This window comes from Cricetulus griseus, chromosome 2, assembly GCF_003668045.3.
Source record: "Cricetulus griseus strain 17A/GY chromosome 2, alternate assembly CriGri-PICRH-1.0, whole genome shotgun sequence".
NCBI classification, from domain to species: Eukaryota; Metazoa; Chordata; class Mammalia; order Rodentia; family Cricetidae; genus Cricetulus; species Cricetulus griseus.
Window position 1 is genome coordinate 18155228 of NC_048595.1, and position 60497 is coordinate 18215724.

At 51.6% G+C, this 60497-nt stretch overlaps 1 pseudogene; it reads left to right on the forward strand.

The window, feature by feature from the left end:
* The first annotated feature begins 27665 nt into the window (after positions 1–27665).
* LOC100758856 lies at positions 27666–54203 on the forward strand (annotated as a pseudogene).
* Positions 54204–60497: the final 6294 nt, after the last annotated feature.

The window sequence follows — 60497 nt, forward strand, 5'->3', positions numbered from 1 at the left end:
GGTGGGTGGGAGTGAGGCTGGCCCCCTCCAGGGTAACGTGGAAGGACCGGTGCTTCCCAGTAGCAGAGCACCTGGAGCTGGAAATGAAACCAGTCCTTATCCACAAGCAGAGCTGGGACCACGACTTTGGCAGTGGGCTACTGTGACTAAGGAATCCTGTCACTCAGGAGCTTTGGCAGTTCTCAAAGACAGCCCCTCCCTGAGCTCTTGGGTCCTCCCCATCCTCCAGCCAGCAGCAACTGGCCTCACTTTCAGACTGAAAAGGAGGAATTGGAGAAACCAGTGCCACGTCTTGGCCTCCTGTCCTTTGCACAGCCGCTGGAGCCAGACAGCCACAGATGTGAGCTGAGCCCTGGACCTGAGTTCAGATTCTGTTGCCACCAGAAAGCCATGTGCCAGGGAGGAAGGTGCTGAGTGATGTTTGATATCAGGCTGGCCAGAGGGCTCTGCTCCAAGAGGCCTGCAGGGAGACATGAAGCTGCTAGTGTCCAGGGCAGATCCTTGCCTTCTCCCGAGGTGGCTGGTGAGGTCCCTTACAGCGTGCAGCCCTCCTGGGGACGAAGGTAGCCAGGCCTGGCTGAGAGACAGGGAGTTGAGAATCCTATGCAGTGTGTGGTGCATATCTAGAGACCTTTCTTCTAGTATCTCTCAGAGGGACTCTGAGGACACTCCCCCACCCCCAAGTGGCTTTATTGTCATTCGTCATTACTGTTGCTTTCCATGAGGGGTCAAAGGTGAAGAGTAATGTCAAAGGTCATCCATTTGGCAGGTGAAGGGTGCAGGATCCCACCCCAGCAAGCACCACCTGCATTCTGGGTTTTCGCTCCCCCGCCCCTGCCTCTCTTTCCTGTTGTTCTGAAAAGCTGTCTGTGTTGCCCCCTCAAAGCCAAGCCCTCCCCTCCCCCACCTTCCTGCCTCGAGAGACCCTTCACTGCCATCCCAGGGGAGCCAGTTGTCACTTGTGATAGCTCAGAGTGTGACAGTGAGGATAAACCTTGATGTATTTCCCAAGGACCCCGTTGGTCTCTCTCACCCTGAAGACCTTTCAGTCGCAGGTCTCAGCCAAAAACTCTCATCTAACAGGAGCACGATCTGTGTTCTCTGAGGAGCCAGATAGGCAGGGACCGGCACAGGCTGAGCCACATTGGTCCACAATGGCCAGCAAGGCTACAGCCCTTGCTCTTTTGGATGCTAAATGTTGTCTCCCACATCCCTACCCAGTGACAGGGGTTCAACCCCAGTCCATGGCCTCCACCCCCTGCCATGTCCCCAAGTGACTCCTCAATTCATCTTCTTTCCCTAAAGTCCCCACAAAGAGGCTGAGGAACCCGACGGTGTCTGAAGAGCATTCTGTCCCAGCTCAGAGCTGCCCATGCAACAGCTGTTGGGTGAGGCTGTAAGACCAGTGTCCTCACCTGTACCCGGGGACAGTAAATGGCTCTGCTAGGTCTTGAAGGCTAGGGATGTGAGGCACCCTCAGAAGAGAACACTGTGGGTACTAGGCCAGGCTGGCCCCCTGCTCAGAAATGGCCAGAGAGCTATGAGCACATATGTACATGAGTTACACATGAGCACAGAGGAGAGGGTGCGAGGGCAGACTCCTCAGCAGGTTTCTCTTTTCCACAGCCCCTTAGTCCCTGTGGTCCCAATCCCTAAGCTCCTCTAGTCTCCAGAGGCTGCCCCAGGAAGGTCTGGGTGCTAGAGGGGCTAGCCTGGGCTCAGGGCTTCATCCCTGAGACACTGATCAGTGAGAATCTTCTCCCGTGCTCCTCCAAGGCCTGAGAGGCCTGCTCAGAGCCCCTTTTCTGTTAGATACTCTAGAAGGAAGAAAGAAACCTCAAACACCAATCCCTCTTTGCTTGTAACCTGGCCTTGCTCTGGGTCTTTAGGTAGAACAATGCCTTTTTTAGCATCAATGCACCCTGCCAGGACCTACACCTGCTGAGGGACAGCCCTTAAGGAGGTCACACCTGGTTTGACGTGGGCAAAGAAGGCATGAGGGGGGGTGTTGGCAACAGGGAAGGGCCTACTTTCACGAGGGGCCTAATCTACTGGCCAGAGCTCCTGCGCACTCCCTCTCCATGAACTTTGGTTGGGGCTGGGATCTGCTCTGACTATGAAGCTGAGGTCAGAACAAACATGAGTCATGACTTTGCATTTGAGTCAGATTTTCCCCGAGCCCGCTGAGCTTCTAAGGGCCCCACAGAAATCAGTTCCCTGGATCTCATAGCATTCCTGCCACAGGTAACGGGGCTGGGCATTAGAAGCCAGGTCACACATCCAGGAGCAGTGCAGTTGAACCAGTGCAGCATTTGAGCCCAGTGAATCCACAGTACCGTTATCTGACTTACTTGACAGCAGAGGAGAGCGGCCCGGGGAAGCTGGCAAATTAATTCTGCGTACTTGGCTAAGGAGTAGGTCGTTCAGATCCATGGGAGTCCTAGGATGCCTGTGCCCATGGATGCTGTGCCCATGTGTGGGGGGTGGGTATTACCACCCTCCCTATTCCGTTTTACTGAGAGGGATGTAAAGCTCAGAGACCTAAAGAAACTGGTCGATTCTACTGCACAGCTGAGAGGTGGTGACGTCGGTATTGGGACTATATCCATCCACTTCCCACATACCCAAGCTTTTCTGGAAGCTCTAATCCCAGCTGCCTTTCCATTTGAGGGCCTGGGCCTGAGGAGAAGCCTTCTTCCTCCCGCCCCTCTTTTGCTTTCAGTCATAATAGCCTGGTTTGCAGGGGTGTGCTGGCCAGCAAATTTGCTGACCCAGGCAAAAGGAGAGGGGCTGTCATTATGTGGTTGGGAAATGGCGGGGCATCGCGCATGCCACTGAGCTAGCATCCCAGGAATCCCAGCGGCACTCCAGGACATGAGAGGATCCACTCCTAGTCAGGCCTGCGGCTTCCCTATCCATGTGTGTGCTCATTCACTTGGAAGTTTGGAGCCTCTGTGAGGAACAGGCAGCACTGTGGGACTAGAGAGCCCAGCCAGTGAAGCTACAGGTATGGCTGACATTTAGAGGAGCCCAGCACAGAGTAGGGTTGAATTTTTCCTACATCATACAGCTAAAGTTATGACCCAAAAGTGACTTGCTGGGTGCACTCACTTGGGGGCAGGGCCATTGCCTTAGTTTAGGTTTCTATAAAGGCAGACCTTGGATCTCAAGTAAGATGAAAGGAATATGTCTGGGAGGTGTCTCAGGAAACAGCAGGGGGAGGGGAGGGAACAGGAGGGACATAGGCCAGGGAAGGTAGCTGGCTCTGCCACCTGGAACTCAGTCAGGTGGGGACCTCATGGAACCCAACACAGCTACTCCCTGGTGACAAGGGAATAGGACATGTGCCCACCCTTTCCTCAGACCATTCTTGTTGTATTCCCTGGGGAACAGGCTCACAGCCTGGGAGCCTCCTCAGGACAACCTAGGGTGCCTCCATGTGCAATGAACAAGAGTTCAGTGCATCGCGTGCACCTTCATCGTGTCCTCCCCTCCAACCGCTACACAGCTAGGGAAGCTGTGATCGGTGCATTTGATGGGGAGCAAGAGCCTCCCTCACTACTGGACCCAATGCAGTGTGTGGTGGCACACTCCTTTAATCTCAACACTTGGAGGCAGGGGCAGGCAGATCTCTGTGAGTTTAAGGCCAGCCTGGTCTACACAGCGAGTCCCAGGCCAGCCAGAGATACATAGTGAGAGCCTGTTTAAAAACGAAACAAAACCAACAAGCAAACTACTAGGTACAGCACATGAGATTCTCCAGCCCAATTTGCATGACAGCCTGGCTTACAAATAGTTCTCCTGGATTTTGTGGACTCTGGGAGACTGTGTGTGTGTGTGTGTGTGTGTGTGTGTGTGTGTGTGTGTGTGTGTGTGTGTGTTTTCAGAATATTACTTAGAAACAGTACAAAGGAGCTAGATTTAGAGCGTCTTCCTGGATAGTTTAGCTGGGTATAGAAATAATGATTGAAGTAGGTTTTCTTCATGCTTCAAGGCATTTCTCCACTGCCTTCCCTGTCTCTGCACTGTGGTGGTGAGTCTGGAGACATTCTGATTCTTCTGTCTTGAAAGGCTGAATGAGCAATAGCCAGGATGTGTAGAAATGCCAGCTCCTCTCTTCAGAGGTCTGTTAGGTAGGCAAAAGCCTCAGCTCCCAAGATGCCTCCACTCATTCTCTCCTGTGAATGGCCCCACTTGACCCTTGCCCCAAGCAGGTCTCCAGTTCCTTCCACACCCTGCTTCCTGATGAGGACACTTTCCAAATCACTTGCTCATGGGCTCTTTCTTGCTTCTTGGTGCTGGGGATAGCACCCAGGGCCTGGAGCATGCTAAGCATGCACTCTGTCACAGAGTTACATCCCATCTGCACACCACCTCTTACCCGCAATGTGAGCAATTTGTTCTTTGCCTCTCAGATAGGTAGGTGGAGTCAGTCAGAGCCTGCCTCAGTTTCCACAAAATCCTGTTTCCTGCAGGAAGACCTGGACTTCCCTCACCAACGCAACTGGCTGCAGCCCAGACAGCATGGGGCATGCAGTGCGCTAGCCTCTCAACAGTGTTTTCACTTGCCCTGTGGTCATCTCTAAGGGTGGCCTGCTACCACCTAGCACCTGCTCCCTGTCTATAGAGAGGTCACCGGCTCTCAGAAACCTTTCCTTAACTGGGCTCTTCAACCCTTCCAGTGCTCCCCACCCCATTTCTCTGATTCCTCTATCTGGCCTTTTCAACTAATCCAAGGACCAAAAGTGTGTCCCTAGCTCCCTGCACAGGGCTTGGTACAGGCATGCATAGGGGTTTGCTGAATGAATACATAATTGAATGACCCAAGAAGGGAGATCTAATGAGATGCCTGCTTTACCGAAACCCCAACAAAGAAACTCACTGCTCATTTCATTCCTGCTGCAGGGCTGTGTGAGGGCTTGGGCTCGCTGGTGGGCTGCACAAATAACATACACCACCCCCAACCCCCAAATGGGACTGAGAATATAATGGGAGAAACCAGAGCCCAGCAATTAACTTCACAGATTACGATTCAGCTTGAGTCAGGAACGCTCCTTGGGTGATATGATATCTATAGATTCAGGAGTAGCGGGGCTCCAATGGGGGGGCAGGCTTATGAAGAGCAGATGAGGGACAGAGGATGTTGGCAAAGGTCTGGGAAAGGAGAGAGATGCGCGTGCCAGCAGGAGCCAGGAGGAGGTCCTTGTAGAAGTGGGAAATATGCCTACATTTGTGGAGTGTTGTCCCAGGGTAGGGAAGGGCAGGCAGGAGACTAAGTGGACTGTCAGAAAGGTCTCTCTGTTTTCCCACAGCAGGTCATCTCTAGCGGGCTGTGAGGGAGGAGCACTGCTCACAGTCACTCTGAGCCCAGAGACATCCCGATTCTACATATGAAAATAGGAGTGCTTCCTGAGCAGTATCGAACCGCCACCAGCTGTCTCTCTGAAGGGGCAATGTAGTTGGCTGCCCTCTTCTATCTGGTACCCACCTCTGGGTCTGGATCAGAAGATGGAAAATGCTGCTGCTGTTCTAAGAGCTACGTTTACACCGAGTCCCAGGCGATGGGGAGCCATGGCTGGGACTCGAAGAGGACGGTGAGCTTTGATGTCAATTTAGAAAAAGTCACTTGGCTGCATGGCAGATTCGGAGTGATGGAAGGACAGGGGACAGGGAGGTGGCCAGACTCTACGTGCCATCTAGAAGTGAGAAGTGAGGCATCCAGAGGTGGTGATGTTCGCAGGAGGGCAGGGCTGGGGTGAGAGGCGAGGGCTGCTGCATCAGCCTTTGAGGGGTGGCTAGTGGCGTTCAGGAGGTAGTGCAGTGCTTAGGAGAGAGTCTCAGAGGAGGGTGACACCAATGAACTCATTGTCGGTGGTGTGTAGATGACTGATAGCAGATGGGACACAGGACAGGGCATGAAGCCAGGCCATCTCCACTTACAGCCCCTCCAGTCACTAACACATTCTTTCAGGACTGGGGACCCTCCAGGAATGGGGACTGGAAGGGCTGAGGGGGCGTGACCAGGGGACCAGGGACAACCCTGGGAAACAGATGGCCCCCAGGAGTGGAGGCTCCCATCTGGGAGTCTGTCCAAGGAGGAGCCTGGAAGAGACTACGATGGTGGATTGGCAGAGGCAGCGTGCCTGGAGGGCCACAGGAAAGCAGTTTTCCCAGAGGGCAGATCCCTGTAGATGGAGAAGGGAAAGAAATTCCCCCCAAAACAGTGGGCTTTCAGCCGCCAGGCCAACTGTGGCTCTGTGGCAAGGTTTGATACAAGGGACAGAGAGGGGTTGAAGTACCTGACCCTAACAACCAGCAGGGAACTTTCTATTTATTTATTTTAATTGAGCGTAGCCAAGGGTGACCTTGAACTCCTGAACTTACTACCTTGACCTCCCAAGTGTTAGGATTACAGGTGTGTCCCACCACACTTGGTTTACAGGGTGCTGGAGACTGAACACAAGTATTCTTCAACTGAGCTACACCCTCAGCACCCCCAGAAACCTTGGCATCAGGTGTCCCAGGGCCCCACCCGTCTCTCCCCCATCCCCTCAAGTCTGCTTGCAAACCAACAATGACTTTCTCATGAGATGGAGAGACCACAGAGCCACCAGGTTCCACCCATAACGGAACATGGACCCAGGAGGCCTCAGGCCAGGGAGGCAGCTGGGCTGGAGGTGTCATGTGTGGGAGCAGAGTGGGCAGACAGATCAGTCCAGCATTGCAAGTTCACCCAGTGGCTGCAATGATGCCAGGAGCCTCCCCCATGTGACTCTGACACCTTACCATTCTTGGTGGCCTGCAAATGATAGTTGAGTGACATCTCCCCCGGCCCCACCAAGGCTACAGAGGCCATTCCTAGGCAGAGCAGGCAGAAGAAGCACAAAAGAAATCAAGATATCTTCCTCGCCTGGTCTGCAGCCTGCACCCAAAGGTACTTAGATAAGTTTCTTCTCTTGTGTGTGGTTAAGGTGTCAGACAGGCTGGTTGCTGGCTGCCTCTCTCAAGGGTTCTCACTGCTCAGCTTGGCCTCCTCCGGGAAGCCTGGGGAAGGAGTGGGCAGAGCCCACTCATTTATGGAACCTGGGCTAGATGGAATCACGAGGCCCGGTAATGCCTGGTCTTGGAATAAGAAGCCCCAGGAGTTTGCAAAATGCCTGGTCCTCTCCTGGTCTACAGTCTCCCATGGCTCCCGGAACCCACAGTATCACCTCCACAGCCCCCAGGCTTGTGTTCAAGGCCTGTTTTTTGTTTGTTTGTTTGTTTTTGTTTTTGTTTTTTTTGGTTTTTTGTTTTGTTTTTTATTTGTTTTTTGAGACAGGGTTTCTCTGTGGCTTTGGAAGCTGTCCTGGAACTAGCTCTTGTAGACCAGGCTGGTCTCAAATTCACAGAGATCCGCCTGCTTCTGCCTCCCGAGTGCTGGGATTAAAGGCGTGAGCCACCACTGCCCGGCCTTCAAGGCCTGTTTTTTAACGCTCTTCCTTGTTTGTATTTAACTTGGGTAGAACCAGCTTGTTAAGATTCCATCGTGATTTGTTGATGCCAGTACCCCACCTCCATTCTCCATGTTTAGTGTCTTATGCACAGAGAGGTCAAGGGGCATCACTTAGTCACATCCAGGAAGTGTCAGAGCCGTCATTCCAGACCTGAGACTGGGATCTTCTTGGATAATCTGTTTGAGAGAAGACTCTCCGAACTGGTTCACTCTGATTTTGATTTCTGTTAACTTTCTTCTCTTTACTTCCTTAAAATATATATATATAATATATATATATATGTATAAATACACACACACACACACACACACACACACACACACACACAAGTTATTCAGTGTATATGTGCAACAGCTCGCACGTGAAGGTCAAAGGGCAGCCTGTAAGAGTCAGTTCTCTTCATCCACATCTGGGTCCCAGGAATCCAGCTCCAATGGTCTGGTGGCAAATGCCTCTGGCTTCCTCTGCTGCCTCATCTCCAGATAGAATCCCCGAGCCTGAGAAGGTAGGAAGGTGGCCTGCCCTTGCATCCTCTGCCTCCAGGCAGCTGACCTAATTAGTTGGGGCCCAACTGGCTAAGTGATAACACACAGTTATGATGGGTGCCAATCAAGTTAAGCCAGAGTGCTGAGGCACACACAGTTGGTCGGAGGTTCCCGGGAAGGGATTCTCAGGTGAGATGAGCATTTCAAAAGCACAGGCTGAGTAGATAGGCTAGCCCTCCACTGTGTGGATGGTGGGGGAGGGGTGGGGCCCGTGTGACTTCTGCTTGCCAGCAACCAGGTACATGCACAGTAATGTCTGGGCCTTCCTGGGCCTCCCTCCTGAAGCCTATTGCAGCTATGGGGTACAGCATTAGCAACAGAGGCAGCCCATTCCTCGGAGGCTCCTCTGTGGGTCTACTGTGTGGTGTGTCCACTTCTTGAAGGGAGTCTTCATGGTGTGGAGATAATGCGACCCGGTGTCTGACTCGTGGCTTTGGCTAAGCGAGCCTTGGGATGAATGGGGCTCAGATGGGGTGACCCTCACTGACCTCGTTTAATGTGTGGGATGACTGGGAACCTGTTGTGACCAGGCAGCAGGCAGGGTCAAGCACCCTCCATGCTACTCGGGTACTTGGGCACTTATGGCACTGTGGATCCCATGGCTGGAGTCAACTAAAAAGGAGGAGGGTGGGGTCTCAAGAGAGAGCATTTAGTGGGGTGGAACCCAGGGACTCATGGGAGTGGGGGCAGGGCAATTAAATGTCATCTATGGGGAGCAGGTGACAGAACCCAAAACCCCAACCCTATGGAGGTCTTTTGGTTCCCACCTCTGATCAGCATCTGAAGCTCTCCATCAAATTCCCCGAGAGGCACACGCCTCTTGCAATGGGAACTCACTGACTGTCTAGGCAGCCTGTGCAGCTTTCGGCTTCCTCATTGGTAGAAAGTCTCCCCCCAGGGAGCTGTGGCCTGCTTCCACAACCCTCAACCCCAGTCCCGAGTCTGCCCCGTCTCCCCACCCTCCTTTCCCATTCTCTCTGGTCGCACCATGGTCCTTGGGCTTCTGGGTCAGTAATGGGCTGGCACACGACTCACAGGACCCCACAGCTTCCTCTCTGAGGTGGTGACACCATGATGTCCACTTCACAAAGGAGGGAATGAGGCCTTGGGACCGGAAGCCAATCCTATCCAGGACAGCAGGGGAAGCCTCTCTGATTCCAAAGCGAGAGTGCCCCTGACTTCAGGCTGTGCTGTCTTTAACTGTCCCTCAGATGTGGCTTTGTTATCCCCACCCCTTGGTCTTCCAGAAGCCTTCTCCTGGTCATGACAGTAGGTCACAGCTTTGTCCTCTGGAGTGAAGGACAGACAGCAACAGCTAGGACTCCTCTGCTCCATGCCATGGAAAGCCCCTCACCCTGGCTTAGGACTGGCTTGTAGAATAGAACATTCCAGGAGCAGAAGCCTTCATGACTAGATCCAGAGGCAGGAGCAGATCCTGACTGCTCCCCGACTCTACGTCTCCATGATACCCATGGCCAGGTGCCACTGTCATCGCCTTCAGCATCTGAAGTTCAACTTATCAGAAGCTCACTGATTCCAGGGAAAGGTGTCTTCTTCCCACACACCCAGAGCTGCTCTGTTCCCACATGACTTGGGTCTTGGGCTCTCCTCTTCAACCACTGACTGTATTCAAGATCTGGCTGTCAGGTTGGCCGGGGTGTGTGCTTAGAACATGGAAGAGTGATGCCATTTGCACTAGAATCGTGTGAACTAGAAGTGTGTGAGCGGCGGGCATGCAGGGGGTGGGGAGCACCCTGATGCTGGTCTGTCACAAGTCCATCTTCTTGTCGCTGGATACTAGTGTGTGCTGCTCTCCCCAGGTGAAAATTACTTTCATCTTGTCTGGGAACAATCTACCTTGGTTAAGCAACCAAGAATCCCAGGATCTCCTAGTGTTAGCTGCCTGATGCACTCCATATAGCACAGCCCAGCCCAGCCATCTCCCACTGAATCTTGGACCTCAGTCCTGTGTGTGCGTGTGTGTCTCTCTGTGTGTCTCTCTGTGTGTGTCTGTGTGTGTGTATGTGTCTCTGTGTGTGTCTCTGTGTGTGAATCTGTGTGTGTGTGTCTGTGTGTGTGTCTCTGTGTGTGTGTGTCTCTGTGTGTGAATCTGTGTGTGTGTCTGTGTGTCTCTCTGTGTGTGAATCTGTGTGTGTGTGTCTGTGTGTGTCTCTGTGTGAGTGTCTCTGTGTGTGTGAATCTGTGTGTGTGTGTGTCTGTGTGTGTCTCTGTGTGAGTGTCTCTGTGTGTGTGAATCTGTGTGTGTGTGTGTGTCTGTGTGTGTCTCTGTGTGAGTGTCTCTGTGTGTGTGACTCTGTGTGTGTGTGTGTGTGTGTCTGTGTGTCTCTCTGTGTGTGAATCTGTGTGTGTGTGTCTGTGTGTGTCTCTGTGTGAGTGTCTCTGTGTGTGTGAATCTGTGTGTGTGTGTGTCTGTGTGTGTCTCTGTGTGAGTGTCTCTGTGTGTGTGACTCTGTGTGTGTGTGTGTGTGTGTCTGTGTGTCTCTCTGTGTGTGAATCTGTGTGTGTGTGTCTGTGTGTGTCTCTCTGTGTGTCTCTGTGTGTGTGTGACTCTGTGTGTGTGTGTGTCTGTGTGTGTCTCTGTGTGAGTGTCTCTGTGTGTGTGAATCTGTGTGTGTGTGTGTGTGTGTGTGTGTGTGTGTGTGTCTGTGTTTCAGGTACTTATTACACCCTGGCTAAGTTCTACAAAGATGGGCTTTGTCCATTTTGATCCCTCATGCCTTAAGCAGGTGCCTAGTGCATGTTCAGGTATGTTTGTTTTGAATGAATAAATGGGGCCAAGGTCAGCTTACTGACACATCTCATCAAGTCCCCATATACTACACTCTGAGACCATGTCCCAGATGCTTCTCTGGTGATGGACATTCCACAGCTGCAGGCCAGCCTCCACCATCTGCTGAGAACACCTGCATAGCCCTTCACGGCTCAGAGGTATGAGATAACCCCCACGAACGTCACACAGTCAGGCTGTGCAAAGCTCAGGTGTAACTTAGAGGAATGAGACTGGCACCCTACCCCAAATGGCTGCCAGGAATGGCCATGGCAGACACACACTAGCCACCACAACACCTCAGGCATTGGACTCAGGATCCCTCTCCATCGTCTCCAGTACCTGGGAAGAAACGGAGATCGAGACACTTTATGTGATGTGCCTCAGTAAGCTGGGCTGAGCTGGGATGTGAAGCCAGGCTTGCTCCCAGCTAACCAGGCCTGCCTCCTTCCCACCCAGCTGCCACTGAGCGAAGGATGCCCTGTGCGCTGTCCTAGGTGCTGGGAATGCAGCCAAACAGACCAGCCAAGACCCTGGCCTCACCCTCTGTCCTCCTTCACAGAGCAGTGCCCCCAAAGGTAGATAAGAGGATTAACAAACCAAAAAGCACAAACAAATGTGGGACGTGTCAGATGGCAAAGAATATTTTTAAAAAGAAGCGAAAATCAAGGAGACTGAGAGTCGTTTGTGTATGAAGACAGACACCTGGGATGAGGTGGATGACATCAGAGCTGGATGAAATGACTGTCCATGAGCCAAATGTGAGCGTGTGTGTGTGTGGGGGGGGGTCACAGGGAGAGCACATGCAAAGGCCCTGTGGTAGGAGCAGTCTTGGCACATTCCGGGATCAGAAAGAAAGCCAGTACACCTGTGTCTGCAGGTGAGGGAGCAGGGGAGAGGCCAGAAACAGGCCAGACAGTGTGGGACCTGAGGTGAGGGAGATGGGAGAGGCCAGAAACAGGCCAGACAGTGTGGGACCTGAAGCCCATGATGAATTTCATCTCCTCTTCCCTGGGCACTGAGAGCCACTGGAGGACTTTGGGCAGCACAGCATCATGGTCTGACTCATGACGAGCCCTGGATGTGGTCAAGGACTATTTGGTGTCAAGTGTGGAAGTAGAGAACCCAAAGGGACCCTGAGAGTATCCAAGTGAGAGATGCTGGGGCCAGTCAGTGACAATTCTGGTTGGGGTGCCATGGATAAAGTTGGCATAGCCATGGGGAAACTGAGCCTCAGACAGGCCTGGTGGCTTCTCTGAGTTCAGGTCTGAGTGAAAACCAAAGGTTGTTGGTAAAATATTGGGGTGCTATTCCATCAGGGTAAGTGGTAAATGACTGATAACCCATTTCTCAAAGTGGGTCAAACAAAAGAACGCAAAACAGGCTGTGAGTGTTACGTCAGTTTGAAGAGACACAAAGTCCAGAAGTAGGGGCTGCCTCAGGAACAGATGGAGCTAAGAGTTCCAGTGACATCATCAGAAAGCCACCCTCCTGTCTCTGGGTTCTGACCTCATCTGCTTTTGCCATTTTCTCAGGAGGCTTTTCTGGCTCAAGGTTGAGGTGCCCCCATGATCTTAGGTTTTGTCCTGCTAGTTTTTTGCAAGTGGAAGAACATGACAGAGATCCAAGGCCCAGCTCTCCCTGTACAATCTCAGTGACAGTGCAGAGCTTAGCTGAGTTATGAGTCCACCCCAGAGCCTGAGAGGAATCTGTGTTCCCAAAGCCACATGGCAGCATTGGAGAGACTGACGATTCCCACTAAACACTCTTGATGCTATTTGTAAAATCAGGTAGAGGTTGAGGGTGCCCACACATTGAGATGCCCTGCAGAAAGGCCACTAGCTGGCTCTGCCGAGGACAACTAGGGACCATCCTCCTCCTCCCCGTCCTCCTCTCCTGTCTACCTGAAACCACCTTGCTGGGTAGGGCAGTCCAGTCCCGTCCCAAGCACTTGGGGTTTAGCTTTCCAGCCTGACCTCCAGCCCCCACGCTTCTCTGCTGCCCCTCGCACAGCATTGCCCACTCCAGCCCCACCTCTTCCTGGAAGCCCTCCCTCCCATCACCCTGTGGCAAGGGGACCACACTGCACGGGCCAGGTTTCTGTGGATATATCCCCCTGCCTGGGAACTCCTAGAGGGTGAGGTGCCTATTGCTTTCCTGGGTCCTCATCCTTCAGTCTATGTAGGTGGTGGGAGATACCAAAGAATGAATAAATGATGAGTGAAGGCATCACCAAGACGGAGGGGGGAGAGGGCATTTACAACATGGAAATTGACAGCCACTAAATATCAGGGCACACACTCTCTGCATCCCACTGCCCGGGGCCCACTTGTAGCTGCGTCTCTTGGTAGCTGTGTATCCTTACTCTGGGGGATAACACAGCTCCCCAGTTTACCCAGTGCATGTGCTACCCACCCCGGAAGCCTCTCCCAAGTCTCTTGTTGATGCCAGATGAGATTTATGTTTTCACACCTGCCTCACCCTCTGCTTCTCTGATTCCAGGAAATACACCCAACTCCCCCTCCCTACCTTTCCTCCCTGGTCCCCATCCTTTCTTTGGCTTGAGATCCCCAAGGCTTAGGAACTGTTAGTGAAAGGGTTAAAGGCCTCTGAAGCACACCTGTGTCCTCCCTACCAGTAGGACACGAGGTCAAGGCTCAGATCTGCTCTTCTCTAGTGGGGCAACACCAGACACAGGTAGACAGACTTCAGGGTTCTCCAGGGAAAGAGGGAACATTTGTGGGGTTCCTGTGTGTCCAGGTGCCTCAGACACACTCTGAGTTTATTTTTCCAGCAGCTGGATAAGTATCTGTCTAATTACGTAGGTGAGAAAACAGAATCAGAGAGGTGAAGTAACAAAAGCAAGGTCACACAGCTATTAAGAGAAACGGCAGCAAGGGAGAGAGTTAGAGAGACATGATTTGCAAGTGTCTGCTGATTTCTGTGGTGTAAATATCCCCCACCAAAGCTATCTATAAATTGTCACAAATAGGTCGGCAACACGTTAGAATACTTTATAACAGTGGATAGTAGCAAGCACAGGGACCGGCAGCTCCAGCAGAAGCTTGTCTGCTTCCCAGCACAGCCTGGGGAAGTGAGAGGGGCTGGGTTCTGGGCTATGGACCCACATCTCTGTGGGGCCAGCCCCCCTTGGCCTTCTCTGTGTCCCCTCTGGCTTCTCCCTGCAGACTTCTCTCTAAAAACTCCCTTCGTCTTAGGAAGCTTTTCAAAGATAGCTGTTTGAAAAACAACTCACACTGACTCTAATGGGTTTTTTTTCCCTCCTCCCTCTTCTAGAGAACAGGACGTGAGCCGGCCAGGGTGAAGCTTCCTGTGTGAGATGATGTGTGGGCTTTCTGAGCAAAACAAGGGCCACGCTGTGGTCCTGAAGGAACGGAGGCCACAGTCACCTGGAATGGAGCCTCAGGCAGCCCAGCCCTGGGAACTCAGGCAGCTCTTGCCCTCCCTGGGGACAGGTTTTCTGCCTGGGTACAGAATGTTCCCCCAACACACCACAGTTGCGCCCCATTTATTGAGACCTTCGCCACAGGCCACCCTGACCCTAGCCAGTCCTGGCCTGTGTGGCCTCTTCCCATGGTGGATGACCTGAGAATCGAGGGCTCTATCTTTGGGAGCCTCTAGTTCCTTATCTAGAGAAGTGGGGATGACAAAGTCGACTTTGGGGTCTCTCCTGTGGAACTGCATGTTAGTAGCACACCCCACAGGATGTCCGGCAGCTGGCAGGTGGTGAGGTGACATCGGTGACCAGTCTGGTATGAATACTAGCTGACGTCTATTTGGGTAGATGATGGTTGGTGGTGACTCACTGAAGCACTCTGGAGGGAAATTTTCAAATGTTAGCTGAGGGAGCCTTCAGCAACTTACTTAAGCTATTTGTGCCTCAGTTTTCCAATCTGTAAAGCAGAGACACAGACCCAGGAATAATAACACCTAATCAATGGCAGCTAGCGTGGTTACTGTCGTTTACCAGAACACATGGTTTGGTTATTAACTTTGGGCATGCCTCTGATGGGACAGGCCACAACATCTTCTCCTGGAGGCTTCTGCCATCCAGGCCCCTAGTGTCACCCACCTCTGCATCTATGACTTGGGCTAGAACAGGCCCCACATGGCAGGACAACTGTAAACATCGCTAGTAGTCCTTAGAGAAGATGGAAATGTACCTCTCTCAAGGGGCTCAGAAGCCACCTCTTAGGGGTGGGTGCCACGCCCACAGGTCCACTCTATCCCCAGCTCTGGTGGACCTAGCCATGCTTCCATTTGAACAGCACCTAACCCAGTCTTGTCACTCAGGGCTCCCTGAGCCCTGGCCACAGTGACTGGATTGGCTCTTGCAACTAGGTATGTGACCCAAACTGGGCCAATGAAAGTAGGACTTTGATCCCTACTGACTGTCATGTTCAGGGCTTGTGTGGCCCCCAGAGACATAGGCATGATCTTCACAGCTTGGTTCCCACCTACTACAGACATGAAATAAGTGCGGCTTCAAGCCCTGGTTCTGTGACTGGCCACACCCCCACCTGCCACACACATACACACACACACACACACACACACACACAGAGGCACACACACAGAGGCACGCACACACACACAGAGGCATGCACACACACACAGAGGCATGCACACACACACACACACAGAGGCATGTACACACACACAGAGGCATGCACACACACACACACAGAGGCATGCACACACACACACACACACATGCACACACATGCATATACACACAGGCATGCACACACACAGAGGCATGCACACACACGCGTGTGCACACACACACAGAGGCATGCACACACACACACAGAGGCATGCACACACACAGAGGCATGCACACACACATAGAGGCATGCACACACACACACATGCACACACATGCACATACACACAGGCATGCACACACATAGAGGCATGCACACATGCACACACACACAGAGGCATGTACATACACAGAGGCATGTACACACACATAGAGGCATGCACACACACACACACATGCACACACATGCACATACACACAGGCATGCACACACACAGAGGCATGCACACATGCACACACACACAGAGGCATGTGCACACACACACAGGGGCATGTACACACACATAGAGGCATGCACACACACAGAGAGGCATGCACAAACACGCACACACACACACACACACACACACACACGCACGCACGCACACGCACACACACACACACACACACACACACACACACACACACACACACACAATTGCCTTGAGAAGCCTCCCATTTAATAGCAGACACTTGTCACACACCCAATGTTGAGAACCTGTGCTCATTCTACCTGACAGAATTGCTTCTAGAACAGTCTTACAGTTGGACACTGAGGTAAAAGGTTCACACAGCGAATCTCGCTGTGGTGTGCTACTAACATTACCACCCTACTGAGTAGGGTGCTTTCCCGTCCTCCTCAGAAAGGGTGTCGGGGTGGTGAATCCTGGCCACCTTGTCCACTTCCTGGTCGATTCTGGTTTTAAGGAAAGAGAATGGGACCCTATCTCATGTCAGCCCTGGCCTCACTCCTATGTGCCACTGGGTAGATCTTGTCCTCTCCTCTTCCAGCCTCAGTTTCCACATTCTGAATGTACTTTCCGTGGTCTCCAGCTCTTTCCATCTGGGAGTCCTCCTGGTGTCCCCCTTCCCCTCCACAAAGCTTCCTCATTCTCGGGGCCAGTAGGTCTCCTGGACTGCCTTCTCTACCCAGGGAGGCAGGTGGCAGAGCAGACAGGGTCGTAAGGTCTGGGGTTGATACAGAGCCACAGCTCCAGCTGTGGAGCCTGTCTGACCTAGTGAGGGTAGGGGTGGCTTCTATTGATCCGGGCTGTTAGTTGTTTTTCTCCCAATCTGAAATTGATGGGACAGTGTCTTGCAGACTGGGATGGGACACAGGGAACTGGGAAGCAATGCCCTTCGATTCTCCATTCAGCTTCTGACAGAGCAGACCTCACGCTCTCAGTCAAGGATCAGCTGGCAAGGTGGGCTCAGAGCTAGCTGGAAGGTGTCGGCTGTCAGAACCTTCTGGGCTCTGGACCCTGGACTCCAGGAATGGCCTGATGATGCTAATCTGACAGTCCTCAGCCCCTTCACCTGCAGTATACACCTCTGCCACCTTCTGGGCCGCAGTTTCCCTCCAAGACAAAGGGGAAGGCTAAGCCAGCCATCAGTCAGTACAGTTTTACTTTGCCCTGAAGGAAACTGGTGACTGTCTTCTTGTGCCAGGTCTACCTCCCATGGTGGCTCTGAGGGCAGGCATGGCTCTCATGCTGGGCCCTGCTATCCCCAAATACCAACTCCATCCCTTTCCACATATTCCTTCTCACTTCTGCAAGTTCTCCTGACCCTGCCACCCTGCAGCCTTGGGGCCACATCCACCCAGAAGGTTTTAGCTTGCCATGGAGTCAGAAGCAGAAGTTCTGGAGTTCTGGCTTCAGCAGTGGGGCCGGGTCCCTGGACAGGGCTGCAGTGTGTCCTTGTATGGAAACAGTGAACTGAGAGCCAGGCTGAGCTCTGAGCCTTGGATGTACCTGATCTCCAGCCCTCAGTCCCCACCTACGAAAGGAACCCACCACTGAGCCAGGCAGAGCTTATACACTTACAATCCCTCTGGTGCAGCCAAGACCACCTGACCTAGACATTCCCCTGCTCAGCGTCTCACTCCTTTGCCCCGAGACTCAGATCCAGTCCCAGGCAGCGGCCAGGGTCCTTGCTCACCTATCCTGCTGTGGCTTGGATACAAAGCACCCTCAAGAGGCATTTGTGTGGAAGGTTTGGCCCCATTATGGAAGTTGGGGTGGGTCTAGTCAGTGAGAGGCTCTGCCTAGGTGGCATTGTGGGAAAGGGTGGGAGGAAGTGAGCCACAGGAGTGTTTTACAGGAAACATCTGTCGACTGCCCTTTCTTGTCTCTGCTTCCTGGTTGCTATTGTGGGAATAGGGGAGCAGCTTCCCTTCACCATGCTCTCTGCCATAATGTCACTACACCACAGGCCTAAGAGCCACGGAGCCAGCCAGCGAAGGACTGAGACTTCTGATAAACCAGAACAAACCATCCTTCTTGAAGTTCAGTTCTTGGCCATCTTGTCACAGTAGTGAAAAGTCTGGCGGACACCACTCCTCTCCCACTGGGCTTCCAGCTCTCAGCCATGGCAAACCGCAACCATTGCCAAGGTCACCTCTAGGCCTTGGCGAGGTATGTCTCCCACCCTTCCTTCTGTCATTCTTCACCCGTGTTATGCCAGACGTGGAGCTGGGTCCTCCTCAGAGTTCCCTCAGGCCTGACTTTGCCTGTCCCACCCTGCTGGTCTGAGTCAGATTCAAGGCAGGCCCTATTACCGAGAGTCTGTGAAGGCTAGGACTTCCTCATGGCTCTCCTCAGGGGTGCAGACAATACTAAAGAAAGTGGGGGTGCCACTGGAGGGAGGGCGTGTCTAGTTTGTCTCAACATGCTAGATTGGAAGGGTGGCCTAATACCCATGGCTGAGGTTGGTTTAGAAGGGCTCGGCCTCTGGCTAAGTAAGGCTTGGTAACCTGGACCAGAGGGTCTCACTGGGTTCACCAGTGTGTGGGGCTCAGGTGGGTGGTCTTGCAGAAGGGTGAAGTGATGGTGGAGTGGGGTGAGGTGATCTTGGGTTTGGGTTGCTCTGTGGTGGGGTGGGGTGTTCATGTTGGCGGGATAGGGTGGTCATGGGGTAGGGTGGGGTGTTTGTGGTGGTGGAGTTGAGCAGTCGTGTGGTATGATGGGGTGGGATAGGTTGGCCATTTGTGAAGTAGGATGGTCATGTTGGGGTCAGGTGGTTGTGTGCTGGGGCGGGGTGTTTATGTGGGTGGGGTACAATGGCTTGTGTGGTAAAACTGTGGATTATCCAGATTGAGGATCTGGTTGGCCTAAACTGGGTAAGTTGAGTTGTGGGGCTTGTTGACTGACTATGGCTGCAATGGTTCTTTTGGGATGGAGCTGCCTGGTCTAGGGCTTTCAGGAAAGGCCTGACCACCTGGCTGCTGACTGAGCTGGGTCACAGACTTGACTGGGGCTGCCTTGGTGGCCTGGGCTGCATGAGTGGGCTGATTGGCTGAGTTAGGCTTGGTTAGACCACTGGAACTCATTATCCAGGCTAGGTCAGTGAACTGGGTGATGGCTTTGGGTTCTTTTGAGCAGGGTTAGTTAGTTGGGTACTGCCAGTGGGCCAGGTTGGTCACTTGAGTTCCTAGTATTGGGCTAACGTTGATGGCTTGGGCAGGTTGGTTGTAAGACTTGGGGATGGGTTATGAGTTGGTCTGGTCCGGCTGTCTTGAGGACAGCCACAGTTCTGACTTCTGCTCAGTCCCCACCTCTGAGCCAGGGCCGTGGGGGGGGGGGTGGGCGCCTTGGCCACAAATAGCTATGGGGAACACAAACAGTTTGGTCTTCAAAGCCCTTGGTGGTGGCGGCTGTAACTTTCCATAGAGCCCCTGTGAGCACGACTCTGGGCCTTGTGTGCAGCCCGCTGCTGCTTCCTCTGCAGCTAACCACAGTGTGGGGGGTGGGAGAGTGGGGAGCTGGGGGCTCAGAGGCTCCTCTGTTGGAGCCAGTGGGCCCCTGAGCAACCCCGTCCAGGTGCTCTGTACCTGGGCAGAGGGACTGACCCTGGGTAGGAGAGCTTTCTTGAGCCTGTGGCTTTCCTGGCACAGTGACAATGCCAGGCCTGGCGGGGTGACGAGAGACTTGAGGGGAGCATAAGAGTCAGGTACAGAGCTGGGGGATGGGGAGACCACAGGCTGGACCTTGGTCTCTTGCAGCTGGAGTGGAGACTGGTCACACATTTGGTCTTCCTTTCATGCCAAAACCATTCCTGATCTCTCACTATGGACAAGGACCTGGTCAGAGGGAGAGGTAGCCAGGGCCACAAAGACAGGCTTCTTAGGGGCAGTGTGCCCCAGTCACTCCTGGTCGTCTCAGCCCTGTTCAGGGTTCCTTTGAAGGCTCCTACTGTGGGTAGCTCCAAGCCCACTGTGCCCGGAAGAGGTATTGGCCTGTGGTCAGAGACACAACGGTGGCCAAGCCCAGACAGCAGGGTGGGCCCTTGAGGCCCAGCTCCCCTCGGCTCCCTTGCCTCTGGGCCTGGCCACATGTCACCTCCCCGCCATGCCAGTAGGGTTGACCCTCCCTCGCTCTGGGAAGGCAGACCTTGTCTGTCAGACTTAAGCCAACAATTTAGGGAGAGGGAAAAGGGGCAAAGTCCAGAGGGTCCTGGTGGGGACACAGCTGACTGGAGGTGAACTCAAGGACCCTGTCCAGATATGGCTCAATGGAAGTCCTTCGGATAACTGGCCCAGTCCTAAGCTTGTCATTTGTTCTTGTGTGGCCTTGGGCATGCATCTCAATCACCCAGCCTCAATTTCCCCAAGGCACTGGCTCTCTGGGCAGTTTTGTCACCTGGAGGGACACTTGGCACCATCCCCAAAGTGCAGTAATGCTCCCTGGGTGCCACCTGGAACTGGGGAACACCTATGGTTCAGGAGATGATAGACTTCACACTAGAGCTTCTCTGGTTCCAGATGTCGGCAGGCTGACATGCTGTCCTTAGCAACTGGTCTTCCCAGGTTGGTTGGGACCAAGTAGCTACTCGAGACATGAGGCATCCAGGCCAACCAGGATGGTTAGCCACAGCAGCTCACTCTGCAGAATGGGACAAATGTGACCTTCCCCAGCCTGTCAAGAGCTTAGACAAGAGTCAGAATGCGCCGGGCTTGACCAACACTGCAAGGATGGGTCTCGCCTCTCAGTGACTTCTCTTGATGTTCTTACCCTGCTGTGGGTCTCTGCGCTGGTACCTTCTTGATGGGCTTTGCATTTCTTCTCCACACCTGGCCCTCCCAGGATGCTGTCCTGGGCTCATGCAGCCAACCAGACTTCTCCCTCCTTGGATTTCCTGGGACCAAGTCTTCTTCCTAAGGGTTCTAGTTGGTCTCCTGGAACCAGCTGGACCCTGTTCCTGTCCTCGCTGGTCTCAGACGACGTGAGATACAGGGCCATAGCAGGTGCCACGTCTGTGTCTCAGGGCCCAGTGTTGGCCTGGCACGCAAGAGGCAAGAGCAGTCACCACTTGTAAACACCCCACCCCTCCCAGTTGCCACCTCAGCCCTGTACAATCCTAGAGGCTGCATCTTTCCTGCCATGCCTCATGGCACTGGCTTTTGACACTGACCTCAAAGCCTTGAGCAACCCATGTTTAAGAATGGTGGGAAGGCTGTGGGTCCCCGAGTGAACACAGGTACTAGAGCAGCAAGTGGGTGGGAGCATACCCCAGGAAGGTGCATTCATAAGAAGCATGGCCTTTGATGGCTTCAAGTGGGTAGTGGCTCTTGAGGGTAGTGGTGGCCAGGGTTAGCAGTGGCTGGTGCATGCCACTTCCCTGCTGTCTGACGCTAAACCTGCTTTGAGGCCCTCTGAGTCCCAGTGTTGGTGTCTGTACATGGAGGCATTGTAAGCTCACCTCTTTCCCGGGTCCTCTGGGAAGTGGGGAACCTGGGAATCTGGTGGAGTGGCACCAGGAAAGCCCTTCACAGTCTATACTCAGTGGATGCCCTGCTGTGTGGCTTGTTAAAATCCTAGAAGCTGCAGAAGCAATGAGTTCTTTCCCTTTTCTTTGCCACCCACCCCGCCCCAGCTCCCTTGCCCCAGGCTTTCCCCCAACACAGAGACAGCCTCTCACCACAGCTCACACAAATGCACATGAGCACTTGCAGCCCCTGGGACAGGCTAGGTTCTGTGGGCTTGTCCTAGGCCCCTAGAAGAAGCCACGCTACCTCTATAACATCTGTCCTGTTCCCCCAAACAGATAGACAGCATGTGCCCCTTGTGGACCCCTGCCCATCATTCTATCAGACAACACGTTTGACCTTCCTCGGTGATGTGTCCCCCACACCCCATATTAAGAACACCAGGTACGTGCCCATGTTTGCTGTATGGGTTTGCTTGCCCTGACCTGGTGTCGGGCTGACTGACATGCCTTTCAACCACCCCACCTGGGCCTCTCCACCCTTGCCACAAGCTCCCTCCACATAGGCTTCTTAGCCACAGAAATGAAAACCAGATGCTCCAGGGCCCCCCAGGTTCTTCCTCAGCGGGGAACTGGCATCCACAGGCCACTGGCTCAGGCCAGGATGTCCTCTGGGCCAATTGGGAGGCCGCAGACTACACACTGGTCAGCTCTCCAGGCTCTGCAGCTCTGGGGCTGTGCACAGCTGCTCTCTGCTCCCAGCTCTGCCCATAGTTGGAGACAGGTCCCCAAGCTTGGCTGGCATATGGGGGCTGGCCAGTGACCTGTCTTAAACTGCCTGCCTTGGGCTTGATGACTCAGGAAGAAATGGAGCCCCACCCCATGATCTTGGGCATTGGGGCCGCTCTGTGGTGGACTTGCCTCCCAAAAATGTTTTCTTTCCAAATTTTTGGTCATTCCAGTAATAGCTTCAATGAGTCTCTAACCCTAAATTCATCTTGAATATATTTCTTAGTGTATTTTTTTCAAACGCATTCATTCTTTTTTACTGAAGTTTAACTTTTTCTTTTAAAAATTATTTAGTTATTATTTTGTGTGTGTGGAAGGGTGTGTGGAAGTAAGGACAGCCCACTAGATTTGGTTCTATTCTTCCACCACACGAATCCCAAAATCAAACTCAGGTCTTCAGACTTAGGAGCACCTTAGCAAATTTAATTTCTTAAGATTTACTTAAGTAGCCCAATGTGGTGGAGGAAGTCTTTAATCCCAGCACTCAGGAGGCAGAGGCAGGCACGTCTCTATGAGTTCGAGGCCAGCCTGGTCTACATAGGGAGTTCCAGGACAGCCAAGGCTGTGCGTAGAAAGAGACTTTGTCCCAATTACTTAATTGATTAACTTAAGAAATCTTAAGTTTTTTGATAGTCCCAGGGCCCTTCGCATGCCAGGCAAGTGCTCTGCTACTGAGCAACACCCACCTACCTGTGAGAAATTTGTGTGCTAGAGGCAGGAGCTCATGAGTTTGAGAGGGAAAGGATGGCTCTATGAGAAATTGGGCTAAGGGGGCATGCTCATAATATTTTGACCAAGAATCTGACTTTGATTCTATGTCCTGAGTGAAGTGGATTTAAAAGCAATTGACTAATTTATTCAGCAGGAGAAAATCTGAGAGAGGAACACATTCCTGTTGCTGCCGAGAAAGCAGCTGACACTGTTAGAGAGACTAAGTCCCCCAGCGCCACACTGGGACAGGGTAGGCATCCTCAGGGAAAAACCCCACCCAAGGGAGGCTCCCAAATTCATTTAAATTAAGGAAGCCTAAACAAGGGGTTCCTTGTCACTCAAAGGCATACGCCTAGGAAGTGTTCCCCCAGGGTCAGCATATAGAAGCTGATGCCACTGCAGCCCAGGGAGAGCCTGGCTACGTCTGTCACCAGCAGAGTCTGGCAATGTCATCCTTGTGGTACTGATTTTGCAGGCATGAAAGACTCACGATTGAGGTGATTATGGAGAACATCTGAGGCCAGGCAATACGTGGCAGGGCCAAAGTACCTGAAAAGAGGCTACAAGAAGGCCAGTTTTAAGCTGTTCAAGGCAGTAAGACGCCAAGTGTAAAGTCATGAAGGAGAGACCTAAGAATGCAGACCCCAGGGTATAGAGGATGCCATGACTGTGAGATGGCCACCAAGAAAAGAAGGAGGCATACAGTGGAGCCAGCCAAAGAGGGAGGCTCCGTGTGTGGCACGCAGCAGAAATGGAGGAGTGGGGTTACCCAAGCCTTCTGGAGTCCTGATAAATTTATCTTGACTCCCTAGATGCTAGACAAGGAACTACAGAATCTGTCTTGCTTTGGTCTGAAAATTCCTTACTATACACCAATGGTTCCTGGCAACCTTTATTTTGAGAAAGGGTTTCTTCTTGTAGCTCTGACTGTTTTGGGACTTGCTCTGTAGACCACGCTGGCCTTGAACTCACAGAGATCCACCTGCCTCTGTGGTGGCATACTGCTTTGCCAGTGAACTTGGGGTGGTGGCCACACCCTATGGGTATGGTTTCAGGTGTTCAGAGGTGACCTAGGTAGAGGAGGGGCTGGTTTGATGGCCCAGTGAACACAGGGAAGCTGGTGTGGTTGGCTCTGGTTCATGGAATGCCACTGCCAGCCAGCCACATGGGCTGATTGTGGGAATCGTCTCATGTTGGGCACCAATGAAGGCAGGGTTTAAATGAGTTCACCAGACCCAAGATAAATGATAACTAGGTATTTATTAGGGAAGCACTTACACAGATAGTAGTAAATAGCTACTGCAGTCCTCCTGCTCCAGAAGACGTAGTGTCTGCCCTTCAGATGCTCTCACTGCAACCCAAGAGAGCAAGCCAGCCCCTTCTCTACTTTATAAGAGGCCATGGCTGCACACCTGAAGCCACGCCCATAGGGTGTGGCCACCACCACAAGTTCACTGGCAAAGTAAGATGCCACTGCCTCCTGAGTACTGGAATTAAAGACTCGCACCACCACACCTGGCTAATATTGTCTTTTGAAATTAGGATTGTTTACTCTGCCATCATGCTAGAAACATGTCGCTTGTTATTTTATTATTATTAGTGTGCGTGTGTGTGCGTGCGCATGCGTGTGTGTGTGGGGGGTGGGAGGGTGGGTGTGGGTGTGGGTGTGATGTGCAAGGGAGTGCATACCACCGTACATGTGTGGAGATCAGAGGACAACTTTGGGAAGCTGGTTCTCTCCTTCAGTCTTTACACAGGTTCTTGGGATCAAACACAGGCTGCTAGGCTTTGTGCAGCATTGCCTTTAGCCGCAGCGCCATGGTAATGGTTTCTTGTTTTATGTCATACAGGAGTTTGCACTTAAAGACTGCCTCAGGTCTCAGATGAGACACACACTAAAAGTGTTAGGGATGGTGGAGACTTTTGATTGCATTTTGCATTCTGAAATAAACATGAGAATTGGGGGGCAAGCAACAGAAGCAAAATTATGATTAAATAATGTGTTTGGGCGTCAACTTGACCAGGTGTGGAGTTGGAATGTCTAATTTCAGTTTTCAAGTTGAGATCTAGAATTATCTGGGAGCTGGGCTTCTGGGCCTGCCTATAGGGGGTGATCTTATTTAGAATGAGTGAGATGGGAAGACCTACCCACTGTGGGCAGCACCATTCCCTAGGCCTGGGTTCTGGTCCCTATGAAAGGGAGAAAGTGAGCTGAGCACCAGGATCCATGGACACGACATGACTAGCTGCTCCAAGGCCAGGCCACTTTCACGTCCTCCCTGTGATGGACTGCGCCCTGAGACTGTAGGTCAACATAACCCCTTTCTCCCTCAAGCTGCTTTTGTCAAAGTCTTTTGTCATAGTAATAGTAACTAATACACAGCCTGATCTCACCACAAGAACCTTTTTAAGGGGGTGAGGGATCAGGCATGCTGCTTTGCATGTTCACGTGGTGGGGGACTCTGGGTGACCTTTAGGAGCCTGCTGACAGCTAGATGAGCTAGAGACTGTCACGCTGCTCCAACCAACTCCAGACACTGACCACCATTTAGAAGGGACCCAGAAGTGGGGTGAAATGTTAGCTCAGCTGACCCAGTGCTTGCAGTCTGAAGACACCCAAACCTAGTCATGGGGGCGTGGCTGGCTCCCAGTCCACCCATGTTGTAAAATCTGTTGGTGTGGATGTCGTGGTCGCTCTCCTTCTGAGGCAGAGAGTTCTGTTCTGCTCATGTAAATGGTCCTCTGATTACAAGAGGCTTCTCAGAGTGGACACGTCCCACCCCTCCCCCAGCCCTCCGGATGTGCACCCCCGATGATGAACCCAGATCTCATCTCAGTGCAAGCAGAACAGCTGGTGTGTGTCCCTCATGACTGTGGAGCCAACCAGTACTGAGTGTGCTGCCATTGCTTAGCCCCAGGAGAAATGATCAGAGTCAGGTGTAGTGGTGTGGGCCTGAAGTACCAGCATTAGGGAGGTAGAAACAGTAGAATCAGGAGTTCAAGGCCATCTTCAGCACCAGAGGAAGTTTGAAGTCAACTTGGGCTACATGAGGTAAATCTCAACAGGGGGAGGAGGAGGAGGAGGAGGAGGAGGAGGAGGAGGAGGAGGAGGAGGAGGAAGAGGAGGAGGAGGCGCTTTTCATATAGCGATATAAGGCTGGCTTCATACTCACTCTGTAGCCCAGGCTGGCCTTGAACTTCAGTCCCAAGTGGTTGGGATTATGAATGTGTGACACTAGGCACAGATTCCTTAAGAATTTTAAGTCAGCATTCACACTACCTCAGTTAATGAAAGAACTAGTGTGAAGCGTCTTTAAAAATGGTTCCAATTCTCTGACCTCACCAAAAGGCAGGCCTCCTTACCTCCTCCCAGTGGGACTGGGCGGCGCTCGCCGTGTGAGGACATGATGTGACCTCCATGGTGGGTCATAAAAGGCTGAGCAGCTGAAGGTTGGTGCATGTGGGACACTCACTCATACTTGAGAAGTCAGCTGTCACATAAGGACACCACCGGAGAGGACATGTGTAGGCACCCCAGCAGCTGGTCCAGCTGAGCTCCCAGCTGCCAGCTGTCACGAGGCGCCAGCACGGCCATGCAGCACATTCAGGTCTCCAGATGGACACAGCCCAGCCGGCTCTGACCACAATGGCACAAGAGACCCCAAGCAAAAGAAGTATAGTGCCACACCCCTGCCTTTCTCTGGTTCCCAACCACAGTGGCTCTGCAGAGTGAATGGTGGCTTTCAGCTGTGGCGCTTCAGGGTCCTTGGGCAGCAGCAATAGCAGCCAGGGCAATTAATGACACAACCATGTGGTTCCCAATCTGTAAATGTCCAAGATGACTTGGGACTTGAGGGAAATCTGTCCAGAGACTGGGCTCCCATGAGCTTCCATGAGTTTCCTCCAATTCCTCTGCCTCGAGTCCTCACTAATGGTACCACTGAGCTCCTGCTGTATGCCTTGCCTGGAAGGCAACTCTAGCCTTGCTGAGAGAGACAGCACCAAGTCAGGGAAGGGGCATTGATGAAACTAAACAGTCCCAAATATGGTATACAGCAGGCGCTCAATTCATGCTTTTTTTTTCAATGAACCAGACCCCAAGGCAGTAGTGCTAGGTACTCATTTGTTCAAAATCCTGGTGTTAGGCTCTTTTGTCTCATGTCCCAGGAATAGGACAGACATATGGTTTCCAGTATGTGCAGGGAGCCTACAGGGAACACTGTCTGGGAAGCTTTTACAGGACTTATAATGATTGAAATTATGCACTTACTGCATTCCAGACACTGTCCTAAATGCTTGAGAGCCTTATCTCAAAGTCAGGGAGTGATGTGGCTGTGATCTCAGAGCAAAATCAGCTGCAGGAAGCAGAGGAAATAGTACTGGGTCCTGGAGTGTGTGAGGCCAGCTTCCTCGCCACCTTTTCTTCCTTCCTGGGAGATCACGGCCCAGCAGAGGGAGGGTGCAGCTGGTGGGGCAGCTGTGGGAGCAGAGGCAGGACACTGCCTCCTGGACCAGAGCATCACAAGGGCGAGGTGAGGAGGAGGGGAACCAAGGGGAGGAGGGAGGGGAGAGGCAGAGGAGGGAGATTACAGAGAGGACTAGAGGGAGGAGGGGGTGAGGAGGACATGGAAGGAAAGGGAGGGAGGGAGGAGGGAGAAGAGGAGGGGTGAGGGAAGAGGAGGGGGTATTATCTTTAGTGGAAGTTAGCTCCCTTTATAGGTATCTCAGTTTGCAAAACACATTGCAGAGGACTGGCTTAGTTGCTGTGGCCTGGGAAGGCTCAGGTGACAACAGGATTATACAACATGAGCTCTGCGGGTTGCCTGAGACACAAGGTCCAGCTTAAGCATGAGGTTCCCAAGTCCCTTGGAACAGGGTACGGGGAACCCTGCTGCATTCCTGCCTCTGCCCTCCTGGTGACTCAGCTGAGCCTTCTCTGCTGTGGCTGCAGCACCCTCCTGGATGAAGCCTAGGAAGGGCAAAGGTCTTCTTAAGGCCTCTTTGTAAGAGGGGTGACATAGACTTCCAGGCTGGGTTCCGCTCCTGACTAGCTTCTGGGTGGCACCTCAGCTCCCATTTGTGGATGGCATGAAGAGAGATGAGTGTGTTCAACCAAAAGTTGGGCAGTCCCCATTTCAAGGGGGTTGGTCAGCCATGGCTTCCTCCATCTTGAGTCTCAACAGCAAGAAAGTAAGGCTGAAATAGGGCCCCTCAATGCTTCTGCGGGGGGGCTGGAAAATGGGGACATGGGGGAAAGGGCAATATGAGTGGCTCTGGAAGGTTTGGAGGGTTGATGTGGGCAAGAGTGGACAGCTGGGTGCTGGAATGAGCATTGTAAATGGAGTCAGAGGCCAGGCATTCAGCACGAGGCAGCATCCTTCCTCTGGGGCCTGACAGTCATCAGATCCGGGAGTGACCATCCTGCAGGGGAGTGTGGGGACAAATAGGAACACAGCAGAAGGTATAATGGGGATGGGACTGTGGGGAAACAGGAGGGTATGTGGGGACTGGAGGTGGAGAGCATGGGGCAGGCAAGTGGTCCAGCTTGAGCGGACTGTATCCTGAGGAGAAAATGACATCTGTGAGGATATTGAGTACGTGGTTCCCAGTGCGTGCTGGGAGCCTACAAGGAAGGGCACACTCTCTGGGAAGCTTGTGGGAAAGCTCGGAGACGCCACGGAGGGGCCGGGAGGATAGGGACGCGCCAGGCCTTCTCCGATCTTTCCCAGATGCTCATTGCAATGCAAACCAATTGAAATTCAACTCAAAGTCAAAAGGAGCCCATGATCTTTGAGGACGTGGCTGTGAACTTCACCTCAGGAGAGTGGACTTTGTTGGATTCAAGTCTAAAGAAGCTCTTTAGAGATTTGATGAAGGAAACCTTTATGAACCTGATCTCCATAGAGAAAACACAAGAAGAGAATATTGAAGAGGAATACCAGAGTCTCGGGAGAAATCTGGGAACTCAGGTGGTTGAGAAAGACAGTGACAATGAGCATGAGAATCAGTGTGAAGAAAACCAGCAGCAGATTCCAGCACATGTTGTTAATGAGGACATGCCTCCTGCTGTAACATTATACGAAAGCAGTTTGAGTGTAAGAAGCACCATTGATAATTTACCCTCAGATGTGCAGCTCAGTGGTCAAACTAAAGAGAAACTGCTTGAGTGTAAGGAACCTGTGGAGAAGGCTTTTAGACATGAGAAATGTTGGGCCATTCTGGGTCATCCCAGGTACATGAAAGTTCTAGAGAGAAATCCTATGAAAATCAATGTAGCACAGCTTGTCGGAGTCTCCATTATGATCAGCATCAGAAGAGAGCTTATGCTGGAAGTAAACACGATGAGAATGCCTTTGCAAACTGTACAAGTGGCCAGGTAGATGAAAGAATCTATACTGAAGTAAAACCATTCTTGTGCAAGCAGTGTGGAGAAGCCTTTGTTAATTCCAGGCACCTTATCAGTCATGAATGAATTCATATTGTAGAGAAGTGTTGTACTTGCAAACACTGTGGGAAAACATTTAGATACTTGTCATGCTTTCAAAAACATGAAAGGATTCACAGTGGAGAACCTTATGCATGTGAGCAATGTGGGAAAGGATTCATTCAGTTGAAAAACCTTCTCATGCGCCAAAGAATTCACTCTGGAGAGAATTCTTATGACTGTAAACACTGTGAAAAAGTCTTCACTATTTCCAGTGCTGATCATGTTAATGAAAAAATTCACTGTGGAGAGAACCCATATTCATGTAAGCATTGTGGAAAAGCTTTCACTAGTCCCAATGACTATAATAGTTGTGAAAGGCAGAGAATCCCTTTGTATGTAAAAAATGTGGGAAAGAATTCAAACATTTGGGTCTTTTTATGAATCATTAAAGAATTCACACTGGAGGGAAGCCTTATGCATGTAAACATTGTGGAAAATCCTTCACCAGTTCCAGTGACTGTAACAGTCATGAAAGAATACATACACAGAGAAACCCTATTTCAAAAAATGAAACAATAAAAGTAAAAGAAATAGAGTAATAAAAAAAGTCACGTAAAGATGGAAAATACACAGAGAGTCTGGATACTGTATGTTATTGTGTTGACTTTAAATTGTTTGATTGCTGAGGAAAGAATGACAGCTGATAACAGACATTTGATTATAAATGCTGCTGGATTAATCCAACTTTTATATTTTGAAAATGCCTTGAATTCTAAATTTAAGTCTAAGGACATGTTACTTTGGAAAAGAGATTTTGTTTTTGTTTCCACAGAAGATGAAAAGGTGTGGATTCCTTCCAGACTAATATGGACTGATCAAGCAAGAACCCCTTAAACAGTGGCCCAGGTGATCCAACATCCAAAACAGCTTAGACAATACAGCCTCACAGACTAGGACAGCCAGGATTTGGCCAGGTTTCTGGGTTTTCTCAGGATCTCCATGGTATTGACAATGCCCCCAAACAGCAGGAAGCAGTTTGGAGAGAATGATGCCCAAATTCCCAAATATTGTTTATAAATGTTTGCTTTCATTTAAATGGGGTTGTTTATAATGGTTAATGAACACAGGCAATCTCTTTCTAAAACAACAGGGAATATGATATAGAAATGATTACTTTGTATTGATATGGGTTTTGATTTGTTGATAAAATTTAAGGTCAATTTGCTATAGATATATTTCTCCTTGTATTTAGGCATTGTGTTTATACATCTCTTTTAAAAATGTAATGTATAATTAAATACAAATTATAGATAGTCACCTATAATAGCAAAAACTTCTAGTTATGATAATTTTCTAGATATACAGAGATATATTTGAGATGGATAGATAGTCTTCAAACCTTTCAAAGACCTACAGAATATGGCATTTAAAATCGTTTAGGGTTTTTCATGACAGTGAGACACAACTGCTCCTGGCAACACCAAATACTTCAGAGAGGAAGATGAGCATTGAAGAAACTCGTTGTGGAGTTTGTCTTTGACATGGCAGAAATAGTCATTTGGGCAAAAAAGTGCCCTTGCCTGGACTGTTAGACTGTATGCTGTATAAAGTAGACATGCAGGACACACAAGAAAGTGACTACTGAATTTGCCAAAACAAGATGGGACAGTCCTTCAGGGTTCCTGCTTCATGGAAGAGTCTGCCAGACATTCTGCAAGACACAGGAAAAAATGACTGACAAACTGCCAATACAGGTGGAACAGTTTGAAATTTCCTGTTTCGCTGAGAAGTTTGCTAGACATTCTAGGCCTATGGGCTGAAGATGGATGCCCCAACGTTACAGAGGAACTGTCCAGGCAGCGAGATGTCTCTGTCAATTCCAGAGTTTACATATTTTCCTTCTGAGGTCTTTGATGGAGTTGATGACAGATAGTTATGATTATGGTTTTCCTTAGTTATGATAAAAGATAAGTTACATATAAAACCTTAGACTCACAAAGATAGGATAGATGAGAGAATATTTTCTATAAATTTTGCCAAATGTTAATGAAGTAAATGTTATTAACTATAGTTCTTGCTAGATGACTGTGTTGTTATATATAATTTTACTATGTTAAAGTTAAAACCTTTCTTTTTATTTAGACAGAAAAGAGGAGATGATGGGGGATGTCCTTCTGCATATATGTTTCTCTTATTGCTTGATGAATAAAACACTGTTTGGCCAATAGCCAGTAGAGACAGGAAGATAGGTGGGCCTAGGAGATGAGGAGAATTCTGGGAAAGATAGGCAGAGAAGGACATCATGGAGCTGCCAAAGGAGAAACAGGTCCAGATGTTCTCCGGTAAGCCAAGACCACATGGAAATACATAGAATTACAGAAATTGGTTATAATTAAGACAGAGCTAGCAAATAAAAAGCCCTAGTCTTCGGCCAACAGTTTAATAATTAATGTAAGTCTTTGTGTGTTTATTTGAGGCTGAAGCAGCGGGACCAGGCTACAAGTAACTCCAGCAACAGGAAATGACATCTGTGAGGATACATGGTATTTGGTTTCCAGTTTGTGCAGGGAACCTACAAGGGCACACTCTCTGGGAATCTTCTATAGATCTTATAATGATTGAAATTACGTATTTATTACATGCCAAACACTGTGCTAAGCACTTGAAAGCCCCATCTCAAAGCCAGGGGGTGATGCCTCTGTGATCTCAGGAGGCAGTTAAAGACTTTGACCTTTATTCTAAAGACAGCAGAGCCACCGGCAGCATCTGAGTGCAGACACATGAGTGAATGAATGTGTGAAGCCAATGCCCCTTTGGGAAACTTACTACCCCTTGACCTCTTGAGGGCTCAGAGGCCAGACCAGGAGAATGGAAGACTACATTAGAGATGGCAAATCCTTGATCTGATACCTAGCATTCCTTCCAAATGTGTGTCCACAGCAGACATCACTAGATGATCCTTGCTCTTGCCCCTGCCAGACTCTACCAATCAAATAGCACAGGCCTAGAGGATGGTGCTGATTGGAAGTGATCATCAAGGCAGCAGCCCTCTTCCCTGCATAGACGAGTTCATATCCTGCTTACCCGGATTTTGCTCACCACTGCAGGCATCCATTGCTGGCTGCAGTCTTCTGAGGAGGGAAACTGATCCCCAGCCCCTGCCAGGCCCAGCCCCTCCAGCACTCAGGGCCTGATTCTGCTTCTCAGTTGAATTTCAGTGCCCTCCAGTCCAGTGAAGGAGGCAGGGACACATCCAGTCTTGCCATCATCCCTGAAGCTGCTGGGGGCTTCCCTGCTGCCCCTGGCCACAGCCCTGGTGGTCCCAGACATAGAGCGCAAGGAGCTTTGGGAGTTGTTGGCACAGGACAGACGCCCAGTTAGTTAGAAAAACATGTGGCTCACTCTTCCCTCTCCTGCCCCCTCCAGCCGCCACCACCTTCTAATTCAATTTCCCTTGAAAAACAATGGTTTCAATGAAGGGGGAAACAAGATTTTCCGAAACTTCGTAAAGTTTTGCAAAATAATTACCCCCCAAACTGGCAGGCTTCCTCCCTTTCCTGCTCAAATGAATGTCTCTGGGACATTTCACAGGCTTTCACAGGCTGGACGTGTCCTGTCTCCAAGCTGCCCAGCCAGGTCCCATGCTGGCCATCAGACAATCAGAGGCCCTAGGACAGCACCTTTCACTGGGTGGCCCTACAATGATTTTCGGAAGGTCTGGGCGAGAGAAAAGAAAGAAGGGCCTGGCTGACCCTCAGTCCAGCTAACTGTGCAAGAGCCAAACAGCAGGGATGTCCCCTGATCAGGCTCTGACATGGCCTCCTGGAGCTGGGAGTGCGAGGTGCCAGGTGAGCTTGGAGTCTCAGCAGTCTACAGCAGAACCCCAGATTCTTCCTTTCATCTGCCCCTGCTGGAGGTTTTGGGTTGGAGGCCAAGAATGTTGAGGTTAGCTTGTCTCAAAAGGACTAAGCCCTCTGCATGCCACCTTGCCTCTCTCCCCAGGACTCTCAGCAAGGACATCTCCTAAATCCACCCTTCACTGTCCCCTCAGGATCTTCCCATCTCCCCTGGAGTCACCCCATGGCTATTCCTGGAGAATGGCTCCAACTGCTCCCCACTGGGGAGCACTGCCAGGTACTCTGCTTGGTCTGTGCTCCTTATAGCCTTGGCCCCTCTCTCCACTGGATTATACTCCAAATCTCTTCATTTATTGTGACCCGAAGATGAACTAATTTATTACCAAGACTAACCAGTCTCACAGTCCCAGAGAGTAGCATGGCTCTGAGCTGAGCTTCTGGTGCAGAAAAGCCCTGGGAAACCACACCAGATACTACATGGAGACTTGGAAGCTGAGCCAGGCCCCTGACAGTGAAACTGATGCAAACTTCAGCCACGGGGCCCCTAAAGGCATCCCTGAGTGCATACGGCAACCCCAGCCTCTGGCTAGAAGGAGCAGAGGTGCCCCATTTGAAGAACCAGTGTCTGAGAGGACTTGTACCCCAACTCCTGGTATTCAGCCCTTATGAAAGCCCAGCCTGCCCTGGGCAAGGCTGATTTAGCCAACTGGGCAATGCAGAAAAGATAGCGCAGCCACTGTTCATCTGTAATCCCAGGACTCAGGAGGCTGACTTAGGAGGGTCATGGGTTCTAGGCCACCCTGGGCTACAAAGTGAGACCCTACCAGAAAGAAAAAGAGAAGGGAGGCTAACTTCTGAGGCTGGATCCTTAAAGACATGGCTCCTCTCCCATCACACCCTTTGTGGGCCCCATCACTTGCTCATAACAGAAGCTGTCTGCCCTGTTATGAGCACACAGTCAAGCAACCCACACAGGGGCTTGGCGACTAGGGCTCCTGATAGTCCAAACAGACTCACCAGCCACGACAATGAGCCCCCTGGGAGCTAGCCTCTGGCATCTGGGGTCAAGCCTTTAGATGGTTGGGCACCATGCTGACTGCAGGCCCACACCATCTCAGAGAGCCCAAGCTATGCCTGACCCATCTGCTCCCAAGTCCCAGCCTGCAGAAGTGGCAACATAATAATTATTCATTGTTTTCAGCCACTGAGGGTCTTCTGGAAGAGCATAATAGAAAACAAAACAAAACAAAAACAAACAAACAAAACCATGGCTGCAGGAGTGTGGGGCAGCTGGCCACATGCATCCACAGTCAGGAAGCAGAGAGAAATGAATGCTGGTGTTAGCTCACTTTCTCCTTTGTATGCAGTCCAGGACCTCAGCCCAGGGAATGAAGCCACCCACACTGGGTATCTTCCTACTTCAGTTAACCTAAGAAGATAATCCCTCCCAGGTGTGCTCTGAGGCTCATCACACAGGTGATCCTAGATTGCATCAAGCTGACAATTTAGATTAAGCCTCGTCTAATGAATGTAGGCATGCATTCTCTTGAGTCTGTTCCTGCTTTCGACACTGCCACAGGGGACTGTCCCTTTGACTCAGTGTGTGCCATTAAAAGGCTTCTAGAAGTTGTGTGCTGGGATGTGGATTTCTGTGCAGTAGAAAGTCTCTGTGTGGTTCCTCTTGGTCTACTTGAGTGGGCTGAGAAATGCTGGGACATTGTAAGAAGGTCCACCCTGAGTGAGGGGAGGACCTGATGGAAGAAAAGGAGAGAGGAGAAAGCCTGCATATAGGCTTCTCTCCACTGCTTCCTGCCATGACATGAGCTGCCCGACACACCCCCTACCCTGATGGACTGCAGCCTTTGAGACAGAGAACCAAATAAACCTTCCCTCCACCTGTGGAATGCTGAGCTAGACAGTGTGCTGCACACTGCTGCACACCAGGTTACAGCCCACAGATTCCTTGACCTGCATTTTGACTCCAGGACTCATGCTGGCCATGCAAGACATAGGCACACGAGCCTGGGATGCCAGGCCACCCTGAGGAGGCAGCAGCGAAGTTTGCTGAGTGACTAAATGAGGGTGTTGTGATGAGAGGTACAAGATGGCGGGTTTACAGTTAGCTGCCAGGCTCAAGGGCTCAGGACTCTTGGGCCACCTCAAGTACAGGACCAAGTGTTCCCTGATTCCCCTGGCCACATGTATCCCTGAGCTGTGACCTGGCTTACTCACAAGACTAACAAATCCTGTTTCCTTTAAACAAGGCAATTTGCAAGCAGGGGAGGCTTCCAGCCATACCCACCTCAGTCAAGTTTTCTTCTTCAAAAATGCATGTCCTGGGCTGGGAGCATGCTCAGTAGAGTGCTGCCCAATACACAAGCAGTCCTGGGGCCAATCCCAGCGCCACATGGATAGGACATGGGATTCACGTGTAATCCCAGCACCACATGAAGCAGCTTGTCACATCCCAGCCACAGCCAGAAAAAAACAGGTGAGTGCAGGCACGCATGCCCAGCTGGGTTTCCCTGATTCCTACAATTCTGGATCCCCAGATCAGAGGATAGTACCACCCATAATTAAGATGGGGTTTCCCACATCAATTACCACAATCAAGACAACACCCCACAGGCGTGGTGGGAGACACCTCTGGAACTTCTAGGTCCAGTCAGGTTGACAATTAGCACTCACATTACACCTGGCAGAAGCACACACTAGAAAACACTGCTGAGGCCCAGCAAGGGCAAAGTCATGTCCCACTGGCTCCTTCTGCTACCCATGCTACCAGTCACATGACCATATGATTCCAGCGATACCTCGATGGGGCTGACCGTCTTACATAGCAACCATCCCAGCAGCCCCACAAGGAACACATTCGGTTCCTGTTCACATTTCCAAATCGGGAAACTGAAAGACACAGAAGGGTCGAGTGCATCGCTGGAGGTAGCACAGCCAATGAATGGCAGAACTGGGATCTGAGCCTGGACAACAGGTTCAACAGTCCTCGCGCTGCCTTGAGAACTAGGGCTTGGAAACAAGGAAACCGGGGCTCACAGGGGCATTTGATGAACAAGGCTGAGAGCCCCAGTCACTGGTTCTGTGGTATGCCCCTCCCCCAGTCCCATCAGAGTAAGCCGTAGGCAGCTGGGGGCCCTCTGCAGCCATGTGGCCATCACAGGGACACAGGAAGGTAGGCATAGGAATGACATGACAGAAACTGCAGAAGTTGCAAGTGAGAGGCCTGGAACTGGTCAGAGGGGTTCTGGGAGCACAGAATTTGGAGTCAGAAGAGTGGTGGGGTGTGGAACAACTCCGGCCACCTGCCCCACAGTCCACAGGTCTGCCCCAGTAACCCGCCCAGAGGCCCAGCATCTGAGGCCCAGCCAGCATCAGGAGAGTGGTGCCCTGGGGCTCCTGAAGTCACAGTATGTGGAGCTGTGGCATCCCCCCTGCCTGGTGGGAAAGCCACTCCCATTGCAGCTTCCCTGTACCAGCTGCTGCCCTAGGCTGCCATCCTGGAGGTCAGCCAATCAGCAGCTCTGTCACCAGCCCACAGATTCTTCAGCAGTTGGTCCTTCCTCAGCCAGTGTCAGGATTCCACAGATCTGGGCTACCATCTTATAACCGCATGCAGAAGAGGCTGGGATTAGCAACAGGTGAAGAAACTGAGGCACGGGACAGGGCATTAGCATACTAAGGTACTTATTTGGAGAGATCACCAGTGTAGCCACTGATGGACTCACTACTGAAAGCCAAATGTTTCATACTATATGTGTGGTGCCAGCGACTCCCAGAAGGCAAACAACTTGTTTCAGGTCATACAGCAAGTATCCCTCTGACCTCTGACCCTTTTCAAGGTGGATACCAACGGAGCCAGTGGCATTCGGCCCAGAAAAATACTGCCATCCTGACTCCTGTGCCTCCACCGCCTCACCACCACCCCACCCTACCACACCCCACACTGCCCAGCCCCAGCCTGGTCCCTCCTAGCTGGCTTTTCAGTATTTGGCGGTTGAGGGGAAATCCACCAGGGGAAACAGTGGCAGGTATAGGACTTCCTCACCTGGGCCTGTGGGGTTTCCTTCCTCTCGTGGCTCCTGAGATGGCCCGGAGTGCAGGGACTAGGGTCCTTGTAGATTGAGGAGACCCCAGTATTCTGCAATGATCCCAGAGCAGAGGCTACCTGGCTAGAGCTGGAGTGAGAGAGGCATGGGGGGGCCCTTTGCTTGGCCCTCTGAAGTTGGGTAAGCATAGCCTGAGCCCCAACCAAGTAACAACTCCCTACCCCTACCACACTGGGTGCCGATGGTCCTGGCAGGATTGGTTGAGAAGACCCAGGCGGGGGCACAGTCTACAGGGGTCCCTGTAATGCCCTTGTTTCTGTCTGTTTGCTTTGGAGTCAAGCCTTGGGTAGCCCAGGCTATGTAGCTGAGGCTGGCCTTGCGCCCTGATTCTTCTGTTACCCACTCCCGAATGCTCATATGAGAGGCAGGTGTCACAGTTTAGAGACCCCCTGTTGGAGGCACTACCCGGTATGACCCTTGGCCCCAGCTCTCCCTGTGAAATGAGGAAGCATAATTTTGGGGGTCCCATTCAGTCCAGTTGTTGGTGGTTTTTTGTTTGCTTGCTTGTTTGTTTATTCTGTGAAGGTTTAGGCACCACAAGGTCAGGTCAGACAAAGTCAAGAATGGGGCTTGTCTGTTTTCATGACACTGTTGTCACGGGCCAACCAGTGTTTCCACGGTCCTCCTTTTCATGACTGGCATGTGGAGCAGGAACTTGCTGGCTGGTTCTTGCTTTGAATCTCCCATCAACCAGGCTGGCGATGGCCCTGCTGAGTTGAGCACCTACTGTGACAGGCGCTGACAACCATCTGCACACACCTGGAGGCTGGCTGTGGTGTTGAAGAGACGTCATGAGCCAAGCAGACTACCTCTGTCTCTGGAGGTGGCCTCCATCTCCACCCAGCCTGTTACTGCACAAACGATCCCACCAGGGACAACATTGATTGGGACATTTGCAGGCTCGTTGTTTCCCACAATTGAGTCATTGCATTCAACTTCTTCGCCTTGACCCTGACCACAGCCCAAACCTCATTCTTGACTGTATGGACCCCTCACCGAATGAAGCCCTGACCACATGGAGCCCTGTCTCTGGATACAGATGGCTACGTGGAGGCTGGTGTAGGTGGGATAGCCTGGGGCCAGGCAGGCAGAAGGTGGTCACCCCACAGACCAAAGTCACTTAACCCTCCTTACCCTCGGGAGACATGGCTGTAGCCAGACCTGGGCCAACCAGGGCAGAGCTGTCCCACCTCGGAACAGGTGGCATCAGAGTCCTGGCAACACCTGAGTGCCTCCAGATGGCTCCTGCTCTCACCGTCTCAGCCCCAAGGGCCCTGAGTGACTCTTCCACCCCGGGAACAGGCCCCAGAGACCCATAAGTCAGGGCTTATGACCCAGATGGTACTCCCAGGCCAGGGGTCTCTTTTCGTTTCTCACACCAAGCCTTGGTCTGTCAGTCTGTAGTCTGGGGACCATGGTGTATTGATGCTCTTGTCCCAGGGCCCAGCATGAACCCCAGGACCATCCACGTGCTTCCCAGGCTCTGCTTTAGGGGTGACTGGAGATGCTGTTTTACCTTTTTTCTTTTTCCAGCAGGGAAATTGAGGAAACATTTCGTTGCAAGCTAAATGAAGGTTGCAGAGCCTCTCTCTCTGCCCTTCTCCTTCACAAGCTTCACGGAAGCTTCCAGAATCACTGGTAACTTTGGGCAGGTCCCAGCGCTCTCAGACCCGGTCTCCTGACTGCAGGAGTAGGCAGCCATGCCATGCAGGAGATGCAGGAGGTGAGAGACATCCAGAATGCTTGGAACACGAGTGGGAAGTCAGTGCCCACTTTTACAAGCACCCCCCCCGCCACTATTCTTCTCTTGACATTGCACCAACTGTTTCTTTCCTTAATCCAAACCATTGTTTTTCCAGGGTGAAAATGAAATGAAAGCCACATGGTCCCCACTACACATACCCTCACCAAACAGAAGCAAGTTCTGGGTGAAATGCAATGAGCTGTGGAGGGGCAGAGCTCTCTATGGGGTCACCAGGCAGAGGCTGTCTGGCCATGGAGATGCTTAGGACTTCCTGGTGGCCAAATTGGGGTAGACCTAGAGGTGTCAGACTGACAGGGCTGAGTTAAAGGCCCTCCATTAGGGGAGGAGGAGCCCAGTCCTGCTGATGGAGCTGGGGAGACAGCTCAGTAGTCAAGAGCACATGTTGCTCTTCCAAAGGACCCAAGTTCAGTTCCCTGCACCCACAATCACATGTCCACAGAATTAGAAACATACAAATAATTAAAAAATATCCTGCTGGCAAGCTAGGTGGGGTGCTAAGTGTTGGCACATGGTAAAGACCTCAAAAGCAACTGCTGACACCTGTACAGAGTGAAGGGGCCCCAGAGAGGAAGAGGGGTACCAGGCATGATGTGAGAGAGGAAGCTAAGAAGGCGGGGTAGAAGGCAGGGAAATCTGGGTGCATATCATGGTCCCTGGGCACCCTCGGAGCTGCTGTATGGAAGGCATAGGATTTTGGGAAGGGGCAGGCTGCTTTAGTGAATGGGAGGCACACCTAGGAAGGAGGGGGCCTGGATGTCCCCAAAAAGGGACTCTCTAAGGTTCTCCCCAGGTCTTGTCCCGTGAGATACACACAGGCACACACACACACACACACACACACACACACACACACACACACAGGCACACACACACACACACACACACACACACACACAGGTTCATGTATTCACAGTCCCACAGTCTCCCCACCCCTCTCCACAGGCCCATGCACACATAGGTCCATGATCCATGCCCTTGGCTGATGTGAGTGTGTAAGAGCCATGTGCAAAGTGCAGGCTCAGAGAGGCCCCCTCCAAAGTCACTGCCACAGCAGCCAGACCACAGCAAGAGTGCACAGTATGGAAATGCAGTACGCAGGCTCATACCCACGCCTGAGCACGCCTGCCTACACACACAGCCTCACACAGGTGCATATGCATGCATGCTTGCACACATGTACACATGCAGGCATGCATGCTGAAGGCAAGTGGCAGAAGCCTCTCAACCCAGCTTCAGGATGATGTTGACCCTGAGCCTGTCAGCTGATCTACACACAAGCAGAGCCCTTATTGTCAGGCCCCAGCCTGAAGCTCCCAACCCAGGGAGAAGGTCACAGTGTGTTTGTTGGAATCATGGTGCCTCCTCACACAGGAGTCCCCACTCTGACTCTTCTGAGTCAGGGTGTCTCTGTGCAGATGAGGAACAGGGTTTTGAAGGCCAGAGCTCTCTGCTTGGCATCCCAGAGCCAGTGCACAGCAGTTCACTTGCAGGCATTGGGACAGGCTCTCTGCTCCTGTACAACAGCCGCTGTCCTCTTGGCCCCCAAGCAGGCCACGGAGGTGCCTCCCCTGGAGACCGGCAGAATCTAGGATGTTCCCACTAGCTGACTGTGACCCTGCCCAGCCCCGACCACACTCCTGCTGTCAGCCACTCCCTCTGTGTCTACTGCCCCTGGTATAGAAGGCTGTACGGAATCTCTGAAGACAGTGGCCCCCTGCAGCCACCAGTCAGAGCTGGAGGGTGAAACCCTTCCCAGACCGGGGCCTTGGCACCGGCAATCTGTCAACAAGTTCCTAATGCTTGTTTTCAGCTGGATTCTGCGCTTTGCACACAGGCAGCCCAGCCAGTGAGCCCCATGTTGCTTCCCAAGTGACTTAGAGGGATGTCACCAAGCACTCCCAGGACCCCAAAATAGCCAGGGTTCTTGAGTGTTGGACATACACACACACACACACACACACACAGAGAGAGAGAGAGAGAGAGAGAGAGAGAGAGAGAGAGAGAGAGAGAGAGAACCTGGGAGGCTGTAGCATTTGAATACCTCCCCTCCGCCCACCCCACAATAATCAGGCTTCCTACGTGAGGCCTGAAGCCTGTGTGGACCCGGATCTATCAGCCTGAACCACAGAGATGCCACACAATGCCCTCAACCCCAGAGAGTTGCTGCAGTGGCACCAGGGCTCGGTGGTGGCTTAGCAGGAAACCACTCCTCTCCCATCCTGTGGGGCATGGAGATGTGTAAACGTCATCCACCATCCCTCAGCCGTGTGCCACCTCTGAAGGCTCCATGTACTGGGCCCTGCAGAGGGACAGAGGTCCTCTAGCCCGTGTCCCAAGCTGCTGACTAGCAGACCTCAACAGCCACCACTCAACTTCGGGAGCCTCTGAGCTGTCAGGTGGCCTGAGGAGCCATGTAAGACAGAGAGGTCCCTGGGCCCTTCCTACGCTAGACCGTTCTTCCAAACCTAGAGGCCCAGGTGTGTAAACAGCACAAGAACCTGGGCCTCATCCTGACTTCAGCTGAGAAATATATATATGTATATTTATATTATCATATATCCCTATATTAACATATAACACATATATTAATATATAACATATATACATGTCATATACATGTAGAAATTTATATATTAAATATAATATAGTAATATAAAGTTATAATTCTTTTATATATAATATATAATACTATGGTTGCTATATATGATATAATATTATAACATAATATATTAAATGTATATATTATGATATAATGTAACAATATTTATAATATTTATAATATTATTTATAATATTAACAATTTATAAATGTTTAAGTTTAATATAGTATAGATGTATAAAATATGTATTAGTTCTATATTAATGTGTGCACTATATAAATATAATAATCTCTCACCTAAGATGGTATCTTACTAATCTAGAGTCTGTCACCCACCAAGAGATTCAGTGTGTTTGTTGAGTGAATGTTTGACATCTGTGGACCGGTCAGGATGTAGAATCACACAGTGGTCTACCTGGATCCCCAGTGGTATGCTGTGTGACTGGGCGAGTCATGGCCTGCTGTGGGTCCTTTAAGGGCTTTCTGGACCTGGGCAGGTGACCGCCCTGACCTGGGAGTGCACATGGCTGTTCCTCAACATGTCTGAGGGCCTGGCCATTTGTCCTCTGAGCGATGGCTCCAGATCTCAGAGACATGATGACCCTAGCTAGCTGCCAGAACACCCACAGGGAAGCACTTTTGCCAGCCTGAGGTGGCCCCTGCCCCCAACTAGGGAGAAAAGCTCCACCCAGCACTGTGGATGAGGGGCTGGGTGCTCATCTCCCACTTCTTAGAACCCTGTGCAGCTGGGGTGAGCTCATTTACTGGAAAGGGAGATGGGGGGCTCCATTCACACCCAGCTCTACTGGGGGGCAAGTGCGTCAACAGCCCAGCTCCGAGCCTGCCTCCGGAAACCGCCCAGGGAGCAGTCACGAATGGGCTGGGTGAGGGGGCAGCCAAGCATCGGGGGGGGGGTCAGGTGACGGCCAGGAGGCCCAGAAGGCCTGAAGGCTGCTTAGGGTGCATCAAGAGGTCAACTTCCTCCTTTCCGGCGTCACCCCACTCCTGCACTGGCTGGAGATCTGTCCAGCTGTCTGTGTGTCCAGCTGCTGTCTCCAGTTTTGTGCACACCTTCAGGGTCTCCAGGAGGTTGAGTTACAGTCCACACGTCTTCACTTGGGCTTGTATGTCAGGACCCTGTCCAGAGTATGGATCCTGGTGGACTGGCATTGAGCCCTGGCTCTCCACCCCTCCCCACCACCTCCTCCAAGGCTTGATACAGCTATTTAAAGCCGGTGGTGGCCCGTGGGAAACTTCTTCAGATGTGTGGTTTCGTCTTCTCGAGCTAGTACAAGGGCTGCTCTCGAGGCTGGTGACTCACTCATGTTGAGAAAAGCCTTTTTGTTGTTTGATGCCTGCTGGAGGCTCTGCTGCCTGAGAACCCAGCCTGCTGGGGCCTTCCCCTGCTGGGACTCCTGGCAGGCTTGGGGAGTGCCCAGAGTGGCTCCTTTGTCCCTTGGGAGCCCAGGGCCCCTGGTACTCAAGGACTTGAATGTTCTTCCCAAGCTGGGACCCCTGGCTATTGGGGTGGAGACACCCTCAAACCTCACCTCAGCCACTAGCGCCTCTAGAGAGCCACCCTCAACTCCTCCAGGACTTCAATCTCCATTTTCCCAGCTTAATCCCCTGACCCCCTGTCTTCTCACCAGTGACATGGCATTGGGTCCAGGTGTGTGGGTCATCTGCTAGCACCTGACACACAGTTGGTGCTCAGTAAATGCTTTCAGGATTAGAGAGGCAAATGAGATTTAATGAGTGTTTACTCTGTGTAAAACCCTTCACGTGAATAATCCCACTGAGGGGCTGTGGGTGAAGTTCAGTGGTAGACCAGTTGCCTAGTGTACATACGGCCTTGGGTTCCATCCACAGCACCACAAAAAAAAAAAAAACACCCCCAAACTTCCTGCCTGTGAACAGTTCCATTGAAGCCCCCTGATAGTTCCATGGAGCAAAACAGACACCTTCTGTTTTGCACTTGAGAGGCATGAGGAGGTGTTGTGGTAACATATATGTTCTTGTAGCAAGGAACAATCAAAGCAAGACTCCAACCCAAGACGTGTGGTCTAAAGACCCTGTGCCACTAACCACAGCGTTAGGCTGTCCCCAGTGTTTGGTGAAGGTGACTGACAATTGGTCCCCAAGAGCAAGAAAGAATGGCTCTGTGCTCATACAAGCTTCTATGCAGGCTCTGTTCTTCCTCACCTGCCTATCCCCAAGCTTGAGACCTCAAGAAATTTCTTCTTCTTGGAGATTCCTGCGTTTGCCTGCATACTCACCACTACGGTGGCAGCAGGCTATACATTTCTGCCTGTGTCCCTGTTCTGACAGAAATGTCTTCAGGATAGAAACAGCCTGACCCCCATTGCCTCAGCCCCTGGACAAACACAATATCGGGAACACAGTAAGTACCCAAGGATGAACAGGCACCACTGTAGCATCAAGCAGATGGTGGTCTCCAGGGACATTTTCTAGAAACTTCTGTCACAATACAGAAATCCCTGTGGTCATCTTCAAAGGAATCAGGACCTTGGGTCTGCTGACTGGTAAAGATTTGAAGGTGGCAGCAAAGTCCCAGAGGACCCGCTTCCCTGGACAGCAGGTGACCACCCCTCTCTGGACCCTATGTATTATAGTCCCAGAGCATCGTGGGAATATTGGGGGGAGGGAACCCTGGGCTCTGCTGTGCTCAGCCATTGGCAATGGCTAGAGTCCCCTGAGAAAAGTACACTGAACTCAAGAGGTCAAGAGGTCACCAGGGCCAGAGCAGAACAGTGCTCACCCCAGAGTGGCAGGGCAGCCAGGGAAAGGTTCCAGGGTGGAGGTGACCTACTGACTCTCTCTGGGGGAGGAGCAGCATGTCTTGAGATTGCCAGCAGGTACGTAGAATTCTGCCACCAGTTCAGACGGTCATGGCAGTGCCATTGACTGCAGACAAATATATGATCCCATGAGGGATGTCCCACAATCCCAGGCAAACATTCCACCGCTGGTCCTATAGGCTTATGACCATCTCAGAGTGCAAAATGCACCCAGCCCAACATCTACCACCTCAGAGCTGTCACAGTCCCGACACCATTCAAAAGACCACAGACTTGTTGGTGCACACAGGTCGATACGATCCCAGCCTCTGAGAGACTGAGGCAGCAAGGCCGCCCAAGTCTAAAACCACTTCTGAGATGCACACTTAGCCGTGAGCCCCTGCAAAAATCAAGAAGCAAGCTATAGGGTCTGGAGAAATGGCTCAGTGGTTAAGAGCACTTGTTGCTCTTGTAAAGGACCTGGGCTTGGTTCCCAGCACCCACAAGGTGGTTCCCAAACATCCATAACTCCAGGTAAGTTCCAGGGAATCTGATTTCCTCTTCTGACCTCTGTGGGCACCAAGCACACACACGGTATACATATATATCTGTAGGCAAAACACTCATGCACATAAAATTAGATAAATATATCTAATTTTTAAAGAAGTTATATGCCAGCAAGGTGGCTCAGCAGTTAAAGGAGCCTACTGTTCATGCCTGGCAGCCTAAGTTTGAGACCCCAAACCCACGTAAAGTTTGAAGGAGAGGAGAACTCCATAAAGTCACCTGACCACCACACACACTGTGACATGCATCCCTCCCCACACAATAATATTAAGCAAAAAAAGTTAAAAAACAACAACAAAAACTAAATCACGTACTTCCGGCATACAATGACATGGAGTACACACTCCCTTCCAAAAGAGAGGAACGGGAAGGGAAAGCCACACAAGTCCCCCAGCCAGTAAGGTCAACACCAAACTAATTCAGTGTCCAGCATCTGGGGGACACGGTGGCAGTGTGCAGGCTCCAACAAACTGAAGGTGCTCTGCCCCTCCAGTACTTGTGGTCCTTCAAGCGCCACCACACAGAACTGGTTTAAGCTGCCAGTGATGTGCAGACCTGCCAGCCACATGGCTTCCTGCTGTAACTACTGAGCCTCTGGGTCAGCTCCATCAAACAGCCTCTGGGAGAAGCCTAGAGAGGCTTCTGGTAGGAGCTGAGTCAGGCCAGAGTTAGAACATTACAGACGTTTCTGCCTATGGACAAGCGATCAAAGTTCATCCCCTAGACCTGATAGTGAGTGGAGCAAAGGCGTTTCCTTGGAGATGGCCCAGCACCCTCCCTGGAGTCCAGAGTGAGAACAAGTGAGAACCCAGAGGGATCTGCTTTACTGGAGAAAATACCACAGTACATGTGTTTACCTCTTTTCCAACATGTGTGGGTGCTGTGGGGGCAAGGATACATGTGAGGAGCCTCCCTGAGACACTAGAAGACAGTTTCATAGGGATGTTGGAGCCACGAGGGGCAGACATCAGAGAAGATGAGAGACCTGTCATCTCTTGCTCAGGAAGTCGCTCCTACGCCTGCCTCCCTCAGCAGCTCTGGGCTCTAATCAAGCTCATTCGTGACATGAGGATGGTCCCAGCAAGTGAGTCTGGGGACCCTGGCCACAGTCAGAAGATCCAAACCAAGCAAGGGGAATCCCAGTGCCAGACAGCTGTGGGAACCAAGTGCCTCTTGCCTGTGACAGAATGTCTGACCTGGTGCCCTGGCTGGATCCTAGTCCAGGCCAGAACCTAAAATTTCCCCTGTGGTTAGAAATGGGTTGTAGCCATCACTTCCTGTGAGGGGTGAGAATGGGACAGGGGGCCACAAAGGGACCGGCCCTGCTGTCGGGGGTGGGAGGGGGCCTTGACAGGACAGGAGTAACTTCTGCTGAGGGTCCAGTCCTGACCAGGACATTGGCTTCTCCTCTATCTCGTCCTCTGAAATGAATGTTACCCAGGTTCATGTCCTGTGCTGGGGTCTCTGATATTAAACACTTTGCTGTAGTAAGGGAACAGACAAAGTACCAGGGAGATTGTGGGGAACAATGAGGGCTGACGGGGTGGGGCTTTGAAAGAGCTAGATCTAAAGAATTTTAGCTCCACCGCTTAGTTGCTGTGCGATCTTGGGGAACTAGCTTCACCTCTCTGAGTCTTCATGTCTGCGTCAATAATACCAATAATCACGATTCTCCTCTTCACTTTCTTCTAAACATTGTTCCAACTGATGGCTCTCAGACATGGCCCAACCCTCCTCCTTGGGACAGGGGTGTTATGACTCTGGTGGGAGATGAGGGGAGGAGCTCTGAGTTCCATGGTCTTCATTGTCTGACTTAGGATGAGGATCAGTGTGAGACTGTAAGTCATTTGAGAAGAGCCCTTCACTCAGGGCTCAGCACTGAGCCCATGGGCCTGTCATTATCACACTCCTTCAGCCTCTACCACCTCCCCCAGGTCCAAACAGTGTCCCTCCACTCGCCCGTGGAGTGCTTTTCTTCACTCTGGCCCTTGGTGCCACCAGCACTCAGGGCTGTGGACTGGAGGGGCTTCTGAAGGCATGTGACCCATGAGGGATAGGCCACATTCCAGGATCACACAGCACACAGGCCCTTCTCACCCCACTTCCTGTGTCCTTTCCTCTGAGCCCTCTGTCTCTTGCCATGGAGGCAGCTGGGTCTCTGGAACCGCTGGGTAGAGGCCTTGCTTTGTGCATACCCCCCCGTGACCTTTATCATGGGAGGGACAAGTTGCTGCCTGTGCAGTAGGTATTCTCTCTCCTGGAAGGTGAAATGTTGTGCCATCTTCTCAGACCAGCTTTTTGCCATCCTGGCTCAAGCTAAGTGTCACTAAGTGCTTGCTCTTGATCATTGCTCTTTTTGCTCAATTCCAGTGGCCTTTGGCATTTGGATGTTGGGTTACAAACTGGCTGTGGGATTGGAGTCTGAGCCCCTTGCTGTGAGGCTGTCCGGACAGGGTCAGGATCCTGTTCAACCAGTCCCAGGTGCTGCTTCTGGAGACCCGGGTTATTTCCACCACCCGAACTGTCTCTACTGCTACCATGCGGATAGCATGAAGATCAGAGAGATCCTTGAGCCCCGAAATCACATAGCTACTCACTAAGGTTCTAATCCGGTGGTTTTCAACCCATGGGTTGTGACCCATTTGGGGGTTGTATATCAGATATCCTGCTTTACATTACAATTCATAACAGTAGAAAACTACAGTTATGAAGTAGCAATGAAAATAATTTTATGGTTGAGGGGTCACCACAGCATGAGGAACTGTATTACAGCGTCGAAGCATTAGGGAGGTTGAAAACCACTGTTCTAATCCTTTCTGAGCCAGGGCCTCTCCCTCTCCATCCCACCCACCCATCAAGGCTAAGGACCCTGGAAAAATAGGGACCCCTGGAAACAGAGGGACAGGCCTCTCCTGTCTCTCTGTCTGAGTCAGCCTCAGCATACCGAGGAGGTGACTCAGAGGAGAAGCCCAGAGCCACACCCTATCTCAGTGTCAGCACCTCACCCACCCCAGACCAGGTTTCCCAGGGCTGGTTTCAAAGTCAGAGGGCCGAAAGGGCTCTCCCTGATAAACAGACTCTCTCCCTCAGTTGGTTCAATCCAAATACATGTGCACCTCTCTCTATGTCTGGTGCCGGCTGGGGCTCAGGGAGCTGAGAGGAGTCAGGCCCTGCTCCCCAGAGACTGCTGGTCACTGAGGGGGACAGACACAGAGACGAATAATTACCGACATGAGCAGAAGTCTAGGCATAAAAATACACAGGGTTGGTGAACCCAGAAAGACCACTGAGACAATTAACTCAATGCTTTGTGTGAACAGGGTGCAGTTGGAAGAGGAGGCCAGGTGGCTTGGTCCTGAGCTTGTAATGTCCCCTAACTGCTCCTACATCCCCCAGTCCATCTCAACTATGAGATGGAGGAGGGGTGTGTAAACCAGCAATCTTCTGGGTGTGGGCATTCAAACAGCTCAAGCCTAGGCCCTCGCCTATAGAAAGCTTTTTTAAAATAACCTTAAGTTTCCCTTCCACGCCTCCACGTTCTCTACCAAACAGGGACCCAGACTGACGACAATTACACTAGCTGGTGTGGTATGTGCACAGCGCCAGACACTTTGCATACCTTACCCCAATCCCTACTGTGCACCTCATCTGCCAGTGAGGTAAGCTCTATTAATAGAAGAAAACTCTTGACCAGTGAGAGCAAGGCCAAACGGTAGGTTAGTCGAAAGAGAATATGTTTACAATAGGAAATCTTAGGGAATACTGCACCAGTGTTTGATCCAACGCCAACAGTGTACTGAACAGTACTGAAAATATCCCCGGGAGGTTTTACCGTGTGATGTCTTGGTGACTGAGGCCTCTGCCGGAAGTGCCTGCCTGGCTTTTTTCTCTATCAAAGGTACCTGAACAGCAACATGATGGTCCTGTCTAGATGTTTTAGGACGGGTGGCATCTTAATGAGGCCTGTGAGGTGACCTGGTTCAGGTTCCTTCAGGATTTATGGGTGTGTGTGTGTGTGTGTGTGTGTGTGTGTGTGTGTGTGTGTGTGTGTGTGTGTGTGTCAGAAAGAAAGAGAGAGAGCTGCCCCACATGGATTCTAGAAACTGAACACTCGGGTCCTTTAGAAGAGCAGTCTGTGCTCTTAACCGATGAGCCATCTCTCCAGCCCCTGCCTTATTTCTGTTTATTTTTTTTAAAGACAGTTGTCTCACCAAACCTGTAGTTGACTGGTTTAGCCTGACTGACAGGGGATCCTCCTGTCTCTGCCTCCCCAGTGCTGAGATAATGAGCGTGTGCCACCGCACTCAGCCTTTAGTGTGGACTGGAGAGATCAGAATCAGGTCATCATGCAGGCATGGCAAGCAATTCACTGACTAAGCAAGCCATGGGCCCAGTGCTCCTTCAGAGCTGTTGCTGATGCTCTTTCTAAATATCTCCAGGTGTAGATTTGAACTACAGTGGTCCCCATGGAGGCCCAGGAGAGAGGACAGCCCTGAACCCTATGGAGTCCAGGTTTTTCCTAGAGGCCCTCTGCTTTGTCTCATGGTACTAGAGTTCATAGCCTTCTGCCACACTGTGCTTGTTCGATGGCCGTGTGGGTTCTCAACGTCTCATGACCCTTTAGGGGGCTCAAATGACCCTTTCACGTGGGGTCATCATTAGAAGACTCAGATAATTATATTACAGTTCATAACCGTAGCAAAACTATAGTTACAAAGTAGCAACAAAAATAATTTTAGGGTTGGGGGCCCCACAACAGGAGGAAACTGCTTCAAAGGGTCGAGGTTGAGAACCACTGTTCTATGGAGATCTCAGTGGGCAAAACAAGGCTCTCTCAAACCCAAGTCCTGGCAGTGGCAGTTCTCCTGATAATGAGACAGGCATTTGATGACTGAAGAACAGTGTGCACAACCTGGGTACACTAGACAAAGGGGAAATTCAGGTAGGCAGGGTGGAGCAGATCTTTCAAAAGCCTCCTAAGAACTGCATGGGTTAAAACTTAAGAACTGTTGTTTTCTAGATTCTTCCATTGAATACCTTTGAACTGTGGTACCTGAAACCATAGACAGTGGAATGGGCCAGCCAGGGCTACTATGCTGCTTCCAGACTGACAGCTGTCTGTCTTTCTGTCACCTGCTTCTGTGGCCTTTCCCTTTGCCATGTCACTTTTTGTGGCCTTCCAAGGGCTCTTACCTAGTTTTTTTTTTTTTTTTTTTTTTTTTTGATTGTTTGAAGTAGTTTTTATTTTAATTCTTGAAGGTAAAGTACTTTTTTAAATTTATTTATTAGTTCTAGTTAGGAACAAGCTTGTTTCAAGTCCCTTCTCCCTCCCTCCCTCACCCCCACCCCTCCTCTCACCCCCAGCCTACCCCCACCCCATCCACCCACCACTCCCCAGGCAGGGTAGGGCCCTCAAAGGGGGCTCTGCAAAGTCCACCAAATCTTCCTGTGCTGGTCCTGGGCCCTTCCCCATGTGTCCAGGGCCAGAGTGTAACCCTTCATGTGGGATGGGCTCTCAAAGTCCCTTCTTGCACCAGGGAAAAATACTAATCCACCATCAGAGGCTCCCTGGAGTGCAGAGGCCTCCTTATTGACATCCATGTTCAGGGGTCTGGATCAGTCTTGTACTGGCCTCCCAGACAGCATCTGGGGCCCATGTGCTCTCCCTTGTTCAGGTCAACTGTTCCTGTGGGTTTCTCCAACAGACCCCTTCGTTCTTCATTCCTCCCTCTCTTCAACTAAATTCCCGATTTCGGCTCAGTGTATATCTGTGGATGTCTGTCTCTGCTTCACTCAGCCACTGGGTGGGGGCTCTAGTTCCTGGGTCGGTCGGCCTCTTACCTAGTTTTTAATGGCATGACCACTCTTCATCGGCCTCATTTTGCTCTTGGTTTTTCCATTACAAATGGAGGCTGCAGGTCTGGATACAAACCTCCCTTGCCCAGTGCAGCCGGGACACTCCAGGAGTTGCCAGCCAGCATGGAGCATCACAGGCTTGCCTTACCCTGGAAAGGGAGGTGTGGTCCGTCCAAGGGCACTGGCTACCATCTGCCAGGTGCTTGAACTCTATGGTACTCAGTTTCTGAAGCCACCCCCAGCTGAACAGAGGCTATGTGGGAGCCCAGGCCGTGCACTGCCGCTCTTCACCAGTACCCTACACCCCTCTGTGTAGAGGTCCCTCAGATCTCTGGCTTTCCAGACGATGGACTAAAAGATGCAGGGAGACATTTGAAGGTTGTCAGCCATTCAGATCTGATACCACAGGTCTATGACCCTTTTGACTTGGGAGGCTGAGATGGGAGGATCATGAGTTAAGGCCTTCCTAGGCTACAGTGTGAATTCAAGGTCAGCCCGGGCAACTTAGTGAGACTCTATCTCAAAACAAAAGAGACCTGAGGATGTAACTCCACAGTAGAGTTCTTGCCTAGCATGTACAAGGCCCTGGCTTCAACCCCCCAGCACCCCAATAAATAAACAAACAGACATGAGTCCCGACCCCGGGGAAGGATGATGGACACAACTCCCAGGCAGACCCTGCATCCCTCAGGTGGGGATTCTATTGCTCAGGCCTGATGCTCCACAGGTTCTCCTGAGCATTTACATGGTTGGATGTGTGCGATCAGTTTGCTCTTTATGTTTGCACAATTGTTGCAAGAACCTGCTCTGTGTGTGGTGTGAACTGGTTCTGGGATGAGTCAGGGAAGGTGAGGTACCATTGCTATCCTTGGGGTTCCCCAGGTCTGGCAGGACTGTCTGTGTCCCTATTTTCAGCTTCTTCTGGGTCACATGTCCTTTGAGGGACACCAGAGATATTAACTGTGTGCAGGATTCAGATTTTAGAGTAAGACTCAACTAAATTTCAGTGGTTGTTCTGTCACTCTGGGCAAGCATGTGACCCCAGGCAGGACACTAGACTAACTGAAGCTTCTCTAGGAAGGATAATGCCTCAGTCAGGGTCCTTTGGGCAGACCCCCAGTGGGACTGAGAAGGGTGACACTCTCAAGCCCCTGAGAAAAGGAGCTCCCCTCTGAAGGGAAGGGCTTGGCAGGGAACAGAGGACCAGGTAGGCAGCTCTGAGCAGCTTCCGACCGACCGTTAGTGGCTGTGGAGAGGGACACAGTGATGGGGGGAAATGAAAAGAGGCCAGACGTTGCCCAGGCCACAGCACGCAAAGGGCCACCTCATCCTCCACCCTCCCTCCTGGCTAGAAAGGGGAAGGCGGCCCAGACCGGGAAGTGGTAGGCTTCTGATGACCGCCTCACGGGGACCGCCAGCCCTGAGCAGGAAGTGGTCAGCCCTTCCCACCCCTGGCCAGCCGGGCCTGCCGGAGCTCACACTTGGAGATAGCTGCCCTGAAAGTCCCTGCTCTCTGTCTGCTCTGGGAGTGACTTTATTCTTAGAAACCCCTCTCCAGCCAGGCCTCCCATTTTGTGGATGAGGGTCTAGGAACTGGGTTCAAAGCCCAGCTCTGTCATTTCATGGCACTAAAGCACCTGCCACTCTGCTTCCCCAACTGGACCTGTTCCTGGTGTGTTTGGTAGAGGTGCAAAGCCTCACCTGCTATCTCAAGGTGACAGTATGCCCTGAAAGATCATGGTTGGAAAGTCCCCATGGCTTTTCACAGAGGGGATGCAGCCTGGAAGGGAAAGACGTAACCCCAACTGTAGGCCTGGCAGGGGCCGGACTATCTGGAGGTAGGACTTGCCTCTTGCAGCTCCTGATTTCTGTGGGACTTCAGTCAAGTCTACCAGCCTCTGGGCCCTTTTTTCTGTGTATTTATACACATGTGTGCAGGTGCAGACAAGTGTGCATGCCTGTGTGAAGGTCTGTGGTCAGCTTTACGCGCTCTTCCTTAGGAGCTGTCTACTTTGTTTTTGTTTCCAGTCAGGGTCTCTCCTTGGCCCAGAGCTTCACAAATAGGCTAGGCTGACTGGCCAGTGAGCCCTGGAGAGCTGCATTCCTTGTCTCCTCATTGATACCACACACCTGGAACCCAGAGCTGGGATTGCAAGTGTGCACAACCACACCCAGCTTTATATGGAAGCTGGAGGTTGAACTCAGATCCAAGCACTTTACCCACTGGGCCATTCCTCCGCCCCTCTGGGCCATTCTCTGTGGTGAGTGAACAGGTCTTAGCATCAAGGGCTGTCACAGGACCCAGCAAAAACAATATGTGAAAAGACATTCTGGAAAGTTCTATGTGGTGTACCAAGCCCCTCTTAGTGGAGCTGGACCCAAACCCCCATCTTGCTGGTTTGGGGTCTGTTGCCTTGCCTGAGCCTTCCAGTGTGGGAGTCAGTACCCCCATCTTGCTGGTTTGGGGTCTGCTGCAATGCCCTGGGCCACCTGGCATGGGAGAGAGTTCTCGACCCCAGACTGGCCATACGAAAGAGGAGCTCACCTGCTTGTCTCTGCCTCCCTTGGGGGACACACAATCCCGGTGCCTGGTTCCACGAGTCTCTGGAATGCCACACTTGGGGAGGGGTAGGCTTGGCCGTCTTGGATGGTAGAGCCAGCAGAAAACTAATGGACTAGCCTATCTGCATCAGACCCAGAACCCGTGTGCCTGAAGGACACCTGGGAACCCCCCAACTCAGATTCTATCAAATTCTCACAGGCAAAAGTAAAAAGTATAATAGGAGCTGTCTGCCCCCCCCCCCACACACACACACAGATGAGGGAACTAAGGCAGGGAGGGCTTCCAGTAAGCAGGAAGAGGGAGGAAGGGTCATTTGCATTCCAATATAGCTCTTTTTTTCTGGAAAGCTCAGAGGAGCCACAACAGCACCCCACATCCCAGTGATAGCTGAAGGTCCAGCCCCGTTCAGAGGAGAAGTCGGTTAGGTCTGCCTGTATGATTGCCACCACAGCTCAGCACCACCACCGCCATCGCCATTGTCACCTTCACCGTCACCAGCATCACTTCACCACTGTTGACACTGTCACCACATCGTCCACACCACTATGACCACCATCACCCCCCTGTCACACTCACAATCTACTCTGTAATTATCGCCACTGTCATCCTCAGCCCCTTCACCAACCGCTAGCACCACCGTCATCTCCAATACCACCAACACCAACACCACCATCACACCTCCTCCTCCACGGCCGCCGCCGCCGCCCTACACTATTGCCATCACCACCAGTCTCTGCCCAGGACCCGCCTCAGGGTCCAGACACTTTGCCTTTGTCATTACTGCAGAGTAAGAACTCCTTTCGCCAAGCCAGCGCCCTCACAACCTACAGTCTCGCCCCGGTGTGGATGAAAGTCAGCCTCAGTGCCCTGACGTGGCTGCAGCTCAGCAAGGAAAATGCTGGCTGCAAGATGAACATACGTGCTCTTGGAGGAAGCAGGCACAACAGTCTAGTTGTAATAATTAGAGAATAAACATGTTGGCCGTGTCCTTAGTACCTAGCGGGCACGAACTGTGGTAGGACACATTATTCTCTTTACGTTACTCTTGGGGAGTCAAAAGCACAGATGTCGAACGGCTTGCCCAAGGCCAGGTATCTAATAAAGGATGAGGCAAAGATTTGAACCCACGAACCTCACACCAGAATCCTTGTTCCTGACCGCTGCACTACACTGCTAGATTGGAGACCTAAGGGTCCAGGGCCCTAACCTTCAAGTGACTGTGGCCCTGACAATCACTGGCAGCAGTATCAAAGGCCCAGCTGTGATTTCACCTAAGGAGAAACTCAATAAACAGAAGCCGGTTAATTGCTAACACCGAGGCCCCTCCCCCACTCCGCTTCTTCCTTCCCTGAGCCACCCAGGCCCGTAGTTGGCTGCGGCTGTAGTTCTACGTCCAGCCAACAGAGGGCGACATGTAAAACAGGCAAAGCACTTTCCCCGGGAGCCAGAAGAAGGAATTAAGAGGAAGTGGAGGTAATATTTTGTGGCTGGCGTGAAGGCGGTAACTGACTCAAAACAAATTCAAACAGACTCTGATGGAACACAACGGCGGATATCCTCTTTTCCTCAGCTGAGGTAACTGAGGACCAGAGATGGAAAAGTTCTCGCCCAAGATCACACAGCCAGTAAGGGGCAGAGTCAAGTTGGCAATTCAAGTTTTCCCGGCTTTTTCCTTTACCCAGACGGAAGGCAGGAAGATAGAGCAGGCCTCCCCATGTCTGCAGGATAAGCCAGGGAACTGGACTAGTCAGTGGTAAAAGTTACTGGCCCTGGGCAACACCTCACACCTGCACATAGCCAGGTCGCCCCCTGGTGGCAATGACTGACAGTGTCCGTAGGCTCTGCTAGTCTGCACTGACGACTGAGCCTGGCCAGGGGCCGGGTTTTGCTCAGTGCCTCATGCCTTTACCACTGTCACTCAAAGGACTGGGGATGGTCTTGGAAGGTTCCAGGGAGGGAGCGTGGCTTCACCTTCTCAGAGACAAGACCCATTTCTTTCCCCGAACATCACCTTTGATGATGAGCAAAATGAACTCAATTTACAGCGTCCATTTGGTGAGACTTTCGGCCGGTGCGAGGGAGCGGGTGAATAAGGAAGGGGAATAGAGTGCGTTTTAGAGAGGAGTGGAATTATTAACTGTGCCCGGAGGTCACCTGAGCAGATAGCCAGTGGAAAAGAAAGGAGCCGTGACTGGGTGATGCAGAGAGCAATTCCGTGGATAGGAAACAGCATTAGAGGCCTTCAGGCTGCCATCGGGGGTTCAGGTAAATACCAGAGCCACAGAGCACTGTGATTCCCACTCCACAGAGACTGCCAACTCTGGGATGATCATTTAAGTTAGGTAGAGAAGAAACAGAACAGAGAAACGAAGGTACAGAAAAGTCGCAGGATGAGTCAGTGGTAGAGGTCAGTTCAAAACCCAGGCTTTGGCCTCCTGAGTCAAGCTGTTCAGAGAGTGGCCTAGAGTTGTGAAGTTTCTGTAACATGTCACCACGGGCACACACACCAATAGGCACGCATTCACACACACATGCACACACACATACCTGAGGTCAGGGGCAGGGCATAGGCTCCAAAGGGTGAATTATGCAGGATAGGTATCAAACCCTGGACTTGTGGAGTGGGCATGATGCTGAAGCATCCAGCCACAGTGGGGCTGCAATGGTGGCATCTCATATGCTCCCCCTTTGGGTGGAGGGACTCTCTATCTCAGAGAGTTTGTGTCTCTTGCCAACTGCCAGGGGAGAGTGGTCACCAAACACCAGTGACAGGATGACCACTGCCTAGGCCCGGAAGCAGGGGTTACATGTGGTCAAGGTCAGCATTCAGCTGGGTCTGAGGTTTGGAGCTGGACCAAAGATCACCCTGGAGTCAGGCCAGACGTCGGCATGGGTTTGGTTCAGGGGTCTGTGGCAAGGGGCAGCTGCCAGACTATGTTCAAATAAGGGCTCATCCAGCACCAGAGAACAGACTGGGAAGGTCAGGGCTCACTGTGGCCAAAGGGGAGGGTGCGCATGCGGGCCAGGCAAGGATCAATTCACAGTTGTTCTAACCCTGGAGTTCCCAGGCCCAACCTTGGGGGCTGGACAGACAGAACAGGCAGATTCTCTCCCACCATGCCAACCTCAGCCAGGCTGGGCAACCCAGCCTCAGACCTCCCCACAGTCCCCATAGCTAGTGGTCTTGGCTGAACTAACATTGTGTCTTAGTTTCCTTCCACTGCTGTGCTAAAGCACTCTAAGAAAGGCAACTTAAAGGAGAAAGGGTTTGTTTGTTACAGTGCATCATTGTGGAGCAGTCGAGGCAGCAGGTACTTGAAGCAGTCAGTCACATTGTATCCACCGTCAAGAGCAGATAGGGATGAATTAGCACATGTCTAGCGCTCAACCCCTTCTCCACACTTACACAGCCTAGGGAATAGTGCCACCCACAGAGGGCAGGTATGTTTGATCTGAACAGTCCCTCATTGACATCCCTTCCCAAGTGATCCTAATTTCAGTCAACTTGACAATTAACAGTAACCATCATACCATTTAGCAGAGACCGAGCCCCAGGACCCCCGCTAGCTTCCTAGATGTATTCCTGCACATTTATAACCAAAGAGGTCTTCACTGGCTAGGCCAGCTTAAGGGAGAAGAGGCTGTGAGCTCGGGAAGACAGGCTGTAGTATGGACTGGGGCCTTATGGGACTTAGGAATTACAGAATCACTTCATTGGCAGTTTCTGGGAGGTCTGGCCATTTGCTTGTTCCTTGATGAGTTTATTTGACAAATGCCTCCTTAGGGGACCTCCCTTGGTCTCATTCTCCTCCTCTGCAATGTTTTGTATGTCCTTCCTGGGTGGTTGTGGGAAACTGGTGAGGAAACAGGTAGGTGGGTGTGATTTCCAAACTCAGGGGATGCACAGGATGCCAGCAGCAGGTGAGATACCCAGTTTCCCCATCACCTCCCTGGCGCTTGCTCATCTTGGTGAATTTCCACCAGCTAGCCTCTCGCTGCTTCCCCGGGGAAGCAGCCAGATAACCAAGAATTTATAAACACTGTGGTAGTTTGAATGAGAATCGCCCCATAGACTCATTTGCTGAGATGCTTGGCTCCCAGTTGGTGGAACTGCTTGGGAAGGATTGGGAGGTGTGACCTTGTTGAAAGAAGTGTGTCGGGGGGGGGGGGGTTGGACCTTGGGGTTTCAAAAGCCTACACCATTCTCAGTCTCTCTCTCTCTCTCTCTCTCTCTCTCTCTCTCTCTCTCTCTCTCTCTCTCTCCTTGCTGTTAGTGGATTTGGATGTAGTCTCTCAGCTGCTACTCCGGTGCCATGCCTGCCTGCCTGCTGCCATGATGGCCATGGACTCTAACCCTGTGAACCATCAGCCCCATAATTTAAAAACAAATTTTGAGAGACAGCCTCTTTATTATGTAGTTCTGGCTGTCCTGGAATTCACTAACTCACTATGTAGACCAGGCTGGCCTGGAACTCATAGAGATCCTCCTGCCTCTGACGCCCAAGCGCATGGGCTACCTCTCCTAGCTTAAATGTTTCTTGTATAAGCTGCCTTGGTCATGGTGTTTTGTCCTGGCTATAGAAAAGCAACTAAGACACACACCACGACCACTGCCTCTCTTCTGCCAGGGACCCCAAAGGCCTGCATGTAACAGGCTGTCTGGAAGCTTGGAACACTATTGGGATGTGTAGAAACTTTAAAAGATGGGGACTCAGAGGAGGACTTTAGGCTATTGGAGGAGATTGTGGGACTCAGCCCCTTTCTCTCTTTCTCCTTGATCCTTGGCTGTGATGTGACTCTTGCTCCTTCCACAATGCACCACCGCAGCCCAAAGTGGCAGAACAAACCTGGACAGAAACCTCTGATCTTGAGACAAAAGCATTCTTGGGAAAATGGTTCAGGGGATAGAGTGTGAAAGTTTGGATCCCTAGCACCCACAAAATAGCTAGTGGGATGTGGGGACCCACTTGTAATCCCAGTGCTTAAGAGACAGAAGTGAGGTCCCCAGGGCAAACCTTACCCTCACCCCATCCTTCCTCCATCTCACCATTACTCTGTGTGGGACAGCAGCCCTCAGACAGCCCTGACCAGACTCAGAGGCCCACCAAGAGAGGTAAACTTGTGGGCACATTTCCAGACAGGCCTAGAGGGGACTGAACAGCCTCTGGGTTGCTTTTCTGCTCAACTTCATGGAGCCAAAAAGGACCCTGAAATTAGAGTGGAAACATCAGTCCCACTAGTGACCCTCCCAGTGTCCCAGTGACATGATTTCTGTGTCCCACGTTAGCCACAGCCCCACCAAAGCAACTTCCCTCAAAACAGTTTGTTGACACACGTTTGTGCGTGTGTGTGTGTGTGTGTGTGTGTGTGTGTGTGTGTGCATTCACATGTGTGTGGTCATGTGCACATATATGTATGTGCATGTATGTGTGTGGTTACTCGGGTCTATTCATGTGGAGTGATGAGCCACCTCTATACCCATGTAGCTCAGTGGTTTAGTGCTTGCCTAGAATGCTCAAGACCCCAGATTCAGGCCCCAGTACACAAAAAGAGAAACAAAACCAAAAACGCAGAGTTGGGATTTGGGGTCAGGCTACTGGAGTGTCACATTGATGGGCAGTGCTCACGTCCCTCCCCTTCTCTGAGCCTAAGGTGTCTTCCCTCAAAAGGGGCAGGAAGAGAAGCTTGGTGAGTAGTGTTGAGGACAGGGGTGATGGCCTTGACTGAGTGTCTATTTAATAGTCCCTTGGCTGCAAAGTCTTTGGCCTGGGTCTGACTCAGGGGAGGAGAACTGTCGTTAGTTCCTTGTCCTGCAAAGGGTTGGCTCCCTAGGGCCTGCTGACCTCTCATTGGCCTGGCTGCCCTCATTGATCCCGGGAGGGCCCCCCGGGGAGCCCCTTCTGCACAGACAGGCCACCCTCTGACCTGGGTGACCGCCCTTTGCCAAGTTCATGGTCTAGCATGGCTGGCCAGCTGGTCCTCCAGCTAATGAGCACTGGTCCACCCGGTTTCTCCATTTCCATTGATCCCTGGTCCTTCCCAGGAAGCCCTCCTCCACCAGGCCTCTCAGGCAGCTGCAGCCCTGCCCCTCTGGGCTCTCCCAACTCTGACAGAGCTTCACATAACCTCTGAACTCCAGTCTGCTGCTCCTGATGTGTGTGTTACAGAACCAGGTCGTGGGCAAACAACACTCAGTTGGTCCCCAATAGCTGCTAGGAACTGAAAATTTATGTTCCCAAACTCACAAGCTGTAAAATGGCCACACTTGGAAAGGAAGCTTCTAAGGAAGGAAAGAATGTTAGGCAAGGTTGCAAGAGCGGGATCCTGTTCCAATAGGGTTAGAGTCCTGTACAAGAGCACATGGCCTACTGCAGACAAGAGCACGGTGAATCCTCTCCTTCCTCCCTCCATCCCTCCCTCCCTCTTCCTCCCTCCTCCCTCCTCCCTCCCTCCCTTGCATCATGCAGCATCAAATGCTGACAAGGTGGGTTCTAAGGTCTTAGCTCCAGAGTGGGGAGGGAGTCACGTGACCCACAGAACAGCACCCCAGTCAGAGCCATCTACATAACCATCGTGTGGGAACAGGAATGGCTGTTAGGAGCCCATTTGTGTCACTAGATTCTGTCAGGGGTTGGAGGAAAGGCTGGGGCTGAAGGCTGAGAAGAAGTCTCAGTGGGCACAGGGCCCAGAGATGGAAGCCTGAAGAAGGGGCTTGACATGCCAAGGAGGGGGCCGGGCAGTGGAATTGGAGGCCCAGGAAGCAGCAGGACACTATGGCATGGTTGTTAGGATTCATTAAGTGGCAGGTGGACACTCCTGAGGCTGAATCCTATAGCTCGAATTCTAATTGGTCTTAATAATAAAAACCCTCAGTCAGACATAGGGGTGAATGCTGAAAGATCAGAGAAGCAGAGCAGCCAGCCACTAGTTCTCACCTCTACCGAATCCTCAAACTGAATGGGCCATCCTGTTTCTAGGAATCCTCAGACTAAATTCTCTGAGCTCCTTTCTCCTCCCGCCTTACATTCCTCTCTCTGCCCAGCCATATCACTCCTGTCTCCATCTCCTTAGTGCTGGGATTAAAG